Source organism: Cheilinus undulatus, linkage group 1 (assembly GCF_018320785.1).
Source record: "Cheilinus undulatus linkage group 1, ASM1832078v1, whole genome shotgun sequence".
Taxonomy (NCBI): domain Eukaryota; kingdom Metazoa; phylum Chordata; class Actinopteri; order Labriformes; family Labridae; genus Cheilinus; species Cheilinus undulatus.
This window is the reverse complement of record NC_054865.1, coordinates 52,509,396-52,581,484: the sequence shown is the minus strand read 5'-3', so window position 1 is coordinate 52,581,484 and position 72,089 is coordinate 52,509,396. Positions and strand designations below refer to the sequence as shown.

General features: G+C 39.5%; 1 long non-coding RNA gene across 1 annotated transcript; it reads left to right on the top strand.

The window, feature by feature from the left end:
* Positions 1-44,221: 44,221 nt before the first annotated feature.
* On the top strand, positions 44,222-69,903 carry LOC121508009. The gene is made up of 3 exons (XR_005991774.1): positions 44,222-44,406; positions 69,133-69,279; positions 69,476-69,903. It is a non-coding gene; the product is annotated as an uncharacterized LOC121508009 (long non-coding RNA).
* Positions 69,904-72,089: the final 2,186 nt, after the last annotated feature.

Here is a 72,089-nt window from a genome sequence, read left to right as displayed (position 1 = left end):
TGTCATTTCCCCAATAACCATCCGGGGTGTAATATATGCTGGTGTAGTGAGGATGTGGGGTGGACTTTTTGGGTTGGGTATAGAAATACACACACATATACACAAACATTTTTAAAAAATATATTGCTTTTACTCCCCCACTCTTTCACACATGGCCAGTCCCTTTGGGCCCACCTCTGCTAGCCAAGGTTTATTATCTATTTGACAGAAGGGCTGGCGGAAGGCATTTGAACAGCCCATAAATTGTCATGCAGGCTGCAGTGTGATGCCTACCACTTTCATTCCTCCAGCAGCCTGGCGTATAACCTCAGTGCCAACCCATCACACTGCCATTTGCCGATCCAAGTCGAAACAGTGCAGTGCAATTAACGGCATAGATCATTTACATAGTGGCTGGGCTCATTTTCATAATGTTTCCTTTATTATCAGAGGAAGAAATTAACCCAGGAATATATTTACATACCAGCCGCCAATCGTAACAGCTTGCTAATTGCCTGTTAGATGATTAATAAGCTTACAGCAGATGCTAATGAATCGAGCACTCATTGTTTCAAAGGTGCTCATGTGGCGGGGCTTGTGTTTTTTTGCAGCTTAATTACGGCCATAATTATGTACTTGTTGCATCTGCTTTGAAGCAAATACAATCAAATAATGGAAAGGATATATATCTGAATGAATAGATGGCTAATTGTGGTGGAGTGTTGTCACTTGCTGTAGAAATAAACCAGACACATTCCCTTGCATGAATTAAGAAGGCGTTCTGAAGGCTTACATCATTAATAAAGATAGAAGCAGTATTTTTTTTTTTTTTTTTTTTTTTGGTGTACACAACTTTCAGACCTCACAGTTCGTAGTTGTTACCCATAATTCTGTTTCTTTGAATATTGCACGTCTATATCAACCTGCTGCTAAAATGATCAGTTAGGTCATGTTACAACATGAATTGCCACTAGATGATAACCTGACACGCCAGATGGATTTGTTTCACACATCCATCTGGTAAACAACTCATAGAAAGGGTTTAGGAAAGGTCAGAGCCCTTCACTCTGAGGGTGATTGGATGAACATTTTGTCTGTTACATCTTTACAGGTCAATCAGAGCAACGAAACACGTAAGGTAGCCGCTACCGAGGAGTGAACTCCATAGAGAACTGCATAACGTGAACCATGGTGACTGTAGACATGTCACTACTTGACTTTTGTTGTTTTGGAAAAGAAAACTCACTGCTGTTCTTTGATCTTCTTTTAACGAAGAAATTTCGTCAAGTTCTGATAAAACTGGTGCTTTAGCAGCCTCCACGCTAATTTCTTCTGCCATAACTGCACCAGCCTCTTGTTGCTGCTTGCTTACGTCGCGACTCCTCTTTGCCTGAAAGTACTGTCCCTCTAAGCTGATTGGTGCTGTCATGTTCTAACCGGGCCCAGACTGTTCTGACGGGAGCTTTGCAAGATGGATTTGCCAGTGAGAAACACGGAAACAGGCGTATCCATCTGCTTTGCAAGGTTACCCAGATGAGGTATCAAGTCAACTTTGGGTTCCACTTTGTCATATTGACTTTGTGTCATATTTAAGGCTAATTAAAGCTCTTTAAATGCATCAGAGGTAGTTTTAAATGCTGCAACCATCACTGCTTACATATTTACACTTCTGTTGCATTGAGATGGTCATTCCAAAATTAATCCTCTAGAGCAGGGATGCACAATATTATTGGCATGATAGTGGTATTGGCAGATTAGCTTAGAAAGGGAATTACCGTAACAGCAGATATGAAAATTCCTGCTGATATTTGCAGCCAATATTGTGGCTATGAAAATCTGCTGATATCCGCTGTAAATATTGGCCATACAAAAAAATGAGTTAGTGGAGTTTTAGGCTGGACCAACAGACCTACTTCAGCTGAAGTCTTCCTTTATTCATCATCATTCCTTACACTTTAAAATGGTTTTACAGGACTAAAAATGTGATATTTTTGTTATCCTAAAACTTTAAACTGAAGACTAAAGTTTTACGTCTGAACTGCATTTAAATATTGTTATAGATTTCAGTATCAGCTAGAATTAACTTGTAAATATTGCCAGTTGGATATTGGCAAAAAAATCCAGTATTGTGCATCCCTGCTCTAAAAGGAGCTTTCTCACACAGACTTTTACAATTTCTTCAACTTCTTTTGTATTCCTCCACCTAGCTGTTCAGTTGTAGCTCTCTGTTTCTATGCCCAGGTGAGCTAGTAGCATATATGCTAGGGGCCAACAGACTATAAGCCTGGCCAATTATTGGGTCCAATCATTAGCTTTTTGTCGATTATCAGTATGGACATTTTATTTTCCTGATCACAGTAACATTAATGAATTAGAAAGTGCCCTATTTTGGCTCTGCTGCAAGTGTGTTTTCATCCCTAGCACAGTTCTCACTCACACTCTCTTACCTAGTGTCCCGCCCACAACAGTATCTGGTATGCAAGACGTCATTCGAGCTATACTAATCAACTCTGTAGCCTGAAGTGACTGGACATGAGTGGAGTCCCTGGTGTGACACATTTGTAAAGGTGGTGTAGCATTTACCTCTGAAATTAAAAACTTTACAAGCCTCGACACTGAAAGTTTCAAAAACACTCAATCCTTCATGCAGTTTTGACTGTGACAAGCCTGTCCAGATCCTCAGTTATACCACAGGAAAACTATGTAATGAGTTCTATATGACAAAATTCATACTGTTTTGGAAATGAGTTTATTGTCAAACTTCAGTGTCAAATATATATTTCCAATAAAATGTTGTGCTTTTTGAGACTTTTTCCATATTTATTAGGCATGTGAAACTCTCCTTTGCAAGGAACAATTCACAACCTGTATTCAATTCATGTAGAATTCATCAAACTAGAGAAAGTTTCAAGTGAAGTTCCCAGAGGTTTTAAAGCTGACTTTGAGTAATGAAGTGTACAACTGACTAATTGATTGAATGGGGTTGACCTTGTTAGTCAGCACTATATTTACTCTGCTAAACAAAATATTAATGCTTCTATCAAACCAGGCCCTGAATGCTTGTTGAATGTGCTTAAACTGTAACGCATACATCTGCTACAAGCTTGGTTTGACAGCATAGTAATATAGAAAATTGAGATGATGTTGTGCATTTGCTGTGTCAGATCATACAAGCGCTGGGTATAGTTTGGGATTTTTCTGATACTGGTGTAATCAGTACTTTTTAAATTTTGCTGGTTCCTAACCAGTGCTTGGATTAATAATATAAGGAAAAAAAAAGTCTGTTAAAAGTAACATATTTTACCCTTTTAAGACAAGTTTCTATTGTTCTCAGAGGTCCCCAAAACATGCCTGTGAAGTTTGTTGCTGAAAAAACACTTTAGTATTGGATTTTTTAATGTCTAGAAACCCCTCTGTTTCAGCCCTTCTCAGAACAAGCTGTTTCTGTGTCTGTGTCGTTAAATGGTAATTAGCTGTCTGACTCCGCCTCTGACCACACCCCTCTCAGGAAATGGATACAGCGCTCATGATATTACAGACACTTTTTTTCAAAGTTTAGACTGGGATTTGAACCATCAATCTCCCAGATCGTAGTCAGCAGGGTAACCCACTGAGCTATCTAGCATCTCAGCTGGTAGCTGAGAGGATCAGTAGAGGAGGGCGGAACTTTCCTCCAAGTGGGGGAGGGCCAACCAAATCTGGAGGCGGGTGCTTAAGCCCCTGGTGAGGTCACTAGATCTAAAATCTGATAACAGCTTGTTTCAGCACACATTTTCTGAAAGGTGGAGAAAGACAGGGGGAGAGGGAATGAATTTTTCTGGTACTTGAGGGGATTGTGGACAGGCAAGGGACACATATTTGTGTTAGAAAAGCCTGAAAAAGTGATTTTTGCATAATATGTCCCCTTTAAAAGTTGGTGGGAGAATAAAAGCTATCTGGATGTCAAAATTTCGTTGCGGAGCAAAACAAAGATATTCAGACAGCAAAAGGATTTAAAGACATTCATAATCATGTGTTCCTGTAAAGCGTCCTTGGGTTTCTTGAAAGGCGCTATATAAATTCAAGATATTATAATCTGCTTGGATAAAGTGACTGCACATAACTCGCACAAATTCCATCACATCTCTTGCCTTTCATTTAGAATGGCAAGGAGTCTTGTTGGGTTGGAAGGGCATTGTAATAAAGCACCGATATCTATGTTGTAATTCGTTCCAGTAGGTGTTGGATGTTGGTACTAATACCATGTGTTGGTATCTTATTTTGAAACTCCATAGACCATACTGGTTTATTGGTAGTGTATCCACATTCAGAACTGACATTAACCAGCAAGGAGGATCGCTGTTGCTAGCACTGCTAATATTAGCTGCCAACCAAACCAAATAACATTGTTTACCTGTGGTTAATCTGTGTTCAGCTGTGCTAATTAAATTGCTTAAATTTGACAGTAAAGTGTGGTGTTTTTTTTTTATTTTTTGTTTTTTTTTTTAGACTTGCTGGTAAGTCTAGATTCACTTTTTTTATTACTGACTTAGATATTAGTTGCCTCATAACCCAGGAAGTAGATGATGGCTGGTGGCCTTTTTTTGTCCACTGTCTCTACTGTTTAATGTACAATGAGATCACTGTGAACGTAAGGCTTCAGTCAACACAGTCGGTCTTGCCAGACATATCACAAAGGATAAGATCTCTTCTGTCCTATAACATTGGCTTTTAGTTTTATATATGCCTGCAAGGAAGATGCAAACATGAGCCACCCACAGTTATGGCGTGAATCCTCTCCTCTCTCCCATCTAGTCTGTTCGTTGGTACAGTATTATCAAACCCATCCTAACAGACAGATAAGCTTTGCTTTATGGAATAACGGCTGACTCACCGGTGGTGATGCAGAACCGAATAAATCCCTTTATAAATCCGCTGTTTTGCATCACTTATTATTTCAAATATCCCCTTTGCTGTTTTAAAGTCTTTTGCTTGAGAACTGCTTCCATCTCTCTCACAAAGCCAGACACACACACACACCTACACAATCTCTTCTCCATTTTATACTGATGCATGCTCAGTGCTCATGTTACACATTTAAAAGGAAAATATTTCCCTAATCCCCTTCTCCTTCTTCCCAGGCTTTATTTTCCAGTTTAATAAATGGCTGTGATTTAATTGTGCTGCAGCACAGTGCTCTCAGTGCAGCGAGTGATTAGCACGACAATGTCTCCTAAAACCCTGTGCTGCTGTTTATTTAATTGTCCCTATGATGCCGCAGCTATGCTCTATTTATTTTGCTGCTTAACTAAAACAAAAGGCAGGGTTCAACTTTAGTGGAGGCTCATGCAATATTGAGCAGAGTGGAAGACTGCACTGCACTCCAGAGATGTGTCTCCCAAACACAGCATACAAAGCCAAGTAAGTGTGTACTGTATGCGCGTGTGCGAGTGTTCAGTCGTGTTCGTTCAGTGTTTGTGCCAAGCCTGCGAATAGCACAACTTTGAGTCTATGAATAATTTCCTCTGTTTATGCTTTTCTTCCCCTGAGTTGCTATTTTTCCCTCCTGAGTTTTTTTTCCATTTCTAATGCAGATTTCTCTCCTCCATCTCCCACATGTCTCTCCCTTTTACCTCCATGATTGCTTGTAACCATTACTGCAACATTTGAATGTTTTTTTCCTGAATGTGTTTTGGTGTTTGCCATCACAGCTTTGTAGAGTAGGTCTTTATTCCTAAAAAAGAGTGTAAACTTTTGAAAGTGTTTTGGTAAGAGAATTTAGTGAGGATGCTTTCCTTTTGGGTCTAAATATCACTTTTCAGTTCTAATCATCTCACCTCTATAATAATTTCTGAACTTTGCTTTTGTTGAACCTCACCATGCATTATCATTAACAAACTGCTGCAAAAGAGAAGTTGTTGGGCTTATGTGGTTGACACACCTCTTCAGTGTCACATGGAAAACTGGGACCTGTTGAGTGGCAGACTGGGGTGCTGGTTCCTTTTCTAAAGAGGAGGACCAGAGGGTGTGCTCTAGTTACAGGGCTATCACATTCTTCAGCCTCCCAGGTGAATTGCTCCCTCCAGGTGGAGAAGGGTGTCCTTGGCCCAAGTGAAGGAGTTCAAATATCTTCTCATGTACACAAGTGAGGGTAGAAGGCAGATTGGTGCAGCATCAGCAGTATTACAGACGTTATAGCCAACCATCGTGGTAAAGATGCAGCCGAGCTAGAGGGCAAAACTCTCAAACTGGTCGATCTCTGTTCCAACACTCACCTATGGTCATGAACTCTGGGTAATGACTGAAAAATTAAGATCCTGGGTCTAAACATTAGAAATGAGATTCTGTTAGGAAGATCACTGGGCTCAGCCTTAGAGATAGGGAGAGGAGATTGGACATATGGAGGAATGTTGAAGTAGAGCCGCTGCTCCTTCACCTTGAAAGGAGTCAGTTGAGGTGGTTCTGCATCTGATGAGGATGCCTCCTGGTCACCTCCCTGTGGAGGTCTTCCGGGTGCATCCAACTGAAAGGAGACCCCAGGCTAGGACTTACTGGAGGGATTATATATCCCATCTGGCCTGGGAATGCCTCAGAATCCTACAGGAAGAGCTGGAAAATGTTGCTAGGGAGAGGGAAGTCTGGGTGGACTTGCGTGGCCTGCTACCACTACCTGGCCGCCAATAAGTGGAAGAAAATGGATGAATGAATGGATGGATGAAAAAAGAGAGGCTATGTGGTAAAGTAGGCTGAATCCATGTGTGGCAACACTGCAGGCTACAAAATGAAGGTGTACACCATGTGTAACTGCAGGGGCTTCATTGAATGTTGTAATATCTTGATGTCAAATTATCATTTTATCAGTTGGGATATATGTAGCCACCAAAGTAATTGCTTAAGACTCAGATGCAGATGCAGGGAGCAGCCATGCCCCCTTTGGCATTTTGCATCTTTCCTTTGAACACACATTACCCTCTAAAGATCTCCTCTACTCACATGTTATGGGTCTGCATGGACAGGAAGGTGAACCACAACTTCACTGCACAGTGGTTCTATAATTCTGGTGTAATGCTGACTCCTTATTTCGGTCAGTGTAAAATGCACCTATCAAGTTTCATTCACAAAGAAAAAACACTGTTGAGAGACAATATCTGAATGTAATCTAATCTAAAATCAAGTTTTCTTCATCAGCAGTTATCCCACCCCTAATGACGCATGTTACATGTGAGGTTAACAGGAAATTGATAATTGCCTCATGCTTTTGGTAATTTAAGAAGTCTAAATGGCTTTATTGTTACCAGAAGTGCCCAGAAGTGAGCTCACTGTGTCTGACGACAGCTACATGCACTGACAGGAACACCTTCACCTTTAGATTCTTACAGAACATTGCTCAAAGAAAACGATATACAGGCACGGGGGAAAAAAACAGGAACAAGTATTTTCTCATGTCATGTTTCTGCAGAAAATCTTTAAAGTAGAAATAATAACACATCAGACTGTAAACTTCCACTGATTCATTTAAAGTGGTGAAATCTACTAAAACTGGGTTGAGTTGGAGGAAATATTCATGGAGGCCAAATAAAGTTGTTATGATAGAAAACAGCTGGGTAGAGATTTAGAAATTATGTTAAGGTCTTTTGGTAAGGAGCATTTATGTTGTCTTAAGAGAAAGAGAAAAGACAAAATAGACCTTCAAATGTTGTGTTAACACAACAAGAATATTCCTCTAATAGACGCCTTCTTTCACACTACATGTTCATTGCAAACAGGCTGTATTTTGTTAAAACATGCATTTAAAGAAAAGACATAACATTTGTAAATGAAATGTTTAGGAGTTCAGTAGTGGTGTAAAGATAAATAGATCTGAATCGCTAACCACATTAAAGAGCATTAAAGAATGTAGCAATCTATGAAAGTCTGGATGAGTTAAAATGTAATAGGAACTGGTTGATTCACTAATTTTGATGTTTTAAATTAGGGATGCACAATATTGGATATTACTTATATTTACAAATAATTTTTAGCCAATATCGGTATTTAAATGTATTTTGGACCTACAGTTTAAGTCGCTGGAACACTTAATTTAAAGTTTTAGTGTGAATAAATTAATAATTTATTGTAATTAATTATTTAGTCCTTAAAACACACTTTAAAAGAGTAAGAAATAATAATAAATAAAGAAAAATACTTTAGCTGACCTAGGTCTGTTGGTCCAGGCCAAAACCCCACTAATTTATTTGTTCATTACAGCCAATATTTATGCCTGATGGCAGATTTTTATAGCCAAACTATCAGTTGTAAATATCAGCAGAAAATTTCATATCTGCTGACAATGATAATTCAGTTTTTAAGCTAATATCTGCCCATACCCATAACATGCCAATAATATCATGCCTCCATATCATAAATTGATTTTCTGTAGCTCTACTCCTTATCATCATTTCATTGTTATCGTAGCTTGTTCTCCATTCTCTGGCTCAGTGTCTTCGATCTCACATTTTTTATTTATTTTGTTTTATTTAACCTTTATTTAACCTTTATTTAACCAGGAGAATCCCATTGAGATTAAAAACCTCTTTTTCAAGGGAGTCCTGGCCAAGAGGCAGCAAAGTTCAACATACAGTTACAACATACAAACACAATTAAAACATTACAACATAATGAGGAATCACAGATTATGAAAAACACGTTCACATTATTGAGGCACTCTCCAATGCTTTTAGCTTAGCTTTAAAAGCATGTAAGGTTAAGAACTCAGACAATTTCCAGTCTATCTGCAACATGTTCCAAGCAAAAGGAGCTGAGTAAACAAAGGCTTTCTTTCCCAGTTCTGTGCGGGCATAAGAAACAGATCTCACATTGACGTTCCATGAGAAAAAAGTTAGCAGTAGGTGCTTGCTAGGTTATTAGGTGTGTTACACATACAGTTGTTGGAGTGTCTTCGAGGTCTCCAAAAGAAATCAAGTTATGTGGACTTAAAATGACAGAGGAAAAACTTTTCAAATGCCTACTAATTTATATGCCTTGGAGGAAAGTGATTTAGCGCTCTTGGGGCTTACAGTTGTACCTTGTTGTTCAGAGGGATTGTTTTTGTGACGATACATTTGAGCTGGGTTACTTGATTTCATACACTGAGCATTTCACGAACCTGGATTTAGCCAATTTAAGAATGAAAACAAACCACAGTGGTCAGAGGCAGAGTAAGTAATAAATAGGAATTAATCTCTGAATAACATGCAGGCAAAATATTTACAATGTCTAAATTACCATTTTTGTTCCACAGTTTTCAGTGTAAGTTTAACTTCCTATACTCATGCATTTGCAGACACACAGAGCTCTGTCTTTTTCCTATTGTCCTTTGTCTGATAAGTTGTCCATAATAAATGACTTGGGGGAATTAAACATTTTTGTTTGTAGTATTTCAGAAAGCCAATGAAGTGAGCAGTATGAGTACAGTAAATTTAAGCTAAACATGTTATTGGGATATCATAATTGGTTTGATAGAATTGAAATGGACCAAAGTGTATTGAAACAAAGTCGTTTTGTGTTTTAATGACATTTCAATTATTTTGATAGGAGTCTGTAAATCAAGATTTGAATCAAATCATATTTCAGAGGAGGGATTCACAGCCCTACAGTGAGTTCACCCCTCTTTATTTTGAAAGGATAGGACAGTGGATAGTTTCAGACACCAGGGAGGTGGGAGAGGGGCCTTGAAAGGCTGGGACTGAAACCAGGCTGCCGACTGGGAGGGTCTGCCTCCATATATTGGGCCTTATCTAAACACTAGGTCACTGGTAACCAGGGATGGGCAATATGGACTAAAAAATTTATCACGATTTTTTGCTGTATTTATTGCGATAACGATAAATCACAATAAAAAGTAGCACCATTTAACACAACCTTTTTGGCTAGGTAAAATGTATCAAATGGGCTACTTAACTACATCAGCTACATATAAATTAGTGCTGGGTAATGCCACTGATGCCACAATCGATTCAATTCCAAATATTTCTCATGGCCCTGATTTGATTCAGTTCTCCATTCAATTCGATTTGATTCAATATTGATTCATGTTGGGATATTCAGTAAAAAAAAGCTAAATTTCTTTTACATTTAAGAGATTCAAAGAGAAATTTAGTTGGAAATAGTACAAAGAATGTTCCAAATTGTCACATTATTGAAAATATCAGGGTTTTCATTAAAAATTGACCCTAAACTATAAGTATTTACATCACTATTTTACCTCCATCTGGGCCATGTTGGATATGGCCTCTTTTGTCCAGTTTGCCTCAGTCTTTGTAGTGTTTAAATCCAAAATGCAGTCTGATATCCTCTTTTAAGTCTGGAGGTTCCTTCTGTGGAGCTGCCAGGCTCCAACATGTTTGTTTTTACAGAGATAAGTCACTTACTGCAAGTCCAAGTTGAAACTGTTGATGTTAAATTAATAAAAATAAAAATAAGTAAATTTAATACATTATTTTAATCAAGTTTAAGTCCATGATGTATAATCACACTGAAGCTTATAGTGTGGTAGTAGTAGTCACATTTTCAGATATAGCACATACAGTGTGGTGCTTTAATGTTTATCTGTCCCTCCACCATACACTTCTGTCTGTCTGTCTGCTGTCTGTGAGGTGTCTACGAGATAGACACCTATGCACCGAAAATAACCCACAGTGCTGATAAAAAGAAACATGCATCATGTTATCTATCACATTATGTACATTCTATGTTGTTGTAAATGTTATATTATGCTAACTTTATAGAAAATCTGCATGACATGCGAGTTTATTACTCATATAGCCTACTTCTAAATATTAGACTAAGCGCTCCGTTATCTCCCCCGAGTAAACAGTGGAGCCATGCGTAATATGCGTGGTTGTGAAACAGAAGAATAGGGGATCGTAAAATAAAGCACACTGTGCAAATTACCATTGTCTGCTCCACGTCTGATTTCCTGTAACCAAACCATTTCCAGTAGGAATGGGCGATATCCTATCGTTTGTGATATACCGCGAAAAAAACTTCCCATGATGAGAAAACGGCCTTTAACGATAATAACAATGAACTATGGTTGATGACATATGTGTCTGCGATCGTTGCGCACACATACGTCATCAACTGCGCCACACTCGTAACTCACGTGCAGAAACATAACAAACATGGCTGAAGGCGGAGATGAAATGGAGGATGAGTTTGTTCAACGAGGAGCTACCTCTATTATCTGTAAATGGTTTAGTTAGAGGAAATCAGACGTGGAGCAGACAACGGTAATTTGCACAGTGTGCTATATTTTACGATCCCTTATTCCTCCGTTTTACAGCCGCGGAAATTATGCACGGTCCCACAGTTTATATGAGGAAATAACGGAGCGCTTAGTCTAATATTTAGAAAGATGTGAGTAATAAACTCGCATCTCATGTAGATTTCCTATAAGGTTAGCAATATATAACATTTACAACAACATAGAATGTACATGATATGAAAGATAACATGATGCATGTTTATTTTTATTAGCGCTGTGGGTTCTGTCCGTTAGGTGCATAGGTGTCTTTAGTACACACCTCACAGACAGACAGACCGACAGAAGTGTATGATGGAGGGACAGATAAACATTAAAGCACCAAACTGTATTATATCTGAAAATGTGATTATACTACTAAGCTTCAGTGTTATTATACATCATGGACTTAATCAAACTTAGTTAAAAATCATTTTTCAAATTTAGGGCTGCAACAAATGATTATTTTTTATGTTGACTAATCTGGTGATTATTTTTACGATTGGTCGACTAATCGTGGCTATTTGGCATACTATTTTGGATCCCTGTTTTACCTTGCCTCCTTACGCATGCACACCTGTGAAAACTTGATGGTTTAGCAAATTGCAAGTTGCTACATCTTCAAGGTTTGTTTTTCCTCTAATATAAAAGTATTGAACTGATAACTAAAGTAAATTGCACACTAAATAGTGTTACTGAAAAAAACATTACCCTAACAAGTATTAAAGGTGGTTTTCCGACTGATTAACGTACGGCACCAACGTTATAAGTAGGCTACTGGAATTAATCCTCATGCCTGAAGCACAAAGGACTCAGTAACTAAATGCAAAAGCTCTAAAAGATATTCATGCAACTTGCAAACTTGCCCACTCACGGTATTTGGAGGCGTGGTAGCTACAGTGTGTTTACGTTTTCAGGTATTCGTGCATTGCCGTAGTGCTGACATGGTACGAGAGTTTGACTTGACACAGTTTGCAGTTGACTTGTTTCGCCAATTTGTTTTCTGTAAAATGTTCCCAAACTTTAGAAGCTTTGGGTCGGCTTTTGGTGTGTTCTCCATGCTTAACGTTTATGTCGACGAATCGTTGCAGCCCTGATCAAATTTACCTATTCTTATTTGTATTCATTTAACAACAGATGTTTTAACTTGGACTTGCATTAAGTGACTTATCTCTGTAAAAGCAAACATGGTGGAGCCTGGCAGCTCTGCTCCACTGAAGGAATCTCCAGACTTAAAAGAGGATATCAGACTGTATTTTACATTTAAACACTAAAGATAGAGGCAAACTGGACAAAAAAGACCATATCCTGGAATGGCCATAGGGAGGTAAAATAGTGATGTAAATACTTAAAGTTTAGGGTCAGTTTTTAACACACTTAAATTTTAATCTGCCAAATTAGAACATTATTTGTTCTATTTCCAACTAAATTTCTCTTTGAATCTCTTAAATGTAGAAGCAACATAGTTTTTTTTTTTTTTAACTAAAATATCCCTACATTAATAGATATCTATTTATATAAATAAAGATATATTTATATATCTATATTTATATGTAGTTGGCGCAGTTAAGCAGCCAATTTGATACATTTTTCCTAGTCAGAAAGGTTGTGTTGATGGTGCTATTTTTTATCGTGATTTATATCGTTATCGCAATAAATACAGCAAAATATCGTGATAAATTTTTTAGTCCATATCGCCCATCCCTAAATTTCCAGATAATGGTAGTAGGTCTTAGTTTCACAACAAACTCATCCTCTGTTTCAACTCTGCCTTCCACCATGTTTGTTATGCTTCTGCATGTGAGTTACAAGTGTGTCACAGTGATGACGTATGTATGCGTGACGGTCGCACACACATACATCATCAACCATAGTTTAGCGTTATTATTGTTGAATGCCATTTTTGCCAGTTTAAAAAAAATACTTCATAATTTAATACATGAGCAGTAGAGATGGGCAACTGTCAGTAGCTATTTTGAAGTAAAAGGGACTTCAACCAAAAAAATCTAGGGTAAAATGTGGTTATGCTGCTATGTTTAATCTTAGATGTCTTTGACACCCCCACCCCCGTCCCCCCCAGCCTATAGGATGGAGATCCTGGTTCCAGGCAGCAGACTGCTAATCTCCAGCATGAATTCACCCTTCACTGATATGTAAACTAAGTTTCTCTGTTTTTTCCAGCTTTGCAAAATGCACTCATATGTACATTTCAATGAGTGTAGTCAAGGACTTGGAGGCAGATATATGGGCATACTGAAGTGTTCCTCATCCACTCAGACTATATACACACGATAGAGGTCATACTAGTGATACATACTGCACTACATTAGCAGCTAAAACTGGCAGGAGATCTTTGGGAAGCTCATCTCAGCTCATTTATTTCCCAAAGTTGGCTAGAGTCTGCAAAATCTCGCTCATGAAATATTAATATCAACAAATCTTCAAGGGATGTGTATGAAAATATTGTAGAGGGACCAATTAGGCAGAGTGCCTTAGGAGTTTTACACTTTCTTCTTAGGTTTACATTTCCTTACATGTTTAACACTAACAGAGGAAATTGCGGTTTGTGGATCAACACATTTTATTAAAGACATGCTCTCTATCTGAAATGTAAATTCCTTATTAAATTTAATATCAACATCTATGCATACGATATTAACATGCAAATATGCTCTCATACTCTCACACTGTGCTGATCATGAGACGTGTCTCGCCTGTAAGAGCACAAACTGCATTAGTTTCTCTGTGCTTTCCAACTTGTTTGTTATTCATTTATCTATTCAAGCAACGACCTAGCCATAGTTGCTCCTACAAATTAGCAAGCAATATGTTTTTCTGTTACTGCACAAAAAATCTAAATGTAGCATAGCAAGTCTGTAAAATATTTCTTGGAGGATGGTCCAGTGAGTGTTGTGCAAAGAGAGGTTTGTGTCAAGCACAGTAAGTATGTTATTTTATATATGGGGTGTTTTTGAATTTATGTGATGGTTATTTTCAAGAAGATAGACTTTAAATTCAGCCCTGTGTATCTAAGGGGTTTGAATGGGGTGAATTGGTGCTTTGGCTTATCATTGTTTTCCCTCAGAAGTGATGTAAGGCTAATTTATACTTCCCATATCTTTGTATAATATATGTAAAGCGAACAAGACACAGCAAAAAGCCTGCTCAAGGTTATTGCCCTGTTAAGGCCATTATGTTTATTAATGGATATTTTCTTTCACCCAGAGGAGGCTGACTCATAGTCTGATTAGTCTTCTTGGTCTTTGTGTGCATTGAGACCTGACGAGGTCAAGTAAACAGCAGGAAGGAAGACCACCTGAGACAGCTGTAGTCAGGCAAATCCCTTTCCAGACATCCCAAACAAACCTTCAACAAGGTTAATTTGTTATTGAAAACAAAGGATCTTCCTGCCTGAAGGAAATAAACTTATTGTCTTTAAAACCGTTGATAACACTGGTGTTTCTTTGACTGTTTGCAGTGATTCAGTTGCTACCCAAGTACAATATTATACAATTTCTGAAATATTTCATTCCTTGACACTCTGGTTGGGAGTGCTCAGTTAGTGTAACATTCTTAATTATTAATAACAATTGCTGCAGGGTTTTTGCAAACAACTGGAAATGCTGTTGTTTCAGGCAAAACAGGATTAGAACCTTAAAAAAGTTAGTGAAACTGGCAAAAACTTTATTTTCAGACATTTAAAGTGAGCAAGCATTTACAGGTACATCTAAAAAAATTAGAATATTATGAATAAGTTCAAGATTTTGTCACTCATTTCAGAAAGTGAAATCCATAGACTCATTACACATAGAGTGAAATATTTCAAGCCTTTATTTCTTGAAATGTTGATGATTATGGCTTACAGATAATGAAAGCCCAAAATTCAGTGTCTCAGAAAATCAGAATATTGTGAAAAAGTTCAATATTGGAAAGTCATGGTGTCGCATCCTAATCAGCTAATTAACTCAAAACACCTGCAAAGGTTTCCTGAGGCTTTAGAGGGATACTTCAACATTCTGGCAAACTCGCCCATTGCCATGATCTCTGTAGTCTTAGTAATAGGTTTGTTACCTTTAGTTGTCGGTGCAAGCTTGGAGGTTAAAAAAAAAAAAAGTTGGAAACTGGTGATCTAGCACATCTAGCTTATAAATGAAGTAAGACAGTCACTGGGTGAAGCAATCTCCATTTTGACAAGCTCTGATCTATTTTCATGGTTGAACACAAGAGGTAATGTTGGAATAGTGAGAATGTTACACCAAAAGAAGTCATAAAAATTATTAGTATCTGCAATCTGCTAAATTGTGATTTTAACATCAGCAGGGTTTCCGCTACGTGTAACTGATCGTGGCGCACCGCCACGCCAAAATAAAAGCCACCATGCCTTCAGAATTATAATCTTTTTATCAGATGTTAAAAATGTAAATTATACTGTATGAATTTCGCTTAGTTTAGTACTTCCCTGATTATAATCCGATGATTAGCTGTAAACTAGAGTAGTTATATTCATCATCAACCATGTCTCATGATGGAGATGAGACACTAGCGATCTTAAAATATCTCATCGTAAAAACTAGGGATGCACCGAAATGAAAATTCTTGGCTGAAACCGAAAACCGAAAATGAGGAAACCAAGGCCGAATTATTATTATTATTATTAAAATTATTATGCCAATTTTTAGTACCATTGCATTTATGGCTATGACTGTATACCAACCTCACTAAAAACAATTGCAATTGCAAAAATAAATATTGATGCTTCAAAAAATGAATCAATTACAAAATTATGTAAATATGTATTAAGAACTTCATTCCAACAGTACACAATATAAAATAAAATAAAATACAAAATAAAATTTTTAACTTGACCGCAATCATGTATACATTAAATCAGTGGTTGTCAACCTTTTTTCAGTCATGTACCCCCTGTGAAGTATTTTTTCTGCCAAGTACCCCCTAAACAGCGCAAAGCTTTTTGGCCAAAAAAAACGACATTAAACAGCACTGTGACAGCCGTCTGATTTATAACACTTTGTAACTGATAAACACTTGCAAATTACAAATATTAGATTTTTTTTATACATTTTAAATATTAAAAATGCATGACTAAAGTCATGGCACATCTTCTCATCTCTAAATGTGGGAATTCAAATTAATGTAGCTGTTGAAAACAGTGACTGGAAAGGCTTTAAACCCAGAAGTGTGCAAAACTCTGCTCGGCTGCAGTGGTCTCTCCGGAACAATTTGGAAATAAAAACATAGAGCTAGAAAGAACTAAAAACCTGTAAATAATAAACAAGTTATAAAAAAGACTTCTCTTTTCTCAAACTGAAATCATGAACTTAGTTATAGATCAGCATTTCTTCACAAATATAAATCATAAACCTTTTTATGAATGGAGAGGTTGTGAATACAGTGATTGACAGACATGTTCCAGTGTGGGTCAAACCATTCTGCCATGGGGGAGACTCAGGGGGTTTTAGGGTGATTAAATTTAAGAGCATACACAAAATATTAACTCCAATTTATAAACTTAAAGTCCTTACACTCTATATGCAATTTTTTCATGCAAATTATTTACCCAAAATATTTACATTTAGAACCTGTAGCGAGTCAAAGCAAGCCTCCTCACTTGCAACATCATTTCGCAGCGCGACATTGCTGCGGATATTTAAGTAGCGCATTTGTGCTCATATGGACATGTCGGGCTGCCTGCTGCCTGTCTCCCTCTCTACCAGGCTAAAAAATAGAGGCAAAAACACAAGCACTGATACAGACAGATATGAGGAGATATCAAACATCAGGTGGTGTTGGAGAGGAGGACGTTTTTGTTCCTCTGTCTACCTTAAAAATCAGCACCACCACCATGTGCACTCGTTGGAGCGAAACTCATACAGCTGGAGCTGTTTCTAAACTAACGGGACTTTAGTGAAATATTTACCAACACAGTCTCCTCTGACCTCAGACATACAACTTATAAAAGCTCCAGATCAACCAGCTAAATGACTCTCTGAACAGTCTGGAACACAAACAGGTGAGCCAGTCTGTGTGCTGTGGAGTTAACTCCTCTCACCGCGAGCCTCAGCTGTGCAATATTATAACTCTTATTGATCATATGTGACATAGGATGAATGAAAAGTCAGTCCCTCCTCGTACAAACTTGGCTGGCACAGTGAATGAAACTGTGAAAAAAAACGGCACTGACAGCCTAGCTGTGCGTGAAAGGGCCGCGTTACGCACAGAGTGAAGGACAGAGAGGGACAGACCTCCTTTTATCTTCCGCTGCAATAAATATCACTGTTTATCAGAGGACAGAGAAAACACACCACAGACGTTTGCAGCATGAATGTGATTTTAGAATGTACGTAATATACTCGCAAAAACGTGTCGCTCCTGACATGCAAAGAAAGGCGCTATTTTTCTTAAATAGCCGGCATGTATTTTAAAATCTCTAGTGCCTTCACGTATGCGCACCCCTATTTGAGAACCACTGATCCAAGCGTGTGCTGGTCGCAGCTTTTGCTTGCATCACAACGTCGTGTTTCGGCCTTGTTGTTTCGGTGATAAAAGTCTTTCGGCCGAAAACCGAAAATGCAATTTTGGGCCATTTTCGGCTGAAAATTTTCGGTGGCCGAATTTTTGGTGCATCCCTAGTAAAAACTCAGGCAGAACTTTAGTTTTGTTTTTGTTATAATACAAGACTGGACAAAAACAATAGCAGTTGACTGTCAGACATTAATTTAATCCATGATATTTGCCTCATGGAGAGAGGAAGGAGAAGCGCGAGCTTCACAGTCACAGGGCGACAGGAGTGGTTGTGCTTGTGTGTGTGTCTGTGTATGTGTGACAGAGAGGAGAGAGAGTTTGTGTGTCCATCTGTGAGTACAGGTCGACAACAAGCATTAATGAACTAACGTTAGCTTGTTGAATAAGTGAGTGATAAATGTTTATAAGTTATCATAATATGAATAACTTTAAGAGGCTGAGGCTTATCTGTGGCTCCTCCGGGATAAAATAATTGTAAGAGGACGTAATAAAAGCAGAATCCCACTATAAGAGTCTTTCATTCAAATCATATCCCCAGGCAGTCATTATTAGTATGATCTTAAAGTGTTCATGTATGTTTGTAAGGGGGCAGGCAAAGTAAAAGCATCAAAAATAAGGAAGAAGGAGGAAGCCCTCCCCCGCTGTTTCAAAAAATCCTGGAGGAAACCCTTAACTTAATTAAGCTTTTAAATTTTGTCCAGTGAGTAGCACCAAATGTTTAGGACACATATTTTGTGTCCTTTTTCGCTTCTTTACATCATGTCTACTGAAGGCAAAGGACCAACAGTTTAACTGACCAAAATAATAAAGAGGACTACAACTTTATGAGAGCAGCTCTCTTTACACCTACACTCAATTTTCTGCCTCATGACTGCTTATGTTTGCATAATACTGCATTCCACATAAATTTGCCTCCTAATCACAAACATCTGCCAGTGAAGCTTGCTAAGTGATACTAAACGGCTGAATCTATAAAATAAACAGAAGTGTCTGATTGTTCTGTCAGTGCAGTAAAACCTTTTCGGCTTGAAGGCTATAACATTGTCAGCTGTGCATTTGGCCCCGTCTTCAGTCAAACCTCTGACAAAGTGATTTGTCTGCTTCAGTCTTAATTGCCCAACAGAAGGAGCCAAACTTGAGGCTCATTTTCCTCTGACACCTTGTCCTAATTAGAGATATTGCTTTGGCAACATTGCGAACCCATTCAGCATTTTCTTTTCCTTATCCGATAAGTGCTTGTTCCATAAGAAGCTAATGGAGGAGTTGTTTGTGCTTTCAGAAATTGAATGTCACGGGGCTGGCATCTGTTTTATTTCTTGTCACTCTATTAAAGTATCTAAGTAATAGGTAAACCTAAATAATTTCTTTGCAAAACCTACCTTTAGTTTCTGATTTCATTTGGTTCTTATAAAACAGGGTAAAAGAGCTTTATATTACTGAAGTAGGTTCTGCTCAAAGTTCTAATATATTCCTAAAAGGGATCATTTTATGCGCAAAACACACTGAGTTTTAGTGTTTGGTATTGTAGTGCTTTTGTACAGTCTTAGGTTACTTGACATGTCATGCCAGACAAGAGGGTTTCAACTGTCAGTGGCAAGGGATATGTTTCACATCCATCTGGTTAATACCCCATTGATGTAGGTTAGAAAATGAAGAATCTACACAATTCTCACTGTCAGTGGAACCAAGAGGTAAATCAAACTCTGAGGAAACAGTCCGGAGGAAAAGCAAAAACATCCTTTCCACAAAGAAAAGCTTTCAGTGTGATTCTTAGCCCTGCTTTTTATAAAGAAATATTGTCAGTTTCTGATTAAACTGCTGCTATACATGTGCATCTATGCTAATCTCTTCACATGTGCCATTGTGTACAGGCTTGCAATCACTTCAGCTAAGCCAAGCCTTTAGCCTTTATTTGAGATATCATTGAAGGGCACCCTCAATTATAATGATGTCGAGTCAATTACAGAAGAAACTCAGAGAATACAAACATGGTACTAATAGCAGTGCCGTAAATAAGGTATCCCAGACTTTTCTTTACCCAGCTGTCTTTTTTTCAGCCTCGTCCAGGTGGTATCTGGTATCCCAGATACCAGAGTGTTAGGCATTGGCGGATACCAAGTACTGATCCGATACTGGTGTAAACTTTCTGGACGGACTGTGCTGTGGAAGTGGTACATTTTTGTAGCCCTACATGGAACTGAGAACATGGCATATTATCCATCCATCCATCCATTTTCTATACTGATTATCCTGTTGGAGGTTGCAAAGGGGCTGGGGCCTATCCCAGCTGTTATTGGGTAAGAGGCGGGGCACACCCTGGACTGGTTGCCAGTCAATCGCAGGCAAAATATACACACACTTAAAAATGTTTTTCATGCTAGTTATTGGGAGTTTTACTGCTAAACATTAAAGTAATAGTGACACAGAGAGCTACATCACAAGTTCTCTCGCTCTTTTTCTCTTTTATGTGCTGTTCAGGCTTCATATTGATCTATCTTTGACACATGAAAAAACAGCCTGCCATTGGTTGACAGCCCCTCACCAAGCATTCAGGGGGAACAATATGGCTGTTACCATTCAAACTAGCAAAAGTAGATGATCGAAAATTAATATAAAAATTTGTAAAAGACATTCAGTAACGGATCTGCTGGTGTGAAATTAATCTTTAAAGTCACCAAAATGTAAAACAAGTTCCTGGCCTGCTAGAAATGCCTCAGTAAGGGCTAAGAAGGCTTTAGATAGCATCATTGGAACAACACATCAGCAAGCCTCAAGAGGAAAAAAACGTAAGAGGCTACTGTTAATGATTTAAAAGTTATATAACTTTTAATAACCTGTGTCACTTCCTGTCATATCTGACAACACTGGGCTAGAAGGGTTTTACAAAACTAAATTGGATCGTGCATAAACACATGTACTCGCCAATACCAGTACCCAAATTTTCAGCAGTATCTGACTTATTTCCGATACTGGTATCAGAATGGAACAACTGTATTATATACTGTTCCTAACAGGAGTCATAGGCATTCCTAAGGTCTCTTCTCAGCTGGACATGCTGCTTTACCTTCAGAGTTGAAATAGAAAATATCCTTATCAGATGCTAGAAACCAACTTGCCTTTCAGCATAACTCCAACTTTAAAACAGCCCAATACCCCACTGAATTTCTGCTTACAGATGATTAATATTATCCATAGAATAGTAAAGTAAGTCCTGAACATGGTAAATGTCATACATTCCTTATTGTATTTGATTGCTAGCTCAAAAGCACCCTAGTGCCCAGGTGTCAAGATCCAAAGTGAATGGTTTTCATTTGTGCTGGATGATATTACTTTTAAATATGTTCAGACTTTAAGCCTCAGGAAATTTGAGGATTTGGGATTTATTGGAGAAACTGGATAAAAGCTTTTCATCGGTTTACTGGATTGATTCTGAAATGCCCCATCATGTTTCTCCTTCCATGGTGCGACGTGTATTGTTGTTTTTGGGGACTTTGATACTTTGAGTGAAGGTTTCATCCACTGGGGATGAACTGACATCACCAAGGTTAGACTGACAAGTGGAAAACAAAACCTCTCTGCAGACTCGCTCTGACCCTGGCTCCTCTGACCTCCACATCCGTGACAGCCAGAAAATGTGTGTATGTGTGGAACGTATTTGAGTGAGCAGCAGCCTCGGTCATACAGAGTTGAACTCATGTTTTTATTAAGTTTAAGCCACTGGCAGCCAGGACGGAGTCACTTGATGAAATCTCTCCTGCTGCCACATTTCACTTGGAACACTTTTGTTTTAAACAAACACACGTCATCCTTTGTGTCCCTCCATGTTTCCCTTTTTAAATGCTATTAAATCTTGGCAGGTCATGTTATTTCAAAGTTAACAAATCTGTAATTGATTATACCAATTCATAAAGTCCACAGCTTTCTTCATTGTGTACTCCCTCGCTGCCCTCTTTCTCTCTTGTAATCCTCTTTCAGACAGTAAAGCCCTTCGCCTTGCGTCATAAATTCAGACGTGTCATAGATGTTTCTCGACACAGTGCAATCATCTGTAAACTACTGTTCAATTGACTACAAATTTAGAAACTTCACCACTCTCAGGCCTGTGGTGTTGTAAACACAGTCATGTCACTTAGGGAATTGGTGCACTTATGCGGATGTCAGATGAGCACACTGTCACCATTAAGCAGCAGAAGTGGGGGCGACAATTATGTCAGCTTTCCAGCAGAGGACAGGCTGCAGCTGCACTCCCATCACTTTGATTTGCTCATGTCTCTGGGGAGAGGGTGTGAGTGGGAGTTGGAGTGGTAAAGGAGCAGAGGGAGGTTTCATTAGATGCCTATCAGAGAGTCAAAATGGCAGGTGAAACTTCTGCTCTCCTGCAAATGTGAGAGTGAGTGTTCATAGACACAGTTGGCTTTACTCCAGACCCTTCTGCCCTTGGCTGATGATAAACCAGGGAGGTGGGTAGGTAATAGCTTTCCAGCACCTGCTTATTCATCCAAAATCCTTCACTTAAAGGACGAAGGAGATTAAGTCCCGCTCGGGTGTCCCGTTTCCCCTAAACCTGCTGACCTTTGCTGATTGACTTGTCAATACTGAGCCAACTTGCTGCTTTCAGAGTCAAACCACCCTGCACTGCAGAACAGAGTGGCTCACCTTTGACAAATGAAGACAAATGTCTTTTGGAAGGCAGCCATTTTTATTAGGAAATGTTTTTCCCTTCCCTTCCTGTTAATCACTCCGAACAACCAGGATTTCACTGTCTCAATGTGAATGTCGAGTGCTAAGTGGGAGCAAATGTGCTGTGACAACAGCTTTTTGGAAGAGAAGGGAATAGAATATCTCTGATGTGGGGGGTGCAGTTAAATGTGTGAAAGTTGCTTTTTGGCTCATTGGGGATTCTAGTTGTTGGCTTCCATAAAGCTTTTTGCCACAGCTCATTGGCGCAGACATTTTGGGATGATGGACTGACTGTGTGTCCAGCAGGATGCCGGTGCTGCAGTGGGGTAAACAAGTACTGACATGCATTGAAAATTTTATTAGAAAATGAAGAAAGAACACTTGTTTTTGGAAACCACATGAATGCTGTATATGACATACTTTGCATATTTTCATCAAAAATCATACTAGAAAACAAAGTTGCTGTCGCTTACATGCAGACACACTAACATACACAGACTCACAGCTGCCTCAGTGTGATAACATCATCTTGTCCTTGGGAGCCCCTGACTACAGCGAACATTGTTAGACCCACGCTCTCCAGCATCCTCTGCAGTCCCTTGACAGCAGCTGAACCAAACAAGGCATCTGTAAGGCAGTGCAGAAAAGAAACATCTCATTGCAAAGTCTGGGCACAAGCAAACAAGGAAATAGCTTGGCTGTGGTCGAACCTGAAAATAATGGAAAAAGCGCGCTTTCAATTTAGCCATTCCTGAGGTTTTTCCCCCTTTTTGAGGGAGTCGGGGAGGGAGAGGTATATATGGCTCGAGGCAGAGCAAAGTAGATGGCTTGGAAGTCGACTGACAAAATACCAGTGAAAAATGGAAGCAAGCTATAAATAAACAAGCAGCAATATCCAGTGTTATGAATATATAATTTCAGTCTTTAATAACTATTGAGGCCTGGGGGATAGTCTACAAACGGCTCAGCGAGCACTGATATTGTGATTGCAAATAGAACTGCTTTTGAATTATTAAGGCACCTGCAGACTGTCATCTCTAGTCAGGTGATCAGCTCTGCTGTCCTCACACACCTGTTTAGAGTCGGGGGTTGAATTTAAATCACATTTTGTTTTTATCTTTCCATTAAATCAAGGGAGTAGAGAGCAGGAAGGTTGAACTGTGATAAATGTATAAACGAATCACTAACTTTCAGGTTGGTTTAGATTAGCAGACACAGACGCTTTTATTTTTCTGATACCCCAAGACATCATATCCGCCATATCAAGTTTTTACTTTGCTTTGCTTTAAAGCCTTTTTGTGTCTGATTGAGACACTTGGCCTTCAACTGACAGTGATGTAAACCCATCTCCAGTAATGTTAGGGCACTAGGGCAACTGCTCAGTCTTTCATAGTAGAATAACCAGGACTTCTAACTTTTATAGCAGTGGCAGTGATAGTTTAACAAACAAAACAAGTTAAGGCAAAAGAAAGTCTTATTTGAAACCAATAGTACACATTTGGTAATCTTTCTTAGCTATCCCTTGACTTTTTCCCAATCTTAACAGTGCAAATATATATGTCAGAACATTTCAGTATCTGTTAGATAGGCAGAAAGTTTGAAAACATAGTCATGATGTCTACAGATGCACTGATTGGGAAAACTAAGACTGATATCAACACCGATGTTTGAAATAAGAATTTTTTATATGCATAGGGTTTGATGATGTATCGTTTTATAACCCTGATGGCGATGGGTGCATGCACCTCACCGGATAAATGTTAGTCATGTGACCTGGAGCCCGTCAGGCAGCCACTTCTGTGTTTTTTATGTAAATCAAAACTGCAAGGTTTCTAACCTATGTGATAATCTGCATTAAGTCTGCCTTAAATCAACACCAGCAGTCAAAAAATGGAGTATTGTTTATGCAGATGTGTCTCCTGCAGGTGATGCTGCAGCCATCATAGATATACAAGCATGGTGCTTAAGGCAGCCACTCAATTACCCTAGACCAATCTTAAGTCAAGCTCTGCAATTTACCAAATTTTAGATTAAATCACAGTATGTCTTAATGAAAGGTGCAATTTTTCTTTGACCTTCAATTTATCGAAATACCACTTTAATGTCATGTTTTTTGCAGAACAGATGTTATGCTCTACACATCATGCTAACACTCAGATGTCATTTTGCTATAGAATAATTTGCAAAAAATCCTGCTTTTTTATTTTTGTATATGTTTTTCTTTTTCAAAATAAGAATGACCGGTGCTGGTTTGGCTGAGTTGGTGGAGCATTGCAGTCCTTGGGCTCTATTTTCGTGGCGCAGCGCAGGGTGGCGCAGGGTGGCGGAGTGTTGTAATTTCGTCCGGCACACCGATGTGCGTAGCCAATCTGGCAATTTGGTAGACCGGGCTGTGCCGAGATGGGTGTGGCAGCGCACCAGGGGGAGGTGTCGACAGATTCAGCTTGGCGCAGTGACAATTTCGTGCCAAAACACTGCGCGGAAGGTGCGCTGAAAGCCCGCCAGCTCCAACCTGGTCTATTCTCGGCGCAGGCAAAGCACGCCCAGTGTAGTGGTAATTTGGCTGACAGGCGCGCAGTGCGCACACGTCACCAAAACCTCACAGGCAGGTTTCCAGAGTGTCAGGCACATTTCAATGCAATAAACAATCACAGCAACCACTATTTAATGTAACCGTCTGAACCAGCATATATATTTGTATCTATATAAATTGTCCCGTCACATCTGATGTCAGATCAAAGATGTTTGTCACGCGTAATTGAAACTCAACCTGATGGCAGCTGGGAGTGATAACAACTAACGAGTTCACATCTCTCAGCCAACCACAAACAGCCACAGCATCCAATACGGAGTATATATTCAGCTTCTCTTATCTCATGAAATTCAAAAGAAAAGAGAAAAGAGAGAGACGCTCGCTGAATAAATGTAAGTCAGTTGGTGTCTTAAGGATTTACCTGTGATTGCCCTTATTTCTCTGTTTTAATCTTTATTCTTAACGTGATCTAGAAAGATGGAGTACATTATTGCAAGGAGGATGAGGAGGAGATACCGGGAGAGAATATCTCACCAAAGGTTCTCCTATTTGGCGATGACAGAGCAGGAATGCAGGTGGATCACAAGCATGATGCCTGGATTAGCCTGCTGCTGTGTTTAATGTAATTGTCACTTAATTTTGTACTCCTATTCATGACACAGGAACAGATGACATCTGTCCCGCGAGGTGGTCCACACAGTGACGCGCATCGTAGCCTCTGATGCACAGCCTGGTGGCCACTGTGTGCCTTCTTGACTCTGACAGCTTTTTTTTGGCCCTTCTCCTTACATCATTGAACCGTTTTTTACATTGGGCATCAGTTCTCAGGATATCTGGGCAAACCTGATTGACAATATTAGTAACTTCCTCCCAGGCAGTTTTTGCATCATCGGCCCGTGGAGGTCTGTTAGCATTACCATATATTCTGGTACTGCGAGCTTGGACCTCCCGGACCAGCACATCAGTTTCCTCCTGGGAGACGTTAGGCCACCAGGAGCTGCTGCTGCTGTCTTCCTCCATGGTGGTGGCGAGGTGAAATTGGCACTGCGCCTTGCCCACAGCGCCTTTAAAGGCAAGGAGGGACGTTTATCCGATTGGTGAAAATTACACTCGGCTGTGTTAAACCCACTCGCGCCTTCTCTCCTCCCTCTTTGCCACTTGCGCAGGGGGGGAGGGACGGAGGCGTGGGTGCGCCGTGCTGCGCCGGACTGCGCTGGACTGCGCCATGCACGAAAATTGCAAAATGCCCTGGACACACCCCGTTGGCGCGGCCCAGGCGTGGCGCAGGGCAGGTGCGCCGCGCCTGCACCTGGTCTACGAAAATAGAGCTCAACGGCGCACTGGTCTCAGCATCGATTACCCGTCTCTGCACTGTTTGGTGCATCTTTTCTCCTTACTCTCTCATCCCATATTTCCTGCCTCTCTTCTGTTGTCCCATATGAATAAAGGCAAAGGGCCTGAAAAATAATGTTAAAAAAGAGAATGACATAAAATACAATCATTTCCTTTAATAATTCACACTGCATTTGTGATAGAAGTACAAAAAAAAAAAACAATATTTTTTACAAATCTTTCAGCCCTTATCTTAAGTGATTGGATTCCTTCTATCAACAGCACCTCCTTCTGGTGCTCTTTAATACAAGGTCTGCCAATGCAGAGACTTGCTGATTGTTAATTTCACAGCTGTATTGTGTGACAGTTCCAGGTGCTCAACATGGAGAGCTTTCATTTAATTGTAAGGAGCACACTTACATGTAAGGAGAACTTACATGTGAGCTTTGTTATATTAGAAAAAATAGAGCACCTCTACAGATCATTGAATTGGACTGAGATTATGTCCTGTTTGGACCAATAGCTCTAAAATCTTACAGTTAAGATATATGAAGATGTTTTGGTGGAGACTGCACTTAATCTCAAAAGGAAAGAAGACATTTTGATTGACTGATTCATCAGGATATTAGTAATATGTCCCCAGTGGGAGTGGTTGCAGCTCTGGGTTTATGTGAAGATGCCATTTCTTTGCTTAACATTAAAACATATCACTCATGAAGTAGTAAGTTTTCTGGGCTGTGCGCATGTGTTGAGTTAGGTAGCCATATTTTTGTTAGTAAATCCTAAGATTACTCAACAACTTTAAATACTAAATCAGTTGAGTTCTAAGTCAACAGCAGCTTTGGTCTTTTCATGCCAGGTTGCATTTGTTGCATATTCCTAATCAGAAATGATCATTACCCAGAATTATGAGAACATATGTAAATCTATACCAGTAACATTTTCTTTTTTGACATTTAGTCTTCATTAGTCTTTTCCTGTGTTGTTTCCTGTATCCCACAGGAAAAGGCTGACGAAGTAAACACGTCTGGGTCTGAGTCAGCTACTCTTAAAAACCTCCAGTCAGAGTTTACAGTATTTTGGACTGGCATTGTCAAATTAACATCCATCCACAAATTAGCTCAAAATAGTCAGTGTCTTATCTAGTTCAGATGTTGTTCTGAGTTGTTGCACCATATGAGCAATATGAGAATGAAACTGAAAGAGCTGCATGAAAAATGTTCACTCTGTGGATGTAATATGATACCAATATGATGGTTTTTGTTCTCAGATGGATGCTTGAGTGCCTGCTCATCTTTTCACAGGAAACACTGCCGTGCTTCTTATCAGTGGAAATCATCGCTGGCTGCTTGTCTCATGGTTACACTGCAGTGACCTTGTGTGGTGGCTTTACTTTTTCCACTTCCTGTCAATGTATATGCAAAGTTTTCTGTTGCTCATTAAGCTAGAAACTTCGTTAGTTACTGTCACTGATTTGCTGTTGAATCTCTCTGCATGTGGTCTGGTGTAACTGATGGTGTTCACCAAAAAAGGAAATGTTGAGGATATCAGTGGTATTAATATCAGCAGCCACGCTTTCGTATGAAAATCAAATACAAAAGGCGTCTTGTTCCAACATTTATTGAGCAGCACAGCATGACATGATCCTATTACACAGACCAGTTGTTGGCTAGTTAAAAACACTGAGTCTAACTGAATCCTCTTTCTTTTTCTAAGCAGTAGCATCATGTTTCTATTTATTAAGACTGCTGTAGGGTGTCCTGTGTACAGATATGTGTTTCAGCAGGTGTATCATTTGCTGTACTTGATGTATAAAACCGTGTAATATAACCAAACCACATTCATAGCCTTGCACATTCAAACTCATTATCAACCCAACATTAACCCGTCACGTCCTATGACAGCACAGAAATGCATTTTTTATGATGAGAGTTAATGGTGGACTAACAAAGCTATAAAAGAGTCTGATGGGAGGCAGCAGCTGTACAGACCCACCGTAGAGCAGACCATCGATTCTCTCTGGTGCTCCATTGATCCGCTATGTTTTCCCTCCACTGCAGCTTGCTAATCGCTGGCCTATTAGGGAGATGGGTTCAAGCACTGCCATAAATCTCTGGGCAATACCAATATACGAGTAAGTGCTTAGTTTCTGATGATTGATCATTACCTATTTGTGGAGACTATTGGTGACTCCTGCCTCTCTTCTTACTGTGCTGGGTATTTAACTTAAGAAGGATTAAGAGAAGAAGAGAAGCCCAAACTGAACCAAATACACATGGAGACTCAGTCAAACTTTCTGTTGATTACTTTTAGAGCTGGATGATGTGGACCAAAAACCATTTCAATTTTTTTAGCTGAATGGTGAGAAATGATATTACTTTTATTTTTGTTCTATAAAGAATCAACAAGATGTCACAATACCAAAATTACACACTCTGTTATTTTTCTTTTATTATTACCAATAAAAATTAAAAGCCTGTTTTATTCCATGGCATTCAAAAAATAAAATTCCTGGACACCCAATATTAAAATAGAAAAAAAAAAAGGAAAACTGTTGAACTCAGTGGTTCTCAACTGATCCTGCAGCAGGGCCAAGCACCATCTCCTTATGAGAAATTGACCCCAAATGGAGCAAAACATGACTGAACAAAGAGACAGGATAATAAAACATGTCTACAAAGCACATCTTTGTAGAAGTGAATGCTTTTTTATTCAAGGAAAAAGGGTATAAACAGGTTTAAATCTTGAGAAAATGACCAAAAAACATGCTCAGATCACAGAAACATAAAAATATATATATATATATATATATATATGTACTGTAGGTGTATGCAGGGCTTCTGTATTTCATTGATTGACTGTTTGCCTTTTTTTTGTCTGAGGTGAACCTTTGTGACCCACTGGAGACTTCTTCACAGGCCACTTTAGGGCCAACCCTCCTGTCTAGAACCAGGGGTCTAACTTATACAAATAGACTTGCAACATTTTTTTATTTTCTATTTTCTCAACAAACATGTTTCAAAATTCGAAGAGCTATTATTTTAATGACTAATAGAGTCAAAAAGTACAGAAACAAAGTGATCTTCAGACATATTTTTTTCCAAAAGAGAAAGAGAGCGTGATAAAATTACAAATAATGGCATCATTTGAAAAGTGGTTAAAAATTAGGGAATTAACTTACACAGTGTGCCAAAGTTTGCTTGCAATTTTTGATTATATAAAAACATTAAATAAACTATTATTGGGTATGGCTTCTTTTTTTTTTTGCCATGGTATCAGACAAGTATCAATATTGGTTTATTTGACCTATAATATATGCGCTCCTTGAATAAGATAAGTAAAATGATATTTCCCTATTTAAAGTAAATGTTTTTTTTTTATCAATTAGCCTGTTGTTAATTAGTATAATACTGTCGGTGATTGCTACTGTAATTTTTTTAAACATTGCAACTGCAGTCATTTTTTCTCATCAACATAAGCTACATCTCTCTCACATTGCCTATCCTGTATCTTGTTGGAAAGTATCTGTGCTACAGTGAATAGATACCTTATTAGATAAATAAATAATTTCAAACATGATACCTTGTCTTAACAAGTGATTATATGTATTTGAACTGCAGGCAGAGACCACTGTTGTCTCCAATAAACTTGATTTTCTATTAAAGTTTTAACTTCCATCTTATGTAGGCCTTATTAGAGTTCATTTTTTTTACAAGTGGCACCACTCATCAGATACCAGTTTTTCTTCTTCTACAAAAAAGTATACTTCCTGACAAAAGACAAAAACCTCAGTTTACAAGCCTGTACTGTGGTAACATCTCCTATAAACATCTGAGCATTTTCCCAATGAGGTAAACAATCTTCTACTTCTGTGATTACTTTCTGCAAGGGTTGTCAAAGTAAACTGCATTAATTGTGATTAATTAAGATTAACAATTAGTGAACTGATTTTTAAAAATCGTGATTAATCATATGCTTCATCAGCCCTTTGGTTAAGTCACTGCAGCGTCTCCCTGCAGCCACAGTGATGTAAATAATTCCACCACTGCTCCTTAGTTTCTCATTTTAAAAAACCTGGCAGACAGCTGTCTGTCTGTCTTTAACCGTTCCCTTATTTCCTTTTCAGTCCATAACAAGTTCCTTTTTCCATGGTGAAGTTCATGTTGAAATCTTTGATTGAGGTTAAAAATATCCTCCTTATAAAAGGAGGCCTGTATACAAACAGGAAGTCATTTACCCTGAGTTTAAGAAAGAATGAAAATTCAAAATGACAGAAAAACAGTTTTAAATGCAAAATAGTGGGATGTTAAAATGTGATTAATTGTGAGTAACTACAGTAACTCTGAGATTAATCGTGATTTAAATCTTTTGACAGCCCTAATTGCTGTGTTCATAAACCTGAAGGGCTTTTAGATGCTGTCACAGTACTGACAAACTTTTAACTTTGGGTGCAAAAGGGGAGAGAACAATACACTCTTTTGTTATGAGGAGATTTACCCTGTGTATAACAATACACTTAAGTTAGAATCACTTGCCTTCCTGAGGCCAAACGTGTTCTTTAGATGAGGATCAAGAACAGTAAAGATAAAAGTAAAACTGGGTCCGCTGAGGGTTATTATAGTTAAAGAATAAGGCAAATGCCACATCTTTTCAGAGAGCTTTGAACACTGGAAAAAAAAACTTTTTGTGAAGTACCAAACAGATTTGTAAGATGTTCATTTATCAGTTTTGTATGTGTCATCATTGGATGCAAGGATCCAACACAGGTCTTTGCATGCATTAAACATGTTTTATAAGTTGACACCTTGCACATCGACACAGGTGCATTATGTTTCTTTTTTCTGGATCAAATGTTTTTTACTGGCTCTCTGTACTGCCATACACAACTTTGAATACAGAAAATGGTAAACAAAGCCCCAACTGAATGAATAACCAGCTTGATTTTGTTTTACTTTTAAAGTAACCTTGAGGTGGCCATATTTGAAATTTCTCAGTGAAAAAAAAAGGAAATAAACATAAATTTCACAGGGAAAATTGATCCATCTCCAAAAGAACTCTTCAGGAGAGGACCATTACCGTACGGCTGCAGTGCACGCCTTGCTTCAATTCACACTGGGTCATTTCTTATAATGAACTGCCAAATTATCAGGAGTGTTTTCTTGTCAAATAGGAAACGGTAATGATGATGACAAAAGAACAACAGCAGCACAAGACAAGTTGTATCTTGCCCTGCAGCCAACAGCAGTGCAGTTTTCTCCCTCTCACACACAGACACACTTCTCAAGCTGATAATCAGGCATTTATTCCATAAACAATGCTGGAACTGACTTGGGATTTGCCTAACAATGTCTCATTACTAGTGTATGAGCTCCTTTTTTTCCTTGAGATAATGCAATTCGTCAAGGAGAGCAGATGAGGGAGGGAGAGAGAGTGCGAGAGAACGAGGGGCGGGGGTGGAGCGAGGGGAGGAGGACAAAAACACTTATTAATTTGCACGAAATGGAATTAGCAGCGGGGAGTTAGAAGCGGCAGAGTTTCTAATTTTACCCTTGCCCCCGTGCGCCGATGGTAAATGGAGATTTGTCACACTCCACTTGGCTGGCTCCCCAGCTTGATGAGCTGTCTCTCTTGCAGAAGCTCTGCTCAGTCTGTAGCATTAGCCACAATGCCAGCGTGCACATCACTGCCACAGCCCCACAGAGTCTGCAGAGAGGGGGTGGAAGTGTCATCAGATGCAACATTTCATTGGTGACACTGAATAAAACACTAAATGTGAGAGGCAAGGGATTCAACTTAAGAACTCTCAGTGTTCTTGTCTTTTCCAGGACTGGAAGATGAGGAGATAGCTGCAGAAACAGGGGACTAGATAGAAACAGGAAATGCATACATGCATATGTTGATAAATGGATCAACAGGCAGGCATGTTGGGTGATAAAGACACCGTTATCACTGACAATAGACCTCTAGTACATTGAATTGTTTGACAGTTAATTACATCACACAAACAACAACTATCTCCCAGCCCATCAGCGGTCATTGTCTATCAGCCCCCGAGAAACCCTTTATACCTGTGGTAATGGAGGTAGGATGTTCTTAAAAGGAACCCTGCATGATCAGACAAGTTCATCTTGTTGGATAGATATTTGTATGTCCTAAATGTATATTAAACTAAAAAAACTCAGGAAATATCCCACATATCTGCATTTTGAGTACATTTCAGCTCATAAACTCAGCAGGAGACCGCCATGTTTTGATCTGCACTGATAGTGTGACGTCACGGTTCCGCAGCACTCCTCTCCATTGCTATCCAGTAACCGTTTTTCAGATGGTTTTTCTGCTTGCAGCTGTTGCTACCACGAGTTTGCTGCGTGTGGTTTTGTCTCCATGCTGTCAAAGCTCTATCATTCCTAAGTCTGACCTCAATAAACCTCCTACAAGTGACTGGATTCAGTGTATAGTGGAAGCGTGCCGGTAGTTTTTCAAAATAAAAGTATTATGTACATACGAACAGAGTTTCTCCAAAGAAATGCTAAAGTGAACTTTTACTTTGAAAGGCACAAACTGGAAGTCCTTTTGTAGTGTGTTTATCTTTACCTTAACTGTATGGAAACAGAAAGCCTCACAAGGAAGAGAAGTTCAGGGAACAACTTTATTAAACACACACATTTTAGCTCGTGGCCTTCATCTGGTTCATCAAGAAACAGATTTCAAACTTTTCTACCCATGTGGATGTACATATTTGCTACAACAAGGTAAATATGGCTCTGTGTTTATCATTTTCCTGTCTAGATGGACAGATAACTGCTCATGGTGCAAATATAAAATAGAAGAGACTTCAAATTTTAGAATTCTCCATGCGTGAGATGTACTGGCTGCCAGTCTGAAACAGCGGTTACTGCAGAGGAATGGTGAGGATCAACGCCAAACTGTGACATCACGGCACCAGGGCGGACCAAAACATGGCGGTCTTCTGGTGAATTTATAAACTCAAAAGATTAAAAATGCAGATATCTTGTGAGTTTTTTAGTTCAATATGTATATGAGAGATACAAATATCTATCCAACAAGATAAACTTGTCTGATCATGCAGGGTTCCTTTTAAGTTTTGGTGAACCTAGAATGAAGAGTCAAACAATGTCCAGTCAAGATTTCCTTTCCATGAAGTGTTAACTGATTTACCTGTGGTGGAGGCGATTAATAGCACGTATGATTTCCTGCACACCACCTGCTTCACGGAAGGGATACAAGAGTCTTAAAGACCCTTGTACTGAATTAGGAGGCTAGCTGAGCCACTTTTAGAGTTTTTCCTCTTATGTTTTGTCATGAACATGCTTTTATTTTCAATGGTCCGTTAACCAAATAAACCTGTGGGGTAAATGATGCAGTCACTATGTACTGTTTACTAATGAACCTGATATGTGAAATGGGTCTTTTATGTGAACCACAACTGGTGGAATGTGTTAGAAAGTGAGTTTCCTTTCTTCTAGTTTTTTCTTTATTGAGTACACATTTAAAATGAAGAATCATTTGGGAACCAAAAGATCAATTCTTCTTAACTGAGTCGAACGATCCAGATGTCCTAATAAAGAGGGTTTCCCATCGCAACAAGCAAGGCTGGATAGACATCAGCAGTGGAAACACAAGCAAGATCAGGGTTAACAGTGACATAAGCTGCATTTCCACCAGGTGGTTTGATTGAGTTTGACTATGGTTTGGTATGGTTCAGTACGCTCAACACCAAAATGGTTTGCTTTTCCACAGACACCCGTACCCTCACTTGGTGGGCGGTCTATAAAGGCATGAATGTAAGTCACATGCAGCGCAAGTCCGCTGAGTTATAGAAAGGATGAGTGATAGAAATCAGTAGGGAATAAGCAGTAAACAGCTTTATTTCAACTGCAAGTGCTTTTTAGAAAAATAACTACATCTTAATTATGTTAACCGCGGTCAGTACATTTCCTCAGCTGATGGAATACGTGTACAGAAACGTCTTGAGTCGTAACGGTATGTTACTATGCGAATATATCTAGTCTAATACGATATAATACAAAAGCTTAGAGCTATACCATTAGAATTAGCCACATTAAAAATAAAAATAAAGGTTTAACTGGTGTTAAAATCAAACAAGATTAAGTCAGAGATCCTGGGTGTGCTAATCTCGTTTTAAAATAGGCTGCAGCCTGAAGTTTTACAAGAATGGTCAACAGCCACAGAGCGATGTTTTCACAAGTTACCTTAAGTAAGAAGTAGATGAATAACTAGTTACAACACAGAGAATCAACTGACCTAAAGCTTCATGTTTGCAAAACTTCAGCATTAATTTAGTTTCACACCCATCATGGATAGACCAGGCTGGTGTGAGCCTTCAGGCTCTGCTTTGTGTTCTTAAAATCAGGTCCAGATAAACATCAGGAAACTTGAAATGTGGCCACATATCAATATCCACAGACTGGAAACAGAATGGATCTCTCAAACATCCCTGATTTAAGCAATTTTTCTCCCGTTTTTGCACGCGCCAACAACGGTTCCTCCGTTGATATTAGTAGTTCACATTGAAGTACGGAGGAAACAGACTTAAGTGTCATTTTAGGCAAAGAGTATCCTTTGGATGAACAGATGGAAAGAGAGGATTCATTTGTGTTTTGAACTGCTACAGATTAAAAAAAAAGATATTTTCATGACAACATTTGATTTATCATTCTGCCCTGTCCGTGTAGATGCATGGATAGATGGGCAGAAGGATAGATAATCATAGGCACAAGGCCAAATTCCAATAATGCAATCTGCTGGCGCCCACAGAGCAGCCAGCATGATAAACAGCATGCTGTTGAATAGAGGCACAGATCAATAACACAAGCAAAACATACACACAAGAACATCCACGGTTCCCTGGTGAGTTCATCCAGGAGAAAATAACCTGATAACCCTTCGCACACTCTGCAGCCCTTCATTGTGGGACTACTTTTTCTGCACAGTTCAGAATCCACAGCTGGTGAGGTGGACAATAACCTGAAGTATCAGTGCTTGTTCTGTGTTCTTTCTTATACCAGATAAAAACAGCTAAATGATCCTTGCTTTTCTACCCCTCTGCCCCTGATTCTTTGATACATCAGTCAATATTCCTGTGATGATATGATCAATAGTTGACATTTTGTGGTGCCATTTGGAGCTGTTGTACTGCTCTAAATCCCTTCATTCATCTCAGCAAATCTGGGTGTAAAATGTGCTTATTGATCATGATTTACTTGTGGATATATAGCTCTTTGTTGTTGCACTCCTTCGCATGTGCACCGCCCTCGCTAAGAAAGAGAGCGTAAGACAGAGGAGGAGGAGGGGTAGCAGTGTTGCAGGGTAACATTGTCATACAGTGCTGTAATTGGAAGCATCAAATGCACAAAGAGGGAGAGGGAGTGTTTATCTTCTGGATGTATTCCTCATTCTGCATGGAGATGGTTTGTTTATCCATTTGCCAAAGTTCCTCAAAGCCCGGGTCAGGTCAGTCTGTCTGCGAGGCCACAGACTCGCTGATTAAAAGGAAGCAACCGAGGCACACACGTACAAATGCACACATACGCACACACAGTCGCCTGCAGCTCCCGCCTGGCGATAAGGATCCCAATGTGTCTGACAGCGAGGATGACTGCAGAGTGTGAGGGAATTAGAGGGATTAGGGGGTTATAGAGTAGCGTGATAGCCTCTGGGATGACGGAGGGATTAGCCCGATTATCTCTCCCTCTCTCTCTTTCTCTCTCTCTCACTCAGGCAGGCCTAGTCTGGTGCTGAAAGCTGCCAGATGTGGCACCTACATATAGAGAGGAGAGGAAGAATCAACCTGAGGGAAGAGAGGAAGAGGAGGAGGAAATATGGGGGTTGGAGACAAAAATGGGGGAGCTGGAGAGGTACAGTTAGAGGAGAGAGGGTGGAAGAAAATAGGAAATACAAGAAAGGAAAGCAAAGGTTGTACAGATAGCCAGGGAAAAAAAGGAAGGGGTTGGGATTGAAGATCAGGGGGTGAAATGGGAGGAAATTGTGTGGGGAGTGACAGACAAGGTAATGATAGTGGAGAAAAAAAGAGGGAAGGGGGACGAGATAGGAGGCAGAACTCCCTGTTGACTTGGCTTCAGTCTCATTCCCTCCAGTGCACATCGACTCCCTGCTCGGCTTAATGTGGGATTTCATCAAGGTGGTGCTTAGAGCAGCTTTACATTTTAATTTGCAGATTTTGCTGGCAGTTTCAGTCCATACCAGAGGCTGTGTACAGTAAAGCATTTACAGTTTGTGCATTGCTAATCAGCAGGAATATGATTCTGAGCCACGCTTTGTACGACTGTCAACTTATTGTCTACTGCTCTGCATAAAATCTCTGTTTAGTGACGTTCATGTGAAAAGTAGGAATGGGCAGCACTATGGTATCCTGGGGAATCCAAAAAAAGCCATGGTATTGCTTTAATTAACGTCATGAAGAAAGTCTTGTGTAATCAGTGAATATTAACTGTAAATGCCTTAAAAATGTGTGTTAGTTTCTAGCAGCAGCACCGCTGTTTGTGTGTAAAGTAATGTAAAAGTGATGATGGCTATAATGTGATCCACAGCAATGTGAGTTTAAACACACTTCTATTAGGGATGCATAGAGAACAGTAGGGCTGTAGTCAACCAAAGAAAAACTTGGTCGACCAAAATCGCACCAGGGCACCAATTAATCGATTGGTCATTCAGGTTAAAAAAAAATTTCATTCATTATAAAAAGTTACCTCGTTGGGGACTAATTCAATCCATCCAGGCTCCTCACTGCACCTGCTTCATACTCTTAATGATTCTAAAATTAACGTAACAAGCCTTTGGAAACATTAATATATCTTGTCGGCTCATCATGTCTTACTATATAATATAATTAATTGAGAGACGATCAGTGCGCACCTGCCTTTGATTTCCGTGATCCCAGCGCGGTAACTCTTTAAACTCACACAGCCTACAAAATAACCTCAGATCATTGTTTTTCATTTGTAACGGTAACTAATAACAGGATCACTTGATCCAGCCCGCACTGTGTCATTTACGAGCATAAAGCAGGCAGCATGCAGCGTTTATTTACAGAGGTGAGAGGAACAAAGTTGGCTTGTTGGGACTTAATGACCAGCAGACATTGCCTTTTATCACCTCTCCTTTCTGTGTGACTGTAAGAGAAGCTAACGCTAACATGAACACTTTCAGGAGATTATAAAACGAAATTATACTACGCAGCCTATTTGCTGACAGGTAAATTAAACTGACCTCGGGAGTTGATACAGTGAGGGAGGGCAGAGCAGAGAGACTCAGCAGCGCCACTTCAGTACAAACAGCCTGCAACTATGTGACGAGTTGATGTGTTGTTTCTGAGCGTTAATGCTGTAAAATATCAGAAAACATCCCACTCTGGTAGCTTTGTGTGCTTTTCTACCTGTAATTCCAAGAGCTGTATTGCTCCTGTTTCCAGCAGCACATCTCTCTCTCAGCTGCTCACATGCTTTTGCCCCCAGACAAGTGTCTTTTTGGGGGGGGGGGGGTTCGCCGACCAGGGCGATCTTGGTCGACCTGAAGTTTTCCGATCAATTAATCGACCAGTTGAATTGAAGCTGTCAGCCCTAGAGAACAGTACCCACACTGGGTAAGGCAGGGCAATTCATTGAAATTTAGATTTAACTGCATTATGTCCTGCTGCAGTTTGATAACTACTGACCAAGGTGCAATATTTCTTTAACCTATGTGTTAAAATGCCAGTTTAATACAATGTTTTTGCAGCACTGATGTTGTGTTCCACACATCATGCAAACATGCACAAGTCAGGTTTTTAAATAGTTTACCAGAAAAAAATCATATTTTCTTTTTTTTAAGTTTTGCTATATAAGTTGGAATAAATGAAAGTAGATTTTTTTCAGAATCGTTCAACTGTGGTTTAATCTTACATTGTGTTAGTCGTAATAGTAGTTTCCCAAACTTTGTCCACTTTTTACAAGGTACAAGCCATTGCCACCCAACAATTTCATTTTCTGTATGTTATTGCTCATCAGATCTGTCGTCTCTGTCTGATCTGTCATCGGCTTGTTGGTGGAGCTGATGGCTTGGATAATGTTAAATCCTGACTTAAGGTCTTAACACACTGGGTTCATTATTTTCGAATGCGTTTTTTTTTTTTTTTTTTCTTTTTGGGATCCGTAATCGGAAGAAACACCACACACTCGAACCTTGCACACTGGGTCTGTTGCGTTTTTATTTGGCTTCATACAGCATCAGCTTGTGTGTCATAGCGCTGAGCCAAGTTAGAGAGATGCATAGCAACTTTTTAATTCAGTCTCTGTTATGTCCTGTGAGTAGGCTACAGATGAATGCCCTTATTTGTTATATTTCCACAGTTGATGTCCACATAATACACGTACAAACCACAGTGTTTAAAGTGATGTTTTGGTTTGGGAGAGGGAAAGAGAGAGGGGAGGGATCAGGCAGGGGTGAGTCAGAAAGAGAAAATAAAGCAGCAGGCACTAATCTGAGTCGTCACCCATATAAATGACTTGGACTGATGCAAAACTTTGTATAAAATCGAACCTGTTCTGAAAAAAATGACAGATGAAAATTTTAGCATTAGTGTGCAAACAACATGAGCTTGATTTTACTTTTTAAGATACAAAAATTCAGAAAAAATCCCCGAACAAGAAAAGCACTCGAAGAACGTAGACCTCCGCCATTAGCCCTATTTCCCAATGGTAAAGAATCCTTTAAAAAAATTCCTGGATCCAGACGGTGATCACTCCCAAAATCCAATCAGTTCTTCCTTATGCCATTTCTGATATTTCCTGAAAATTTAATCAAAACCCGTCCATAACTTTTTGAGTTATGTTGCTAACAAACAAACTAACAAACTAACCAACTAACAAACCATGCCGATCACATAACCTCCTTGGCAGAGGTAAAAACAGACTCACTGTGTGCAAAGGCCCTCAGTGATGTTTTCTGTTTTACAAGCCTTGAAGAACCCACTTCACTTCTGTCATAAAGGCTTTCTTTTCATGCTTAACCCCTTGGGTCTTCAGTGGCTGTCTGATTTGGAACATTGCGTTCCCTTTTTGTTAGCTTAGCTACAAAAACTTTGACTTTAGCTCTTTGGCCATCCGTTGGCTGGTAGAGCCTTGTTTTGTGTTTTATCTGATGGAGAGGGTCAGTGACATATGCTGGAGCCCCCAATATGGCTAGAATGTGAACTGCAGACATAAAGTTTCATTAAATACTGTGGCTAAGACATTTTGAAAACTCATTTGGTGACCCCCAAAAACATCTCCTGAGACCCAACCTTGGGTCCCCACCCAGACTTTTAGAATGAGTGATACAGAATGATTTATTGGTTCTGTTTGTTCAAAAATGCATAAGATGAGGAACTTAGTCCTATAGCTATACTCTTAAAGCTCCTATAGCTATATTTGTGTAGCTGTCTCTAACTTTTATCCTTCTCTCCAGGGTTAAATCCATGATGGGAAATGATCTGAAGTTGATTGCTTTTTAATACACACTGTGTGTTGCAGTAGCAGCATCAGGCACATTTAAATCCATCAACCATTTTTAAAAACATTTAAACATGCATTAACCTCCCTTTCTTAAATAGAGGTATTTAAAAATGGATACTGCCCAATCCTAGTGCAGAGCAACTTAATCTACTATAATTGCTTGATGTTCACATGCAGGAGCAATACAGAGTGAAATATGAAGCCTATTTAGGAGATGTTGCGCTAGATACCAAAAGAATCATGAGACAAATTTTAGTTTGGTATTCATTAATTTCTCTCATCATACAAGATGTGATTATGTGTGCACTCAAGGATGGGGAGTATTTATAGTTCACCTTGATCCAAACCCTGAAACCCCTGTGTGAATCAGATCTTTTTAGTGTCTACTAGCTGGGGGAGAACGTTTCTGTGAAACAACCACAGTCGACTGTGAAGAGCTGTTTTCATCTGCAGAGTGAGCTGTCATATGTGCCGTTATGTAGTTATGTGTGTGTCTGTCTTGTGCTCTGCTCTGCAGGGTAATTTTCTCAGTCAGCCAATTTGGAGTGGGTTGAGTGTGAAAGCATTGCATTGTTAAAGATATGTGGTATGTCAGTCACAAGAGCTGAGCTGAACTGAGCAGAACTAATGACTGACAGTTTTGTTCTCCAGAGAGGGTCAGAAATTAAGTTCATGTGAAACCACCAGATGAGCGTGTGTGCATGCCGTATGTTCATGCATTAACATCCTCCTGTTAAAGATATGTCCTTCCTTACCTGAGTTTTATTTCCTGTACCAAATAAAACACTACGATTACTTTATATTAATGATGATTTATGAATATGGTTTCTCTGTGCCACTGTCTGAAACAAAGCAAATATAACAAGATGGCTTAGTCACAGGTTCTGCTTTTGTTTCCACTGTACTTCACCTGCTGTGGGTGTTAGTTCCCGCAACCAAATCTTATTATTGTTCTGGAGTATGAATAAGCAGGTTTTAGGTGTTTTTTCAATGGTTTCCGACAATGCTGGTGATTACATTTGAGGTACAACAATGAAGCAGTCAATCTTTATTTGCATAGTTTAAATTCAAAACAAAGACAACTCAAAACACTTAACAAAGAGAACAGCTCTGGATCAGATTCTTTGTTGTAGCCATTATTTATAACAAAACAAACATTAATACACCATGAGCACACCACTTGTCAGAATTTGAGAAGTAGTAGTGGCAGGTAAAACCTTAATTTTAATGTGTAGAAACTTGGAGCAGAACCAGACTCATGTTCAACAGCCATCTGCTGTGACTGCATTCGGCTAATAAAAGTGGTTGCTAAATTTTTTTAATCCCTCTAAACAGCAAAAAAACGTTGGTGTCTTGGCTCTGGGTGTAGTCAAAGAAACTAACTTGGCCAACTGAAATGACCCATGCATGCTAAGCAATGGATCGGTTTTTGGAGAGAATAACAGTCAGACATTATCACCAGATCACCTTTATCAGTGGCACTGTTCTAATTCTACCCTCCCTGTAATCTAAATTAATTTGTTTTTTTGCAGCATAATAAGTTATTTTGTTGATCTGAAGTTACAACTAACTTAGAGCTTACTAGAATGTAGCCTCCTTTAATCGTATGATTCCTCCAATCACAGCACAGTAACCATTTAGAATTACAGACAAAATCACCGGATCATTCTTTTTGTCTAACTTAATAACAATGTGCAGGACCCACTTGTTCCAGCTCATGCTGCATAATTTCATAACATAAATATTTCCAAGACGGCATGCAACGTAGATTTACCACGATGAACTAAAAATAGTTTCAAAGTTTGGGATGCGAGTTAAAACTTTAAGAAACACTGAAACATTGCTGCCTCTGTCCTTTGCTCTCTGTCTGAAACTGATAAACGTTGATGTGTGCATTTCAGTAAGATGAAATAAGGTGAATAAGATGGTATGTAGGCTGTAACAGAAATCTGAGTAGAGACACTTGCAAGGCCGCTTCAATACAAAATCCAGCAAATTTGGTTCATTTGGGGATGTTCTTCTAAGTTCTTCAGAACGTAAATGCTGTCAAACAATGAGAAAATAGCATCTTATTTCTCTGCGTCACAGCTTGTTTGTCTACTGGTGCTAACTCTATCTGGATTTCCCACTGATGTGTGCCCCCCTCTCTCACTCCCCCCACTGTGTTCTCTCTCTCCCTCTCTCAATGACTGTACAACCAATAAGATGCTGGTCAGATGAGATCTCATTTACCAGCTTATTGATAACAGACTGGAGGGTATTAGTCCTAGTCTTGTCCGAATACTCTGTGTAGCAAAATCACAGTGACAACTCCAGAAAGAACTCCACAGCAAACTATTTTCTTTGTTTTCTTTAAAGTCCAAATGACAGATTATTTGTTTGAATGTGTAGAGAGATTGTTGACACCCTGCTCTTGACTGAAAACTTTGGGTTTTTGTCTAGCAACAGAAAACGTTTTAAACCATTTCCCACATTTGATTCCAGATTAGGTCTTATAAGTCACGACATGTACTTTGTTGATTCTTCACACCCGTACAATGTGATCCTTTTCATCTGCTTTGTCCATCAGCAGCTAATACATCATGGATAATGAATTACAGACCACTCAGGCACTGTATGCCTCTTATATGCATTGGCACATGCATGCTATATGGTATAAGGTCTTGTGATATTGTTTGTAGGCATATAAGCAGAGTAACTCATTTCACTATTATTTTGAGATCAACTTTTGCCTTAAGGGTTTTAAAGTATTAGATAAACACAGTGATCATAAGACTCTGCAAACATGAGTAAAAAATTGACACTGAATTCCTTGTTTCCTTCCTATATTGGCTTTAGGCTAACTCGAACTAGTTTAAAACTCTGAAGGAAGACTTTTTAAAAACAAAACTTTTATTATACTGTACAACTTTTAACAACTTCGCTCTGGTTTTAATGCTTTGGGGCTGTGTGTTTTTAGATAAGTCCACCCAGGATTTCTTGTAAAACTTCACCAGTGTCCAACAAGCATTGAGAAAGAAAATAGTCTTGACAATGGAGACACGGCAGCTATACGCAGCATACAAAACGACCTTGTTTTTCAATTTGGTTTTACCAGCTAAAGCAAAAAGTTGTTCTGTACGCTTTAAATCTGATTTTAGATGTTTGAAAGTCAGTGGTAATCATTGAAGTCATTTATTGCTTTTGTTGCAGGACAAAAATATTTTTGCATTGAACTGATTGTCACAGGATTGGTCATAGACTGACTATTTTCAAGTTGATTTAGCAAAACTTTAAAGTTAGACCAACTGACTCATCAGAAAGTAAGAAAACATTCAGAAAACAGACAAAATGGAGCGCAATTTTTTTGAAATCTTATTTGGGTGAACAAAGTCATTTGGTTTTCCAAATGTGGTTAACGTTAGCACTGCCAGGCTTGTGCCTCCTCCAGGTTAATGTCATCATGCCTGATCAGTATGTGGTAATGCATTGTCAAAGTCAAAATTCCACTTTAACCTGAAACAGTCCACATGCATTGTTATCTCCATTTTCTGGATCAAAATCTTGTGCAGTTCCTATGGGATGCTGTCCAGTCATTGCTTGCTTACATCTGGACCCCAACACATAAGAATATTAGCAATTGTTTGGCAAGCTAGCAATTTTAATTTAAATGTGTAGTCACTTAAATGTGCACGTATTAGTCCCAATATCAAGATTCTAAATGGAGATAACATACTAGTAAAAATCACAAACAATATCCAGGCCTGCTTTGATACCAAAGCAACAAAAATAGCAATCCTAGACACCCAGTTTGGTTAATTTCTTAATTTTGAATACCAAAAACTGCAGGAAAACCCCTTGTTGCATTGGTACCAATGCATAGCCATTGTGTTTTTAAAATGTATGTTGTGTTACCTCCTCTGTTTGCTGTTTCTAAAGTTTATGAGCATAACTTAAAGAAGAGGTTGCTTTCAATCCGCGACCCCCAAAATAACAGTGCCAGAGACAGGGAACCCCCACTGTTCCTGAATATGGTTAAGTTATAATTGAACAAAGCTGTACATATTAAATAACAGTGATATGCAGACTGATGTTTTAAGATTTTTTTTTTTTTTTTTTTTTTTTTTTTTACTATTTAGATTTAAGCATAAATCTTACCAAATTACCTTGTTGTTGTTATAAAATGAACTAAATTTATTCAGAAAACTTTACAAAAGTTGGTGAAACATACTCAAAGGACTTGAAGATGTCAGTGTTTTCCAGCCATTGCTTGAATGCACCACTGGTGCTCAGTCTTTTTTCTCTGTATTTGCTCATGGCACCTTTGAATTTAAAATATGACTGATTTTAAATAGTTTTTATTCTGTTCTGTTTAAGACTAATTTTCGGGCTTTTATGCCACCACCTGGGACCGTGGATCAAGTTGGAAACTGGAGGGGAGAGAGAATGGGGACTGGCATGCTTGAAAGGAGCCACAGACTAGACCTAAATGTGGGCACACCACCTCCAGGACAGCAGCCCCTGTACATTGGGCAGATGGATACAACCACCAGGCCGTCAGCGCCTTGGTAAGTAGCTTTACTAAGCTTAATTGCTTTTTAAATTCTCTTCATATAGGGTTGTAATGGTATCAGTTATTACCCAAACCAAAATGGTTGGCATGCCACAACTTGTTGCACAAGGTCACAGAACAAGTACATCTGAATAGAGAAAAAAGGCAAACACACGCAGCCATCTTGCAGCCTCCACACTCTAGCCCAGGTGGTGGTGATGCTCAGAACTTTTTGCCAATCTCTTTTGAAGAATGAATGAAGAAGGGGGCGCAGATGGCCTAGTGGTTTAAGGCGTGCCCCATGTACGCTGGCAGCCTGTGTTCAAATCCAGTTCAGAAAGAAAAGAATGAATGACGAAGAATCAACAAACCCTATGAGACCCACCAGTTTCTGATCCCTCTTCTCAACCACTTCACACTGTTTTTTAAAAACTTTTGGATGTGAAAGCCTAGTTGGTTCAGAGACATTACTGATGCAAATGCATGTTAAAGGCTACATGTAGATATCTGTGATGACAAACCAAACCAAATTATGACACCTTTTTTGTATCCTTTACTTCATGAGAAAACAAATCTTGATTCACATGCAGTATGTTTGTGCCTTACATTGCCCCCTAACTTTGTTTAATGTTTGTTAAAATCTTCAATCAATCTAATGCATGAAACTTCAATAAAACACAGTTATACATCATTGTGACTATTTTTAAGGCCCTTGTTTTTTTGTTCTCAGTATGTCTGTTGTCTCACCACCCCAGCAGTGGCTTACATGGCCTAAATCTGCTGACAGGGAAACTGAACCGTTATATCTTATACAAAAGCCCACAAACCCAAAAGCCACAAGTAGCAGCCTCTCTAAACCCAGAGCTCTCCGCCTCCTGCTACACTAAAACCATTTACGCTTCAAACACACAAACCTCCCAGAATAATTCAAAAGAAGTGTTTGCACTTTGGACTTTTAATCTAAAAGTATATTCTGGTTTTGATATGAATGTTAACTGAAGTGTTTTCTTTGTCTTTCTATTAGTTTCTTATTGTTTTAAAGAGCTTCTTTCAATCCGGATGTCTGACGTAGGAACTGTAACACCACATGCAGTTGTGGGTTACTGTATTCTCTGGTGGCTCACATCTACACAGGATGTGCCGACAGAGCTGCTTGAAGGTTTTTTTGTAGTGAAGTGGATAGATTGTTTCCGTGAAGTTTGTTTGTGCGTGTGTGAGTGCATGTGTGTGTGTGTATGAGAGCAGTTCTCTGCGCTGTAAACAAGATTTGCTTCTGCCCTCAAACCATGGCTGACAGAGTGCTCCTGTTTGTGAGTGTGACGGCTACACACACACACACACACACACACACACATTTTTTTTTTTTTTTTCCATGGGTTATTGGGTATGGTGGGTTGTCATAGCAACTGGCGAGACGTTGTTCACTATGATTCTTTTCCTCTTTCTTCTCAATAAAGAAAAAAAGCAGGATGCAAATCAACTCCCCCTACCAGCCAAACTGAATCAAGATGAACATATCTGGAACTAGTTGCAGATGGGCGGAAAAAGTAGAAGCTTGTTTTTGCTTCCAAACAGACGTCTCCCACGCGAGCATAACAAGGACAACCTGCACAGAAACACTTTGACTGTTTTTCTGTTAATTTGTGTGCGGTTATTAGTTGGAATATCGTGACGATCAAAGAACAGAAACTTTCAGAGCAAACACAAATGACTTAGTTGTAAGGCGTTGCATTTCCATTTCTCTTCTCATGTTTCTTTGACTCATGAATATTTCATTTTCCAAAACAAACTTCCCTTCTTTAGATCACATGAAGTCAACAATAAAGATCAGACACATGAGCAGGAAGAGAGTGTTTTTATTCTGCATAATTTGTCGTCTCTACATGAACACATGTTCCTCAAACATGAGTCATTGCATGTTTGCCCTCCTCTGACCCAAACTGAACTGATCTGTTATCTGTGAGCTGTCAGAGTTGTCACAGGTAATTGAGCTGATAAAGCCAGATTAGTTTTGTCTGATCCTCATGCAGCTAAATGCCGCAGCCTATCTGCATGCAAAGTGTCAGAATGTTTTGACGCATACACACATACTTAGAGGAACATACAAATTGCTTTACACACTACCTATATCTTTCATAATTGTTATGTTTTCATGTGTTTGTGCGTGTATGTGAGCTGAGGCATGTCTGCATGTGGTCACTGATGTGTGCAGAAAGCAGACGTGCTTTTCTTGTCTGACGTGGTTGGAAGTTGCTGGCGACCACACGGCGGAGCTGCAAGTGAAAGCTACAAATCAGCATTCAGAATTACAGAAACAATCAGCAATTAACCATAATTTAATGGAAAAAAAACATGATTTATGTTGGGCTGACATCCCCCAGTCTGTAAGTTGATTGGTTGGTTACTGAGCTCTAGTCTGACCAAAATCAAGGAGGGAGAGAATAAGAGTGCAGGTAGTTGCAAACAAGTCAGTGATGGAGAAAAATACAGTCACTGATAATGCTCTAAAGCATGGTTCCCAGCCAGGGGAAGCAGAAAACATGCAGACGCAGGGCCATGTACGGCATCATCAATTAAAGTAAGTTAGCTCACAGTTATATTTTGCTATAGATACAGGTTTGTTTTAAATTTGACTATACTGGATTTTTGTACAGTTCAGTTGTGGGTCAAAGCAAAATAGCAACGTTCAAACATGCATGTGAAGTGTCTATTTATTTATTTTTTTAAACACAGAAGAAGTGCACAGTAACAGATGCAGTGTTGGTTGGTGTCTTTCTGTGGTGGTTTTAATTTTTAAAAATGTATTTTACAGTATGAATTGTGTGTGAGGGACTGAACAATGTGGCTGGTGCTGAGGTGTGTCATCATCACGCCATATTTCCTATTGGAAGCAGTCACAATAAAAACACTCAAGAAATATTTCTTCTGCAGACTTTTATTGTGAAGGAACTGATGGAAGTAGCTTGTTTATCATTAATTTAACTTAGCATCTGCAGCGGTATCGGCAACTTTAAGTGACTGTAGTGTTTACAGGTGCATCTCTGACTTCCTTGAATGCCACAGCCTGCTTCTTGGACTCAGCACATTCTTAAATTGAGCTAGTCACAAGTTTAAACGCGCTTTTAAACTGATGTTTAAGCTTAATCACCGCAGCGCTGGGCTAAAAACAAATCAAGATGACCCAGCTTGTGTTAAAGCCCCGGACAGACTGACAGAGAAGCTCAGCAAAGTGAGCAGAGTCGCTTTATTGTGCTTAATACAGACATTAAACTTGGAGAGGAAAAAACACAGGTTTGCTGCGCACTCTCTCGCAAATTAAGTGAGCAGGTGATATTTAGTTAGTTATTCAGCTGCTCGTAATGCTACAACAAAACTTACTGCTGACTGGACTCAGACCGGGCTGTTTTCCATCACTTTGCTACGCTAGCTGTAGCACCAGTTATGCGACGTGGGTACTACAACTGAATGTGCCCATTTCAACCGGTAATGGCAGTGTTACAAAATTCCATTCTGCTGTAAAACATTTTACTGGGGACAGTCATGATAGCAGTTCGCCCACCCCTACTTCTGGGGATTGGTGTTGCAAGTTAGCATTTGCCATAAAAACTATACTATACTTGCATGGGATGGTGTTTCTCAGTTTGCCATGATATTGTGTCTAGTGACGCACCAATGTATTGCTGGAACCATTGGCATTTGCCAATGGTGGACTTGCAAACACTCATTGGCCCATTGGCAAAAAAATTGTTGATGAGAAAAGTCACAATGCTGAAGAAGACTGCAACTGTTTTAACTACTGCCTTGCCTAAATAAAATTGCTTAAAAGGACTTTTTTTTTTACTGGTGACTTCTCAGTTTAGTAAGTCTTTTTTTGTCATGCACCTTAACAAGTTTATTGTTGGAGTGTGTTCCTTTTTGCTTCCTAGATGAGGAGTTTATTCACAAAAATCAAGCTAGTAACAGTTGATGAAAAACCTCAGTATTTGCATCAGTTTTAACTAACTTGTTATCTTAAACATCAGTATGGCTTTGGCTTTTTGCAATTGGTGCATCACTAATTGTATTTGTCCCTAATGAATAATCAACAATTTTTAAATTAAATAAGTTGTTGAAAATCAACAACAAAGGAAACAACGAAGTACCAGTTTCAAAGTAGCCCATGATGACAGGGTAAAAAACTGTCTTTCTGATAGCTACTTCAAACCTAAAGATATTTTCAGTGCAGAAAGGGTGAGAAAACTATTTACTCAAATCAGGTTCTGAAGTTACAGTAAATGATCAAGTGCAAGAATAGTTAACAGCAAATATATTTTCTGTCTCATGAGTCAAAGTTGCTGCTCTACAGTCAGTTCTGAACTCTTTTTCTCAAGTTCAGTCATCTTATAAATTGAGGAAGACAGAGCTGAGGAGGAAGTAAAGAAAAGTGAGAGAAAGGTCTGGAGAAAATAGGCTACCCCTACACAATTGCATAACTGTGACCTATACTGCACCACAACCAACATGAAGAACAAAGGTGGGATGGAAACTGTTTGAGCGTGTGCACACTCACACATTTTTGTGGGTGTGTAAATGTGCATCGATGTGCGAGATGACACACCGCATCTCAAAAGTGCAAAATAGAGCAGTGGAGGTGTGTGTGAACAAGTGTTAAAAAGTATACACCTGCAACATTTAGATGTCTTGGTTTCCGTCTTTGTGCAGGCAGAAGCTCGGAGAAAACACTGATAGCAGACTGTTTTTGCTGCGCTGCTCGCCCACAAACCCACAATGACAATCTGATGGCTAAGTTGTCAACATCAATACATTAGAGGGATTGTTCATCATATTGTTTTGTGATCAAGATGGATTACCCCTCATCAGGAGTTTGCAGAGGTTTAGGTCTGCAGATATGAAATGCTGCTTTTGATGGAATAGTGAGTCTGAGAGATTTTAGATTGAGATCTCTGTGCCTTATTGAATTTTTCAGGGGTGAATCAAATTACTTTTTTTGTCAATGCACTGAAAGAGCTGTGGGCGCTTTCCCTCTCATTTCTCTGTTTGTGTTATTTGCCTTGTAAAAGCAGAAAAGCATTCTCACTTCTTTTAGGCAGTATTTTTATCTGCACTAAGGCCTCAAAGGCAGTCTGCTCATCTGTTTCATATTCCTGAAAAAACATCCTTACATTTGGACTTCCCCTCTCTGCGTGTGGATTCATTTCACTTATCCTTTACTTCTGAGCACTCTTGGAGCAGCATGGAGAAACAAGAGCAAATTGGGCCTTAAATCCAAACATGTGACATCAGAAGACAAAATGGCCGTGCTGACAGGCCCTGGACCACCCACAAGCATTGTGGCTTCCCTCTAACTGAATGTGGACTGAATTAGATGTTGCCTCAAACCGTTCCCCCAGAGCTTTTATTAACCACACTCCAACCAAATGCATCTGTGGCCTGTTTTGACTTCTGCTTTCGACTCTATCGAGCGTGTGTTTCCAATATTGAGGAAGTTGTGAGCTCAAACTCGAGGGTTTTTTAGAGGGCTCTTAAAAATGGATGCTGAGGAACATATTGTGTGCTTTTAGATGCAGACTGTGTAAGTTTGAGGGGTGTGTAAGATGTGAAGCTCGTATTTGAAGCTGTTTAGGGTGGAGTTGTGTGACACATACAGTAATGGAGGCAGCTCTGCATTCTTGCAACATACTATTACTAAAGTGTGTGTGAATGTGTGATAAAGGTGTTAGAGAGAACTTGTGAAAGTGGTTTTGCTCATGCTAAAACAAGCATGATTACAAGTACATGGAGCTAAGTTGACTGTGCTTTCTCATTCCAATCTGCTTTATTTTATTATCAAATCTGTTTAGAACAAATGTTTGTTTACAAACATGCAAAATGTGGAGAAATATTAATACAGCAAACACACAAACATGAATGTGGGCTCTTGAGTGAGCAAGCACACAAACACAGCCCACACATACATACAAAATATCTGTAGTGGAAAATTACCGGGCTCCCATGCATGCCTGTATGGTTTTGGGAGCCGTGGAGAGAGGGAATGGACTATTTGTGGTGTCCTGCTGACTGGACCAAAGGAGAGCAGACCAAAGCTGCGGTGAGGCTTGAAAGTGGGAGAGAGAACCGGGGTGTCATTAGGCCCAAGTCCAGAGACCAGAGACCTCCATTTACTCTCAGCTCTGTGTCTCTGAGCTGCTGTAGAGACACACAGCGGGTAGTTTCTGTACATGCAGGAGCTGCTACTCACCTCAGACCACAGAAGTGAAGTGGCAAAAATAGTTTAATAAAATGTTAGGATGAGGTGAGCTGTGCCTAATGTCCAAATACAAGTGTTTTAAGGCTTTATTTAAAGAAGTGACATTGGAAGTCTCTGGGTTGTTCTGTATAAAGCTCTTAGAAAAAAGTTAACTCTACTGTGGGGTAGATGTGGAAAAGATACACAACTTTTATACTCAAGTAGAAGCACAAGTACCCTGGTTAAAATGTACTGACTGTAAGTAAAGTGAATGATCTATTTACCTATTCAAGAAAACATTAAAAAACAAAACAAAACGTAATTTCGTTTAAATTTACTTTAAGTACTGGCTGGCTACTGAGGAGTTGTACAGTAAGAAATGATATTTTCTTATTGGCAAGAACAACTAGAGAATAGATCTCCAACCAGGTTGTTTAGGTAAGGTCACACCTTGATGATAAAGTAAAATACACAGCAAAAATGACAGTGTTATAGAGTTAACTGTATCACTGTGGCAGGGTGGGCCTCCTCTGGCAAGAACAAAGCAGAGTCAACCTCATAGCAAGACAATTGATACTGATGAAAAATATGCTCCATGTGTCCCTTGGTAGCACCTAAAGTCACAGGCCAGAACTCTAACTCGGTTGTTAGCTTCATTCATGGTGCAAATATGTATCTCACATTAAAAGCAGCAAGAATCCACCAGAAACATGAGCAAAAGAACTCCAGCAGGAGTCATTGTACGACAGGCAACATTCAAACACAACTAAACACATCTAAACACGGAATGGAATAGAGTTAAAATTACACTTTGGCACTTAAAATCAACTTGGCAATGTTTAAACCTTAGATATCAACCCTCCAGTTTTTGCTGCTTACTGCAGCTGTTTTGGGATGTGATGTGAAATCATTCTCTCGATCTGTGACTGTGTAGTCAACAGAAGTGGAAAAAGTACAAGAGTACTGTACTCAAAAAGTAGAGTTACTTTGGTTCAAACTTGCTTAAGTAGAGGCGACAGGGTTCAAATCCGGCCCGTGGTGCTATTTCCTGCATGTCTCTCCTCGCTCTCTTCCCTGTTTCTGACTCTATCCACTGTCCTCTCTCTAATAAAGGCACGAAAAAGCCCAAAAATAAATCTTAAAAAAAAAAAGAAAAATACTTAAGTAGTGTTAAAAGTACTGATTTCAAATATACTCAAAAAAGCACCGGTACTCAGAAAAACAACTTAGTTGCACTAGTATGAATGAATGTAATTAGTTAAGTTGAACTCCTGCTGTTGGCTCATGTTACTGATGGTTACAGTTGTCACAATACCAGAATTTTTAAAAAGTAGTTAAATTGATATCGATACCTGATTTGATTCCATTGGAACAAAAGTGATCATCTAGACACTTATTTTACAATTTCCACCCTGTATATAAAATGTTTTTTACAGTAATATCAAGAAGTCAGTAAGATTTTCCTGAAAAAAATGTATAGGGCGTCCCAAAAATCAAATATTACCTCTGAATTATCATAAATAGACCAGAAAAGTGAATGCCGTGATTTTGCTCTGTCTGTAATTCTTATTCAGGTAAGTGTTGGTGTTTCTGCAGGGCTGTGAAGCTACCATCAGTCAGCAGGTGGGGATGTAGAGGAAAACCTTTAGGGACAAAAAATATCGCTGTATCTTTGTATCTCAGGGTAACAGAGGTGTTGGTGTGTTTTTAATTTCTTTAGTGTGTAACCACTGTGAAACAATCAGAAAATAACATCTTTTCTCTTATCACTGCTCTGTTTCTGCAACAGGACACTGGCACTCAGTCTAAATTGATCACCAGTCACTTCACGCTGTCCCTCTCTATCTGCTCATGGCGTCTTAAGATTGAAGTACAAATGTACAGTGCCGTGAAAAAGTATTTGCCCCCTTTCTGATTTCTGGATTTTTGCATATTTATCACACTTCAGTGTTTCGGATCATCAAACGAGTTTTAATATCTCACAAAGACAACCCAAGTAAATAAAATGCAGTTTGTAAATGATGATTTTATTTATTAAGGAGAGGAAAATCTCAACCTATCTGGAAAAAGTAATTCACCTTTTTTTACCCAAATGAATTTAACAAAAATTTGCCGTACAATTTATGCAGACTTAGGCTTGTTTTCCAGCACCGATCACCATGTTAAATGTAAAGCTTGTACTCCTGTGTCAAATCCATGCTGTAGCTGTGCAATAGTGGCCTACGCCAACATGACTACTACATGCAAAAAACGCTAGTCAGCAGCATGCTTTCTTGGCTAGTTATAGCATCTGTGCAGCCTGGTCACATTCTGTGCATGATCGTATATGGGAAACCATGCACCTGAAACCAAATGTTTTTATTGGGTCTGATAAATATTTGGAAGAAAATTATTTTTAAAAGAGAGGAGAACGAAGGTTTAGCTACTGCTTCAGCTAAAGGCAGGACAAGGAAATTGTTTGTTTGGACTGTGACTCAGTAGGCAGGGGTCATGGCTTTCAACCCCAAGCTCTTGCAGTCACACGTTGTTGTTTCCTTAAGTAAGACACTTAGTAGTCGGAGCGTAAAAGAGAGAAAGAGAGCGAATTGTAGTGAGAATACTCACAATGCCAGGAGGAATAGTGGAATATTCACCCCTGTGACGATAATGTTCAGTCATCCAGTGAGACCGAGACCACTAGTGCGTCGGAGCCACAGTGACTCCGTGCGCCATAAGAGTCTACCAGCAGCACATACCAAAGCCGATGCTTTTCCTCACTGGGGTCGGGGTTGGAGTAATCGGTGAATGCCGATGAGGGGACGTGGTTGGGGTTTAAAGGGTGGTCAGTACACGACGTTCAGTTGTCCGGTGAGACCGAAACTGCTGTGCATCTGTGAGCAGCCACTGCGAGTCTGTGGGGACATGGTGGGGGTTGCAGGGGTGGTCAAAACATGAATATTGACCTCTAATATTTGCACATTACATCTCCTACTGGCATGTGCGTCTGTGTAAAAACTTTTGTTTGGATCATTTCAGAGACCTTTTTGAAGTAATTCAACATATGAATAATTTATAACAGACTTTTATTCTCTGAGTATCCAAACAGATATTTATTGTCATACTATGATTTGCTGCTCTTGATCCTGATGGCTCCACTCTCCACAAACAACACAGGAGCAGTAACAACAGCGTTTGTGACAGCAGTATTGATTTTAATGGCTGTGGTCGCCACCACTGTTGTGCTGCTTGGCCTGCTTTTATGGGCAGCCATAAAATAACAGTGAGGAGATGGCCTGGATGCTTTCCATGTATTACAATCAGAATTTATAAATTGCCCCATTACCCACCTTTCCACTGGTTACTCTTGGAACATTAGCAATTATTTCCACATGGGTCACACTCATAAAACCAATAATCTGGTGATTTAAAGCCTTGGTGGAAGAGCTGGGCCGCTGCTGGCTCTCTGAGGCAAGAGGCCTCTGCCTTTAAGACATCGATTTCAGGCAGCTATTAGATGGGCTTCTCAGGGACAAATTGCTTCTGGGTTTGTCTAAGAAGAGATAGATTGAGGGAGACAGTGAGAGTGACATCAAGGAGGAGGAGAAGGAGATCATCCCAGTACAAGAGCGTATCTGTATTGGTGAAGTAAAGCAGATGTCACGACTGTGCTAATACAAGTACATTGTGTTTTTATAGTGGTGTGCATTTGAGTGCATGTTTTCTTCTCATACCTTAGCAAAATCATCAATTTTTTCAGTCTTCCTCTGTAGGCATTACACATACATGTGTTTGATAGTGTTAGCAGTGCACTTAAGTATGTGCATCCAGTCTAAATGTGTGCATTTTGATCTGGAACGCTGATGTAGGCTGTGGCTTCTCAGTCAGTGTGTGCTTATGGAGATGGATGACTGCAGGAGGTGGTGGGAGGTGAGACGGGCCTCCGCTGCACGGCAAAACTCCTGATGGCTGCCCACCCACCCATCATCCCATTACTACTCCCCCAGGAGAGAAAGAGAGACAGAGCGAGGGAAGGATGAGAGAAATAATAGATAAAGTGATTCAGGGCTGAAGATGAAAGTGACGGAGAAGGCCCAACGCAGAAGTGGCTGTGGGAGATGTGCAAGCTGGAGAGAGAACGAGAGAAGAAAGAATATGAAAGAAAATAAAGAGATACACACTTTCACCTGAAATCAGGTTTAGATGCAGAGGAAGTGTTAGTAAAAACTTGAATGACGTTGCGTGGATCGTAAGCATAGTAAAATTAACAGCAAAAAAGTAGTGAATACCCTCAATGCAATTTTTAAATTTGATTAAGATTAGTCATGTGCTTTAGCAAGTATACAAATATAACATGGGAAGCTGATTTAGCTCATTTAGAGCATCATGTACAAGGCAGAGTCTTCCTGACCTACAACCATCTGTCTCTTCAGCCGACTCATGAAAAATGCAAATAGACCCAAAAAATATCTTTAATGTAAGATGTCAATCATATTGTCTACTTTCAGTATTGTATTTTATTTTCAAGTGCTTGATTATCACCCATACATTAACATTTTAGCAGCACCATCATGTTCTTGCTGGCTACAGGAGGGTGCCATTTATAGATACAGTTGGGTGGTTTAATTATATTCTTTATATTTTTTTTCTATTGCCATCACATCACACTTTCATAGCTTTGTAAATCTGTATCCTGCAGTAAAAACCTAAGTATATATTTATCTTTATTCTGTTGTACTAAAAACACAGCTGACTCAGAAACTATCAGCATGCATCTAACCATATTCTTTCTGTAATCACGGCACGATAACTCTGTAACATCATATAGCCTACAAAATATCCTCAGGGAATTGTTTGTATTAATTTATAATGATAAACATTAACAGGAGCACTTGTTTAAGCCCATGCTGTGTTATTTCTGAGCATATATCAGACAGCATGCAGCCTTTATTTACCAAGGTGAAGGGACAGGTTGGGACTTCATGACCAGGAGAGATTGTCTTTTCTCTTTTCTGCTCTCTCTCTCTCTGTTTGTAACAGACACTAACGCTAACATGAACATTTTAATCTGATGATAAGCTGACTTGATATCAGGTATTTACTGACCAGTAAATTAAACAGACCACGGGAGTTGAGGCTCTGACAGAGGGCGGACTAGAGACACGCAGCAGCGCCACTTCAATACAAACATCCTGCATCTCTATGTCAAGTTTAAGGTGTTGTTTCCAAGTTATTCACAGCATAACCGTTGTGTAACAATCATAATAGAACATGTTTTGTTGTGTTCCTCTCTGCCTGTATTGCCCAGCGCTGCATTGCTTCTCTCTGTCTCCTCCTGTGTCTGTCAATCAGTCGGTTGCATGCTTCGCCGTTTCGTTCTCGCATGCACACGTGTGTGTGACCAGCTAAGGAACAGAAATCTTGGTCTGATGAGAGCATATCAACTAGCCATGCAACCAATCGAGTGAAAAGTGTCAGCCCTACAGTGTAAGGAAACTTAGCATGAGGGATGCACAGTATTATAGGCATGATACTGGTGTTGGCAGGAACCCCTTTAAAAAGTTGATTATAAGTATCAGCATGTGATGCACTCAGTCCTTTCAAAAAATGCTTCTTTTCCCAGAAAAAAACAATAAGGACATTTATGGTCTTTGCAGATGTGTTTTCTTTTTCAGATCCGTAATTGAAAAGAAGGTCATGCTCTCGAACCTTACACACTGAGTCTGTTGTATTTTTATTTGCTTTAACTGAGAAAATTTGTATATTGTGGAAAATTGCTGAGCTTCATACAGCCCCGCTCACGCGTCATAGCGCTGAGCCAAGTTGGAGACACGGAGAACAACTTTTTAATTCAGTCTCTGTTTTGACCTGTGAGCAGGGTTCTGTTATATTTCCATGGCTGATATCCACATAATACATGTGCTAATCACAGTGTTTAAAGTAGCGGTGCTCACGCAGGGCTGTACGGTAACTTTTTTTGCCCATAGCACTGGTGCTACAGAGGTTGACATTCTTGTAGCACAGGACAAAAACCTGTAGCACAATATATAATATGTTTGTTACATCTCTAAAACCAACATGTAACCAAAATATATGCTTAGTAAGTGGATGTACTTGAAAAACAAAAACAAAACAGACTCAAATACAGCTCTTATTAATGTCTACCAAAGCAAACAGCCAATCACAGAGAAGAGAGATGCTGATGGTTCATCTCCACATTCAGACACAAAACAAGAGCCAACTGCTGGAAGCTGACTAACTAACAATATCTTATTGAACTTGGATTTAATGTTTGGCTTGTAACAATGATGACTTTAGGACAGTATTGGATAATTCATCCATTTTGTTGGCATTTTTCTCACTGTAAACAAATTATTATGCAAAATTAACTGACATAACAATTCTTCTGGGCAGTGTGTGATCTGTGATGTACTCATGTTAACGAAGTTAGTATAAAAACATCCAACACAGGATTACAGTGAAAAGCTATCAAAAATTTCATTATTTCCTATTATACCATGGTCTTGGTGAATACTCGATTCTGATTGGCTCTGGAAATTCTATTGGTGTCAATTAACTTATGATATACAGATACCTTTCGAACTTCTCAAGTAGTCCTGGTCAAAAAAATCTTTTCACTGTTCCAAATTAATGCGCAGCAGCCATTAGCCGTTACTCCGTTGGGAGTAACTATAGCAACCTGAGACAGTCATATTTCTGAGCAGGGGGTACAACGCTGCCAGTCTAAGAAGCCTATAGACCATCATCAACCATCACTTTACTGACAAATGACAGACTCTAGGTTCAAGACCTGTAGCCTAAGACGGTCTTATCTTTTATATATCTGACGTTGTTGACATAAACACGACTATGTGCTCTCAGTTGTAATGAGAGGTTCTGTTCTGTGTTTACTTATGTAAATGAGCAGCGACAGTAGCCAGTTATGTGCGCAGGATATATGTGACAAAATGCGCATGTGCTGTGTGTCTTTTGACATGTGTCAATAAAGTTTTCTCCCTCTCAGTGAGAGAGCACGAGATCCAGTTAGAGCAGAGCTGATGCCCCACTGTGTGATTATTCTTCCGTTAATAATTCGGTCTAGTACTGGATACGTATGTTAGAAACGCTGAGCAAACCGACTCTGCTAACAGACGTACATCTTCTCTCCATCACCTTAACACTGAGAGGTGAGTGTCGCAAAAAACTCACTTCCCTCCTGTTCTAACTGCTATAAACTATTGTCAGAAGATTCAAATAACACAAACAAAAGAAAAGAAGCTAGTATTTCTGTGTAGAGCCAAAGGAAACGCTTCTGATAAACCGGCATGATAATATCTGATAAAAATTGACGTGTCTGACGGACAATCAGCACCTGCAGGGCATGGACAGCTCTGTTTCAAGTCTGTGACCTTGTAGTGCTGAAGGAGGAATTACTCTGTTTATTCAAACAGCTAAAACTGAGATTTTTATCAGATGACTGTTCATGTTAACTTACACTTTCTCTACATACTCTAAAATGTACCAGAAATAAGAAATAAATGGACTGGGCATGAATTTCAAATCTCAAATCAAAGTGGAGTGAAGTTTTTGGGGCACCAAGTCATACCTAAAGTCTTATCTGCGCGTCTGGCATGCACACACCTCTCTCACTTTGTCATAGCACCTGTGCGATGAGGAGTAACAACCTCTTAGCAAAGACCAATTTTCTCATAGCATTTGCGACATATATGTCGCACTGTACAGCCCTGGCACGGTTAATTGCTACGGTTAAATTAGTTTATCAAATTAGTCACCGAGGGATTTACGAGTCAGCTTAATGAATTAACCATCATCATTTTTATAAACATAGGCTTGAAATCCTGGTCTATAATGCTCTTTTAAACAGTAATGAACCTCCCACCACTAGAGGCCACTGTAGCCTCAGTTAATGGCTGCCTTCCTGTCCGGCACTTCACAGATGTAAAAATGAGAAGCTCAGCGGTGGCATAGCAGTTAGTGTGTAGTAGGAACAGCACGGTATCACCATTTTTTAATGTTGTGAATAAAGTTGTATGTAGGCTGTCGAGGGTTAAACTCGCATATAACTTCCAACCGAAGTAAAAAGAGGCCACATCTCAAAACATGATATTAATCTGCAAAGAGGAACAAAGGCCGGCAGCGCTAGCTTGTAATGTTAGCCCTGCTGTAGAAAGTATATCAGGCTAACATCAACCTGCTGACACAATGACCCTGTAAGGAATTGTACGGTTTTCTAAGGATTTTCTCCTCTTTAGACTAGTTGGTTAAACAAAATTTAAATGAGTATTTCACCGAATATGGAAATAGATGCTTTATCATCCTTAGTTTAAAGTGAGGGTTCAGTATGAGAGAGAGGAAGAGAGAGTGAGGGGAGGGGGTTAAGCGAGCGAGAAGGAAGCAGTGGGCACTGATCTGAATCATCAGTCACCTACTAAATGAATTTGACAGATGTGAAAATTTGCATACACTCTAACCTGTTCCAGAAAAAAAATTATTACGGATGAAGGCTTTGGTATTAGTTAGCGCTGGGCAGTGAATCGAAAAATAATCAGAACTCACATTTAGAGCGTCTAACCAACATAAACCTGCTGTGTCAATTATTTCTACTTGTTTCCCTTGTAATTGTCTCTCTACAAATGCACCACCCCCTTAAAAACAAACTTCTGGCTGCGTAGTCATGTGATAGGTAGCCAGATGTTGCAAGGCATGTAGCCTGCTGTAAACCCAAGAGAAGTAGTGCTAGTTCAAACGAAGAGCTGACTGTGCAATGTGAACAGCAAATTTATTTTCTACTTTTTATACAACAGCATAAAAATAATTTATTTTGTTTGCAAGTTGTTTATTTTCTACTTTTCTTGGAAAATTTGACTTTTGTGAAAAAGATTTTTATTTCAGCTGATGTGTGCTTTGGTTTAAATTGTTTCAATAAATAACCAGAAATTGTGTTTCTGTGCATGTTCCTTTCAGTTAGTTGTTTTAAAGTTATACAAATATTTTCAGAACAACAGAGTAGGACATTGGGGGTGGAATTCTCATTTATTAATCGTGATCGAGGGAAAAAGTTCAATTGATGATTATTTTGATATTTGCCATAATCGTCCAGCCCTAGTATCAGTGTATGGACATGATTAAAAGAGCATGAGCTAAGTTTTCTTTTTTTTAATGTGTGAAAAATTTAGACAGAAAAAATGGACCCAGTGTGCACTACGGATGCACAATATTCATTCAAAAAGTTAAATATTGCCTGTGGCAGATATGAAAATGTCTGCTGATATTTACAACCAATATATCAACTTAAGGTACTGGCATATGTTGGCTGTAAATATAAGTCACATGCACGGTTAAGTTTGTTGAGTTTTGGACAGGACTAACAGACCTAAGTTAGCTAAGTATTTTCTCTTTGTTCATCTTCATTCCATTAACATCCATTAAATGTGTTTGAAGGACTGATTTTTAGGTCTGATCTACCTTTTGTATACCCATATTGGCTAAAATGAGTTTGTAAATATCATGGATATCCTGATCCTGATGACTCGGAGTAAAGCCGCTGCTCCTCCGCGCTGAGAGGAGCCAGATGAGGTGGCTCGGGCATCTGGTCCGGATGCCACCTGGATGCCTCCCTGGTGAGGTGTTCTGGGCAAGTCCCACTGGGAGGAGGCCCTGGGGAAGACCCAGGACATACTGGAGAGACTATGTCGCTCGGCTGGCCTGGGAACGCCTCAGGATCCCCTGGGAAGAGCTGGATGAAGTGGCCGGAGAGAGGGAAGTCTAGGATCCCCTGCTTAGGCTGCTGCCCCCGTGACCCGATCTCGGATAAGCGGAAGAAGATGGATGGATGGAGTTTTTGTTGTGACTAATAGAGTCAAGTTAACTTCTAAGTGGAATTATAATATTTAAAATTAGTTTATTGAATTCATATGTTATTGTGACTGTTGACTCTGTTACACCATCTCTAAGTGAATATGAGGTTATTCAAGTTCACTTTTTTGGCTGGTCAGGTCATTCAGCTGACCACTTCAAGTGGATTTGATTGTCTGATTGAATAATAAACACTGCGCTAAGTGAATATGTAAATTTATTTTTTGACAGATAATTAAAGTGAAACAGAACTATTACACCATTCTGCAGGACTCGGTATCGGCAGATATTCAATATTAAAAAATCGGATCGGGATTGGAGGCCAGAAATGCTGATCAGGAAAACCCTAGTAAATATCAATATATCTAATATCTGCAAAAATTGTGATTTAAGCTTTCAAGCATTGCCTTTCATTTTTCAACACTAATCTACCCCCAAAGTAGAATGAAAGCATTTTTAAACTGTTGTAGCACACCTTAAAGTGGGCAGTGCTCCTTACTGTTTGATTTCGGCAGAGATCATAGTGCTTGACATTTGAGTCAGAGTGCCTGTTTTGACAGTTTCTGTGTTTAACAAATTAGCTCCACGTCATTAACAGGGGTTCTGTCATCAGTTTAATAGCATCTTCACACACAGGCAGTGACGCTGCTGCTGGAAACCAAACACTCATAAGGCATAACAACCATGCATACATTACACAGCAGATTTTTTCTGAACAGTAATTAAAGCGTTATAGTACCTATTTTTAAATACCCCTGGATACGGTATTACTGTGTTTACCACCCAGTTCAGGTAAAGAAGGCCCTCAGACTTGTGCTTGAATGAATGTACCAAGTAAGAAAGAAAAAGCAAAAAGCGAGTGTGTGTGTGGTGTGTGGAGACTTGGACAGGCTTCTGTGACTTCTCTGACCCATTGAAGCCCCTCAGCGAACTCATTTACACTGAGTGACAGCACTGCGTGACATCCTGGCTACTTGGGAGGCTGCACACCCACTAACACGTATTCCACATTTGGAGGTCATTTTTGACAAGCAACTATTTGCATGTACTTCCCATGTATGTATGTACATGTATTTGTATGTATTTTATGTGTGAATAATGCAACATCATTTTCAGAGTCTCAGTTACATCAGGTCTTGACTTGGTGTCATCTAAGTCAATGTTTTTCCCGTGGGGCCTGCTGGTTGAGCTCAGAACTCTTCCCTATGTGCTCTTGCTTTTTCTAAAAAAAAAAAAAAAAAAAGGGAAACAGCCGGGTTACGCATCATAAACATTTCTTGAACTTCAGCATAACCCAAAACTGCCACTCAGTCGAGTCTGCAGAGAGCAGAGTCTTTTTCTGGTCCATGAAAGACACAGGACGACCTCCTGCTGGTGGTTATTTAAAGATAATTCTGCTATTTTTGAAACCTCAAGTCTGCCTAAACACGGGTGAAGTCTCTTAGTTGTGGCCATTAAGCGATCTTTGGGCTTTCTTTTTTTGCCTTTAGGTGCGGTGAACATAAATAAACCATACACACATACACACGTTAACATTAATACATAATATGAAGGCACAGATGTGTGTGCATGAGAGAGAAATCAAGAAGACACACTCATAAACTCATGCACACATAAACAAACAGTTACATGTACGTAGAAATGGCCACAGATGTGCATACATTCACATGAACACACATGCACTCATGCACACAGTGTGGTCCAGCTCCTGGCTCCACAGTCTGTAATGAAGCCTCAGTGAAGGTCTACCAAGGAGGCTGGAGGAGTCGGCCAAGTCGGCCTGCGGTCTCATTCAGACAACCGCCTCGCCTCCGCCAGCTTCCCAAGCCTTAGCGTTCAGTCACTGGGTGGGATGGTCATGAGACCTAATCCGGCAAAGCAGAGGGTGGAGGTTTGGGGAGGACTCCTCTAGATGTGGTAACTGTGGGACACCGAGAAGGACCGTCACTTATTTAGTACCACAGAAGGGCAAAGGTGGCCTTTCCTGTTCTTAACCCTCGTCTCCTGGCCCGTATAGCGTGGAGCTCGCCACAGTCAAGACGCTGTGAAACCAGTCTATGCAGGAAACTTCTTGTTTATTTGTCGCCTACAGAAAAACAAACAATCAGAAAATGTCCGAAAGTGCAGCTCAAACTATTAACAGATGTGGATTCCTCTCACTTTCCACTCACACGCCACAATTTTACAAGTACACAAACACACTTCCTCCATGCACACAATACACCCACCACAATGACCTGGCAAGGCCTGCACCATGCTGCAGCATATATTTACTCCACAGCAATTTAACGTCGGACTTTGACAGCTCATCGTTTATGCCACTGTGGCGTTGCAGGAGAACCACTCCCTGTCTGTCTGTCCATCTGTCTGTCCATCTGTCCATCCATCTGTCTGTCCTCTCCGTCTCAACATGTCATGAATGATAAATGAGTGAGTCAGCAATGATCCTGGATCACTGTGAGATACAAAGTCGGGGTATTTGAGGTCACGTCAACATGGACATGATTTTAAGTCGATGATTTTGCTTATACAAGTCCTGGAATTTAAATTGAACAAATATTGATTTGTTTTAGTGAAGGACATTTCTGTAAACATTTCTGCTTTGCTATTTGTGCACCTTTTATCCTCTTGGGATATAGGGCAACAGTGCATTCTGTTGGTTGATGTTAGTTAACATCCTCACCCTTTGTTGCTATAAACTCAACTTCTGCCATGCATTTTGTATTTATTAAATGTCTTTTCCTGTTATGTAGACTCAGATTCAGCACTGTCAAATGTGTTACATCACTTTACTTGACTTAAAAATATCAATCTGCTGACTTTAACCCCTTACAGCCTGTTGTATCATATTAGATACATACTTTTATGAGACCTCTATCTAATCAATATGATCAATAAATTACTCAAAAACATTTGAATACAATCTGATAAATGATAAAAAATGCATTCAGGGGATGTTGTTTTAAAAAGAAGAATAGAAAATGTAAACATAATATGCAAGGTTTCGAATGTTATTCGCAAAATTAAATTAATAAGACAAAAAACACAGCTTGCCCCCCCCAAAAAAAAAAATCAGTAGATGAATCAATAAATCAAGAGAAAAAAACCCCAACAGATTAATCAATAACCAAATAATTGATAAGTGCAGGCCTACTTTGATGGGTGAAGAGGTGTTCAACAAGATGATTCAGGCTTCACTTTTATACAGCAGGAGTAGAAGGAGATTCATTGTCCATATTCATATGCATTCAATTAAAATGATCGTAACCTATAAAGTGATATGCACATTCAAATCGTAGATTGGGTGTACCACTATATGCCCAGCATTTTCTTAAACATAAATCAGTAGTAGTTTGCTGTTCAGTGGTCTTTAGCTGTCAAGTTGTATCTGTGAAGTGTTTACTTCCCTTCCCCCTAATTCCTCCATGAACAGCAGTTTTAAATTCATGATGGCTGGTGCTAGGCTGATGTAACGACAGCATCGAACATGTCTGAATGTCTTATTGAAGTCATTAGCCTGTCTTAACCTTTAATCTCACTAAACTCCTCGGCCTCACCAGACAAGACTCCCTCGGCCTCCCTCAAAATAGTCAATTATGCCTGTCACACGAAAATGGTAACCAAGCCAATTTTCTCTCACTCTCTTTCTTCTCTTGAATCGCTTTGTCTTTCCTCTGCCCTGTGACTATAATTGCACATTTCATAATGATGCTAAGCAGAGATAGACACAGATAAAGGGAGAGAGGGAAAGAGGGGAGAGATCGTGTCCCCGTAGCACCCTGTGTTTCCAGTTTAATTGACGAGAACCACAAGTGAAGTTTGTGTCCTCCAATCTGTCAGCCTTTTGAGGAAGTAAAACAGCATTGGATCACTCGTATAGAGGGATGGTAAAGTATAAGCTGTACTTTGTCTGAATCCCTGCAGCGTTGGTGTAGGACTGTTTAATGCACATAGCAATCTGCAGGAGGATAATTGAAAGACACTCTGTACTCCCTGTAAACAGAGCTTTTACATCTTGTGTGGTAGCATTCAACAAGTTTAAAGCATAGTTGATGCATGAGATTTAAAGGTAGTGCCTTGAATGAATGTTGTAATCATGCTTCAGATATCTAGCCTTTTGTTTCGTCAGGAGATGAGAGTAAAGAAAAAAAGAAAAGCAAGTGCTCCGAGCTACGAATTAAAAAGGGAGGGTTAAAGAATGTGTCTCCTTTGACTGCATGTGGCTGAATTCTCTCTCTGGGCTCCGGCAAGCCAAGCCCAATGTTCAGTGGCTTTTTGAGTTTATCCAGCGAGGTCAGAGGGAAAATAAAAACATCACGCGAGAGCTACAATTACAGCCCTCGAACATGACAAGCGTCTGTTTTTGTGCTTTTGACTGAGGGCCCACTTTTAATGGTTGGTTCTGGCTGCAAGATAAACAAACAGTCATAGGGTTAGTGTAACCCCTGTCTACAAGCGCTAGCCAACGAGACAGCCAGAGAAGCTAAAGTCTGCCGCAGCGCTAGGCAGCACCAGCAGAAGCAGCGGTGGTTTTGGCGGCAGGGGAAATTACAGCATGGAGCAAAGCTGTGGTTTGTATACAGCACACTCACACACTCACTAGCTTTTCCTTTCACTCTTGCTCTCACACATGTTGGGCTCACTTCAGTCTGCACTTCCTTCTGTGTGTTTAACAAAACTGCTCAGGTTAAGACACAAACGCACACACAAACACACACGCACTCACTTGGGTGGGCCTTTCCTGTTCCCACAGGTGTCTCCAAAGTGAGGCCAGCAATCAGAATCGCCCCTGGCAAGACATCCAACCTACAAACCTACTGACCTCATCAGGAGACCAATAATCTCTTAAATTACTCGTTTCAAATCCTGCGGGTGATCTAAGCTAATGGGACCTCATTATATGAGGCATTAAAAAGACTCTCACAGGTGACATTTACCTGTTGCATCATTCTGTATTCCCATCCAGGCGGCCCGAGGGGCTAATCAGAGATCAAATCAGCCAGACTTTTACTAAAACAGTCTGCACATTTACATGCAGTTAGAAAAAGGAGGATTATCGTGGTAGTCAGAAAAAAACTGGACTTTTAAAAGGAATGCAACCATGTTAGATGAAATCAGGATAAATCTATTTCTTCAAGTCTGACCAACACAACTAGACAATACGGTTGGGGATAGATTTACACTTGCATGTAAACACAAGTGTAGTCCACAGTTTCTGCACAGGGCTTTAACCATGGGAGCAGGAATAGAATTGGAGTCTGCCCAGCTAGAGGTGTGGCACTCACCTGATTTGTACCGTAAGTAAAGGGTACAGTGTCAGCTGCTTGCTAGCTTGCTAGCATTGTCAACAGAAACAAGGTCCACAGTAGAAAAGGAACACAGTGCCTATAAAAAGTATTCACCCCCTTGGATGTTTCACCCTTTTTATTGATTTTATAAATCAATAATGGTCAATATAGTTTGGATTTTCATAAAAAAAAAATACAACTTTTGAATGTCAAAGTGAACACAGATTTCTACAAAGTAATGTTAATTATGTAAGTTAAAATAATTGATTGCTGCTTATAAAATCAAGGCAGGCCTAATACAGATTTTTGGTACCGTGTTTGTTTGCTAATATTGTTTTGTGTGTTGATGTAGACCCAATGTTTCTTTTTTTTTATTTTTTTTAAAGATTTATTTTTGGTGTTTTTGCCTTTATTAGATAGGACAGTGGATAGAGTCAGAAACAGGGAAGAGAGCGGTGTGAGGCACGCCGGCAATAGTGCCACAGGCCGGATTCGAACCCGGTCGCCTGCGTACATTGCGCGCGCCTTAACCACTCGACTACCAGCACGCCAGACCCAGTGTTTTTTAATTGGCCAGTGTTAAGGCTCATTCATACTGTAAGCAGGTATAAAAATAGATACATGCATTTTTAACTTTACAACCGTCATTGCCCTCATATTGATGTCCATCTGTTATGTTTGAGTGGACGTTGAAAACTAATCCACTAGAGGTCACTGTCTCTCACAGAGCTACTGTGATGCTGCTCTGTCTGTCCCATAGGCTGTAGAAAGAACAGCCATCCTCTGCTCAGCTGTGCTCTTGTAGATGTCTGTCTTTATGCCCAGATGAGCTAAAATCATTGATATGTTTATTTTCTAACAACAATCGATATTCTGCAGTATTTCCTTGGAAACTCGATTAAGTTCTGCCTTTTTGCAAATGATCTTCTTCATTGTGTTTTGCTACTCTGGGTTGAACTGTTGGCTGCATTGCCCAACACTGCCTCTACATTTGGCAGTGGTATTGCTACGTTTGGTCTGTACTTGTAAGATTTGAGAGAACAGGTGAAAAACAGACAAATGAGTGCAGTGTATGCACAGAAAGGTCCATCTATATCCATATGCATTTAAACACAGAGCATAAATGAGCCTTTAGCTGTGTTCACTGGGCTTACTTTGTTGTCTTTAGCTCAGGCTAACTTGTATAGCTGATCAAATCTGGCAGTCTCTTAACCCCTTAAAGTCTAATGTATCAAATTTGTTATACACTTTAATGAGACCGCTATCTATGCATCTATGATTGATAAATAAAAAAAAGAAAAACCTTTTGAATACAATTGAATAAATGATTAAAAGGCTAATTTCCCTCCAGTGGATTATCAATGACCTAAAACACCTAATGTATCAAATGTGCCCCAAAAAATGTATGTGAAGTATATGGCCATTTATCTTTTTTCACATTTCAGTAGAAGGTTGAATAAACACTTATTAGAATTAGTGTTTTAGTGTATTAGAATTATCAGGTTTTGAGGGGTTAATCCCTTTAAAAATGAGAAGCCCACAAGGCAGGATTATTTTTTAAGATTTTCAGTTACTTACAAAATGACTGTTCAAAAGTCTACCACATTATACACCACCAGAAAGCTTTGATTCACAGGATCTGACCATGCTAACCACTCCAGGATGGAACCATCCCAGCAGCCACATGCATTTGTGAAGCAACAAACAACAAATATTAGCAAAAGGAACACAGCTCACCATTAGAGGCTCTCCTTTACTCTCCTGATCAACATAAGAAGTCCTGCTACATCAGAAAGAGTTCACACAATCTAAATCCAGGTAATTTTTAAGTCCAATAGTAGGATTACATCCATAAAGATCCATGAAATAATTCAAATTATATAATAACTCAAATTTGGCATTGTTGTTCTCCGTTGTCTACTTATTGTTGTAATAACGTCAGGTAGTTATTAGCAATGCTGTATAGTGAAATTTCTACAAATGTTGATCCTTGTTTAAATCTTCAGTTTGAAAACGCCTGGACTTTTCCTCATATAAAAGGTGTAAAATCGTCATTTCTGTTCTATTTTTATCAGCTTTGGACCTAAACTAGCTAAGGCTTCATGCTTTAGTCCAGTTGAGTTTTCCAGCTGATACTCCCCTGCTTCAGTCATCTGCTGGCCTCTTTTTCACAATACAAATTCAGACAAGGAAGAAAATCTAAAAGTATGTATTTGCTCAATACCAGTATCAGCTACAACATCTGACAGTTTGTAAAAAACCTTCAGAGTGATACTTTTCTAAAGACATCTTGTTTGTGCTTTTACTCCAAATGGTTCAAACACAGCATTCAGTAAAATATTTGGGTTTCATGGATAGTCTTTTTTGAGAATTGAGAATTCCAAGGGGTCAGGAAAATAAAAATATTCAGAGTAGCATTGAAAAGGAATCTTTTGGAAAATAAACAGTCAAGTCTTAAAAATGTGAAGGATTATACTATGATAGGTTAAGGTAGAGGTCCTCTAAAGTTGAGTCTGGTCTTGAACCTTGAGCTTCCTTTTCTTTTATATTGATGTATTTATTTTACTTTCCTGGAAATCAGACTTTCAGTGTCTTCTCTAAGCCAGACTTTGAGGACATCTTGCACACACTAATTATTTTGATTTGTCGTGAGGCAGTGAAATCGGCTAAGCCAGGAGGAAACACTGAGTCTTTCTTTGTTTGTGCCTCATTGACTCTGAACGTGTAAACAAACCCGTCTTTGAACATGTTTTCTCGCTCTTTGTGCTCTGTTCACACCTGCTGCTGAGTTCCTGTAGCAGATGCATCCATACTTTAGGGTCAACGTGCACCGTGTTGTTAGCATACAGCTACGCATTCACAGGCGTACTGTACAGGCACAGAAAGACGCTGCGTACAATTAACAATGAATTGGCACATGGTTATTATGTAGATGTACACAAAGGAAAAACACAGACATACACAACTACACAGTGGCAAAAACACAGCCCTACACCCACACACCTGCTGCTCATCCTCCTCCTCCACAGCCCCTTGTGTTAATGGATGGGAGTCTAATTACTACTCTCACACTGGGACTACTTTCTCCACACTTGTCTCCCAGGACGTGTGCGTGTTGGTGTGAGCGTGCATGTGTGAGTGTGTCTGGAAGTGGTTGTGTTAGCTACTGTCAGCAGAGCTCTCACACACTGCTCATTAGCAGACTTTCTCGCTCTCCTTTCCCACAGAAACACACTCGGCTTCATACAAAACACTGTTAAACACGGTGTAGTGCTCAGATGAACATCAAGGTAGCAGCAGCTTAGCTTTTTGTGTATGTTTCTATCTTAAGAAATGGTTCATTTCCTCTCTCTTTGTGTCTGACTTTTTCTCACAGATATATCTGGAGAAAGAGGCTGAAAGAGATGATTGGTGCGCCTCAAGCAAGACATAAAACCAGACAGACAGACTTCCCCATTCAACCACTGCAGTTCTGGTTAAAAATAACGACAAGGAAGTGTGAGCTACTGACTCTTCTCTCACGGTATGAATGCACACATCTGCATGCACAATGACACTAAAGCACAAGCCCAGTGCTGCTGCTGGTGGCTGAGGTGTTTTGACACGATCTCGTCTGTGACGCAGTCAGTGTTGTACCATAAACTGCCTCTGTACTAGAGTGACCTCCCCCACCACTTCCTCTGTGTGTTTGTGTGTTTCATCTCCCCTGTGGTTGTCAGACTCGAGGGCTAAGTGGAGCACAGAGGAGCAGACGGGTCTTCAGAGGAAAGATTGCTGTTGAGAACATCTGAAGCTCACAAACAAAGGCCACCTGGCTCCTCGCAGTGGGATGGAAATGGGCTCTCCTCTGTGCTACACTGACAAGTGTGTGCTAATAACCGGGTCCACACACACTCCTGAGGCCTAATTAGTACTGCATCTAATGTGGTGTTAATCATTCACAAATGGAGAAAAAAGCTTTAATGTTTATATTTTTGGTAATTGAGCTTGTTCTCAATGTACAAACTGTGTTTTTTATCCCCGGCATCCTGCCTAGGAAAGACTGAAGTGGACATTTGTGTATATTAACTGTTTGCTCAATTAATGCTTTTTAAAACTATTGTGATGAGATTTTTAAACTGGTTTGAAACAAGTAATTTTAAAATGGGCACCTCTGATATATGCTCTGATTCACACATCTTCCTTCCTGTGAAATAGGTTTGAAAAAATATTCTATTTTATTTAGGATAAACAACAAGATGTGGCTTTCTACAGTGCATTCATTTTTTATGTTGCACCCTGATTCTACGGTCAAAGTAAACATTTTTATTCTCATTGATCTACATTCAGTACACTATAATGACAGAATTTTAGAGTTTTGAAATATCACATTGACAGAAGTGCTCAAACCCTTTGCAAAAACACTAAAAATTTAACTCAGGTTTCTCCTATTTCTGTTTATCTTTGCTGAGATGTTTCTACACCTTAATTTCAGACTGATTGGACATGATTTGGAAAGGCACACTCCTCTCTATAAAAAGCCTCACATCTGACAATCACTGTCAGAGCAAAAACCAAGCCATGAAGTCAAAGGAACTGCCGGCAGAGCTCAGACAGGATTGTTGACAGGCACAGATCTGGGAAAGGCTTCAAAATAAATTCTGTTGCACTGAATGTTCCCAAGAGCACAGTGACCTCCATAGTTCTCCAGTGGAAGAATTTTGGCACAACTAGGACTCTTTCAAGTGCTGGTCGCCTAGTGAGATTAAGCAATCAGGGAAGAAGGGCCTCAGTAAGAGAGATGACCAAGAACCTGATGGTCTCTGACTAAGTTCCAGAGATTCCGTGTTGAGATGGGACAAAGTTCCAGAAGGACAACTAGCCCTCCACCTATCTGGGCTTTATGGTAGAGTGGCTAGTCAGAAACCTCTTCTCAGAAGCCCACTTGGCTTTCACATGGCGTTTTTGCAAGCATGCTTTTTGGCTGACCCCTGAGGTCAGCATTACAGATTGGTCTGTATGTATCTGAGTGACTGACTGACTGACTGAGTGTGTGATGCTATTTTCAGAGTCAGATACAGAGTTAGGTTTAGTTGTACTCAAAGCCCTCTAATGGCTGCCTCCACTGCTGGAAATACCTCAGAAATAGTTTTAGCATTGTACCCCTTTTACCAGAACTGGACCATGTTTCTGTATGAAATAATGAATCAAATCAACCCTTAAAGCTTTTCTTGTTGGGAGAGATATTTTTGCTCTTCCGCTTCTGCTTTGGCATGAGTGTGCGATAGTTAAGAGGGAAAGGCTTTCTTGTTGTGTGAATGCTTGTATACAACGGAGTGATTAGCTTGGACTTAGCCACAGCTGCACTTTCGTCAGAACTGGACAGTTCTTTATTTTAAAAAAGCTCAGAGAACAACACAGAAAGCTTTCCATGACTGTGAAGCCTCAGTTTTCTATCATCCAATCAGAGGACCACTGAGATTGATCAACATTTGTGGTTGGTTAGTTCCCATATGTTCATCATCACATTTCAGATATTACTCAAAATATAAAAAAGAAGCATGCATGAATATCTGAGGCCCGTGAACAACCTTTTTATCTGGAATAAACCTCCATGCTGAGCTGTAGACTTGACTGGAGAACAGTATAGTGCTTTAGTCTGACCTTATTAAAACATGGGACCTTGTATCCCAGGTTTTGTGACAATAACTTACATTTACTGTTGAGACTACAGGCAAACCTGAGATACAGCATCCATGAATTTTGGCTTTGCAACCAAGCTGTAAAATTCTGATGCATTAGTATTATAATAATAATAATAATTATTATTATTATTATTATTATTAGTAGTAGTAGTAGTAGTATTTAGACAACATAACAAAGGTTGTTAACCTTACATTTAACAAGAAAATAAGCAGTACAGAGCCAACAAATCTGTTAGTTGCAGGTTAAACGTGAAGAACAGTATGAACAGTAATAAAGTTTGCCATCTTTTGCTAATTTCCTATAAAACTAGTTTTAAATTGCCAAAAATATACCCAGACTTACTGCTATGCCTCCCCCCAAACAACTGTGTTAAAAAGATACTAGCTTTAAAGAAGTTGCAAATGTTTCTCCCTGCAGGTAAATCCAGTGATCATTCTTGTACAGGTAAAGTTCTTTATGAAACCAGGCCCAAATTTGATGTTAACAACTGTCCTTAAAATCAACCTAAAAGCTAAAACAAATCCATTATGGCTCTTGTGTTCTCCATTTCAATCCCTAAAATGCCTGAGATTTGGTCATATTTTTGCAGAGGTGCACTTGGCTTTTAAAAGAAGCTTCAACAGCAATGTGAGTGCCCTGTTTAGTAAA